A 72089-nucleotide genomic window follows, 5' to 3' on the forward strand; every position below is an offset into this window, starting at 1 on the left:
TGAGCAAAGTTTCTAAGACAGGAACAAGTGCACCCAGCGCTCAACATTTCCAAGCTGCTGCGACAACCCTATACACGTTAAGTGCCAAAGAAAAATTTCAGGCCATGCGCAGAAGACAAGAAGGAATACAAACCTAAAGTTTCTAAATACTCACCTTGAAAGCCACGGAGTCATTGTACTCGCTTATTATGACGACTTTCGACGAATTGGTTAGAACGCCGTACGCCGATACCTTATCGCCCAAGTAATTGTCGGCCTTGCTTCTGAAGGCGCCATTTGCGCAAAGCTGAAATTAATGATGCATAAGAAGCGTTAGGTATACCCATACAGATGCGTCCAGATAGAAAAATACCGAATATAAAAGGCAAGTTCTTCAGCTGTTGCATAGTATAGGCAGAGAAAGCGAATGCCATCAAACGTCCAAATTCACCTCGAACACCAGCCTATCTCCTGTAAACATGCGGCAGCTGCTGGGGAGTGTGACCGTAAAACAAAAAAGACATGTTTTTGACCTATATAGAATCTTTCTACACTTTTTTAGGAAGCAACACAGTAAAAGATTACGTCATATACAGAGAGTCCCAGCAAAATTTGGCCGAGGTTTAAAAATATTTCTCTGCGCTAAACGGAGACGCCACTGAAGTGAAGTTGTCGGCCACTCTAGCTATGCAGCAAAATCACGGTATTTTTCACAGGCGTCTACTTTGCATAAGTATGCAAGCTTAAAAAATCAACGCCGCAAGCACTACATTTAGGAATTGTTTTCGACAGAACACTGGGATTTGGCTCTGACGGATCTTGCTACACTAAGCGAATAGCCTGGTGTGATGAGGTGGGTAGTTCCACTTCCGAAACTGCTCGATGCACAATGTCTACGCAGCAAGCTCAGCTTAGCCTCTACCAGATGGCGCCGCCTACATAGCCTGGGTAAACCTTGGAACCTTCGAAACTTAGGGCCATCTGCCGGCAACCCCTCGTGGTTTGTGCCAAGAAAAAACAATATTCAAATAGGGTGCGCTCAATCGGCCGGGTTAAATCAGACACCCGTGTGTGCCGCCAACTAGGGAGCCTAGCGCAAATTACAAAGCCGTTCGCTCCTTTTCCTTTCGCTTTTCTGACGAAGTCGATAACAGCCAGGCAAGCACGATAGCTAGGACCGATAATCGTCGCGGTGAAAGTCTGCTCATTAGTTTATTATGAAGAGCGAAGTGCGGCGAAGCACGTGTGACCCACTAGCCATAGAGTTTAATACAATTACTAGACGGAAGTCCGGCGCATGTGTCTACGGGAGCTGCAAGCAGGGTGGTTCAGTCAGCATGGGAATCATGGGTAGAGCATGGATTTCCCAAAACTTCGTCCTTCTCGGTTCAGGCGGCTTTCTGGCTTTATAACCTCGTTAGTTTCGACAAAGTACATTGAAAAAAAAATTGGGTAAATGTTACTAACATTGTCTGGCGGATGATTTGGCCACAGGATCCCTACGAAGCACAAGCGCGCAACATTCAAATCATTAGGTCACAGGTGCATGCATCGACAAGGGGCCATACTACGGCCTTACGAACTTCTGACAGGCAAGCCAGCACGTTGAGACGCTTGGCACATTTCGATATGGCAACCTTGAGAGGCTGAACTGCTGCACTTATTAGCAATTGCGAGTGTTCGCAGTGTGAGTGTCCCGCACTTAGCAAAGCATAGAGTCGTCTGGAATTTCGGACAATGAAGTCGGATAAAGCCTAATAAACAGACCCTCAAGAACGTCTGAATGCACAAGCAGCAAGATCAGGCAAATCGTTGCACTTCCCATCATCCACATGGGGCAGCACGATCGCAGCAACAGGATTCTCTCCAGAAATTATTGTAGGACACTCAGTAAGACTTGCTGCTGCTACTGCTGCAAATGAGGAGGGGCACAGAAAATATTGTCTACTTGCGGACAACGAAAGGGATTTCCCGGTAATTGCGCGTATAGGTGGTGATTCAGCGACGAATCTAGGCAATGAGTTTAACACACATAAATGGAAATTTTTTATCTGTAATTAACACGCAACTAATGACGTCGTTTCAATTGAACAGCAAGTCATGCTCATAGTAAAGAAATGTGAAGACGTGCGTATGCACATCAACAAAAGGAAAACTTCTAAAGCATCTACCAAGATATTATAAAACTGAAAGTCACGCAAAGTGCTGCAATAACAAAACATAGAGTACTGTGGTTAGAATAAATTCGAGCTGATTCGAGGAATTTTGAAAACATTTATTGTGCCAGAGCTTACGCTTGCAAATGGAACTTTGTTCTTCAAATGAAAAGTGGTGTCGTCAGAATTTAACCAAACTTTGTCGGGCCAACTTGCATTGATAGTCCTTGTTAAATCTCCAAATGAGGCTATGGGAGGGCTCCAAGAAACTCCTTCCAATGTTAGCGCCTTCAGTATAACTTAATCGCGTAATGCCCAAACACAATCATACATGAAACGAAATTGAAACAACTTTTTAGCTAGTAGTTTAAGATCACTGTGAGCACCCTTTAACAAAAACATGATATCCTGTACTTGTTACACCTAAATTTGAACTTTTTTTTACTTCTTGGTCTTCATACCGGTTAGCAACATAAAAATTGCTCCAATATATGAAAAACACTGCTATAAATTATGTCTTCAGTTTTCAGGGCTTGTTTTATAGATGCAGGACTCACCAGTGTATTGTCTATGTTAAGAAGTGGCAAGAAGTTTTTAGTAAAGTTAGTAAGCGACTAATGTACATATATCATTCTTTCTCAATGCGTGCATATTTCATGTTAGTAGAGTTGTTTCTGCACTTAGAATGTCTCCATTGTTTTCTGTGACCTGGATGGATTTCACGAATTTTCTCTATTAGCCTATGTTCCTTTCTTTAAGATAGTGCATTGCAAATTATGCTATTGTCTTTCGGCTGCACATACGTAAATTTGTTTTTCTGTAAAACCTTGTTGAACTTTACCACTATTTTTTATGTAAACAGCGACTTTTTAGGGTGACATAGGTTCGTGAGGCACTCTCCTGCTTCTAGCAATGTCTCTTGAGGAAAGTTTTGACTTGCCTTCGATAAGCGAATAAAGAAAGAAAGAGATCAAATTTTTATGGTGTCAGAACCGCGTAAATATTTGCTACCTTGGGCAATTAGGAGTTAAAATAAGTACAAGATTCACTGCGAAAATTGAACTTAAGTGGCCCTGAAAGAGACTTGCCACTTCTCGATTCCTCCTCCTCAATGTCCGGCACGGGCGAAAAAGACTTTCGCTGAGCGAGGGTGCTCTATCCTCAAGCTCGTACTGCAGTGTGGACAGCTCGAAGGATAGCCCAGTCTGTATCGACGGTCTGGTGTAATTGGCTCGGGGCGACACGGCGTGCCAGTGATTCAACTGAAAGGAGCCATAAGCAGACGCGCAGACAACGGTTATTGAGAAAGGCATAGAAAATGTATACGGAAAAGGCGAACCAGATTTTTATACAGCCCTTCCAGCTCACTACTAGAAGCGCTTAATAAAGTTGGGGACTAAACTCCGTAAGAATTAAGATAGGTAATTAACAAGCGTGTTTGACTAGGGAAAATTGCTACGGCATGATATTCTACTGTTTTTAGCGCAGCTGAGGAAAAGTGCAAAGGAAGAGCGAAGACAAGAAACAAAAATGAAAGAATGGGTGCTAATTTCCAGCTGGTTTATTTGGCGACACTTTTGATCATATTTTCTTCTCGCGCACAGCCACTCAGTCACACAAAAGGCGTTGAAAATAGCTCACTGAGCACATCCCTACTGACCGAGAAAGTGTATTTCTTTGCCGATTGAAGAGGGTAAACTCACTCATACATCTGCAAATTTCGATCAATACCATTGCGCTGAAGCAGATTCTAACGCCAACCTAGGACAATACATTTGTTGAATGGTGGGGCACAACCACATATTTTACAGTGCGCAGCGTGGAAACCACTGAATCGAGTTCTATTCTTGGTATTGTTGCAACTCTGCGTGCTAAGGAAAGTTTCCATGTTCGCCCCAGATGAAACCGTGGCCTGCGTTATTTCGGAAGGTGTGGAAATTTTTGCCCGCTCTAATGATGCACGTCCTAAGTACTCTGTTAAGCATGTTGCAAACACATTGAGTGCAAATTCTCTCTGTGTTCCACCTGCCGCCTTTTATACCACACCCAATTTTTGTGCCAGAGCAAACCAGGCTATCTCCTTTGTCTTTAAATGCTGCGACGGAGCGCCACTGAGCAAGGTAGAAACCCAACCAAAAGAAGCTTTGCTATAGATTCACCCTTAGGAAACTGTTGAAGAGCATTAGGATAAATCATCTTCATATTTCCTTTTGTTCAGGAACTCTTAATCTTGACCTACCAATAAGGGTGATTGTATAACAAAAATGAAACTTGGCAGAAGTCAACAACCCTCTTTATATAAGCTAGGCTTGCTTGTTTGGCCGTCAATTATCCTTTCCAAAAAGGTAACACAGATGAAGCTAACTTCATTAAACCTAATTCTTACAAAAGCTACCACCCCTTCTCCATCAGAATAAAAGATAATTACGTCGATAGATAAATACGGTGACTTACGGTTTCAGAAGGAAATTCTGAGCCCTAGCGTTACTATTTTAGACCTAAAAACCACATTGATTACCTTGGAAGACCTTATTTACTCGCAGACAAAAAAAAAAAAGCGCATGAACCGGCTCTTGCATTGCTACTATACCAAGCGATTTGCTTTATTGCTATAGCAATTATATGGACACTCTACGCGTATTTCTGCTGTCGCCTGGGCCAAGGAGTTGCGGAAGGAGTCCAAGGGTGATAACATCGTCGCCATGCGCCATATGCTGTACGCATGAGGGTGCGACGAGCGTGCTAAGGTGAGCGGACGATGGCGGCTCAATTTCGCGCTCGCATGGGAGGAAAGCGGGGAGGAAACGCACCGTCTTGCGTCACGAGCAACGCTCCGGGGGAAGGGAAGAGAGGGGGCGTTCTTTTCCGGCAGCTGCTGCATATGGTACGGCTGCCTGGGCCCTATCTTGATAGGGATCTGCGATGGGGACAGTGTCCTCCGAGTGCTGATAGCTTCGTGTGCGCTGTGTTTTTGCACCTCATACTCGCGTTGAAGCGAGAGGCAGCACGACAGTCCATTCTCTCGCTGATGCTGCCGTGCTTCCCAACGCCAGCGCCCCGACAGTGTTTTTCCGTGCTCATCGAGTAAAATGTGTTCATGTTTTGACGTGCGCGCGTGACGCCATGCTTTATGATTTAGTTTGTAAGCCAATGTTTTCATGTTTATACGATTGATAAATCTACACTCGTTATTGCCTATAGCTGCCTACTAATTTGTTATCGCTGTAGATGCTTCGCCTTTCGGGCGAAATGGCGACTTTCTATAACGAGTGTCACCACCTCTCTCTCCAACGAGCACCCTCAGAACGACATTTTGAAGGTCTTTCGACGTGTGGATGATTATTTTATATTGAGTGTTCCTCAGTTCAGGCGGAGGACCAGGTTGATACGTTGATGTCAAATATGAGATTCTCTTGCACACTTGATGTGATACTTGAGCTCCTTCAGGGCGGTGCTATCCAGCATTTCGACCTTAGTTTGTTTTGTTCGGTAGGACACGCCTGTTGTAGCTACGAAACACTATCACCAAGTCCCGTCCTAACCTACAACTCGGCTCATTCCTAGCTTGTAAAAAGAAGCATTGCTAACCCTTGCTTTAAGAACGCCTTAATGAAATTGTGCCACCATCCCGTGTTTGCTATGACGGACAAAGCAGGCGTTTGTCAACAGCAGGCTAACCCAAGCTGCAGAAAGATCCTGTGGGAGAACGCATGCTTAAAAGTTTTTGGAAGCGCCAGCAGCAAGAAACCGACGCGGAATTAGCACGCACCGAAATAAATGTAATTCCATATATTCATATTTCATCTCACAATTTGATGAAGATTGCTTGAAGAGCGGGCAGTGGTGTGCTTTCTTCTGCACCAAAATAAATTAGATAGGCTTTGCAAGCTCAATAATGCAAAGAAGGTCACCCATTCTGGCTATGAAGAATGACACAAGATGGAGTTTGCGGAGAGCGCATAAGGTGTGGTGTGTAGGATTACTTTCATCATCATCTTCAGCCTGGTTACGCCCACTGCAGGGAAATGACCTCTACCATACTTCTCCAACTACCCTGGTCATGCACTAATTGTGGCCATGTCGTCCCTGCGAACTTCTTAATCTCATCCGCCCACTTAACTTTCTGCGCCCCCTGCTACGCTTCCCTTCCCTTGGAATCCAGTCCGTCACCCTTAATGACCATCGGTTTTATTCCCTCCTCATTACATGTCCTGCCCATGCCCATTTCTTTTTCATGATTTCAACTAAGATGTCATTAACTCGCGTTTGTTCCCACACCCAATCTGCTCTTTTCTTGTCCCTTAACATTACACCCATCATTCTTCATTCCATAGCTCGTTGCGTCGTCCTTAATTTCAGTAGAACCCTTTCCCTAAGCTTCCAGATTTCTGCCCCGTACGTGAGTACTGGTAAGACACAGCTGGTATACATTTTTCTCTTGAGGAATAATGGCAACCTGCTGTTCATGATCTGAGAATGCCTGCCAAACGCACCCCAGCCCATTCTTATTCTTCTGGTTATTTCAGTCATTCAGATTTTTTTGCTTAGTAACCAAGGGGACCAATTGCAATGCATGCTCACTGACCTGGACAGGCAAAGCAGAAGGGTGGGTCTAAAAATTAATCTGCAGAAAACTAAAGTAATGTTTAACAGTCTCGGAAGAGAACCGCAGATTACGATAGGACATATACTACATCTACTAGGACATCTACTAATACATCTACTAGGACAGGTAGTGACTGCGTATCCGGATCATGAGACTTAAATAATCAGGATTACTTTAGCGTGTGCCAAAAGTTTTGTTCGATATAATGGTAGGTGTCCTAATGAGCGTTTGCGGGAACATAAGAATGTCAAGAATGATATTTCATCGAGTGCTTTCTTTGCTGTACACTGTAATATATGTGGATGTAAACCAGCGTTGAACACACATGTTTTCATACGTTGCAGTCACAATTAACCTAAGCGCGATATCGTTGAGCCAGGGGTAATTTCAGAATTTGATTGTACATGGTTAAGCGCAACCTCTTCAACTTCATTTTGAAGGAATTAAATTTTATTCATCGGTCGGCATGAGTTCAGTGAGCTGATATTAACGATTTCTATCATATCATGTCTGCTGTGCTCGGAGTACAAAATGCGATCGCCGGTGTCATAAAATGAACCATTTGTAAGTTGGCGCCCACCATTTAAACCTTTTCTTGCTTATCTTCTTTTCTTGTCCTTTACGTTCAATTTGACTTGCACTAGACATTGGACGTAAAAGAAAACGTTCTTGCCTGCCAATAGAACAGTCACGTCAAAATCGCTTGCACCAGCCTGCTCCTTGGGGTCACGAAGAAACTTAAGAATGCAAAGGTTCAGGCAGGAACTATCGGTGGAAGATTGCTTAGGACTCAAGCTACAGCTTTGTCAAATGGACCTCTCCGATTTGATGTCATCGCGCGGGTGACGAAACACAATGACGGGGATGGCCAAGGAATGACTGTTGGCCGCATGACGCAAACAAAATGACGACGATGGAATGATGGTTGTTGAATAACAACGGTGACCTGGTGACTAGAAACGCCGCATGATGTTTCTGAGGTTATGACAATCCTAGAAATAATTCCGAATTCTAGGCGTCACTCTGGATGAGCCGGTCAATCAGTCGCCACGGGAAGTGAGACAGATGAAAGTAGTGTCATATGCATATATCAAAGAGCAGGTGTCTCATTATGATGACTGGTTCTTTTGTGACACTTTGACGGCTGGTTTATGAGAGGGCTTCCGAAAAGTGACAAGCTGTAACTGGCCAATTAGAATTTGAACACGTACCCGTCTTCGCAGCATAGAAGTGAAAGACAATATATATTTTGACATACAGTAATAATTTGGAATGATGATTGGGACTTTTGTGACACTGTGGGAGCCCGTTTATGAGAGGGCTTCCAAAAAGTGACAAGCTGTCCCTGGCCAATTTCAATTTGAACACGTACCGGTCTTCGCAGCCTAGAAGCGAAACACTATATACCTTGATATACAGTAGTAATTTGAAACTCGTTTGTCCTTTACTTGAACAAGGGGCTGGCAAAATAGTAGCACTTTTAAAAGAATAACTTTGCCTACTTCCTCCGATTTTTGTGGTTAGTTCTCGCACTCACTTCCTAGGCTCGCAGGTGGCGCAAGCATTGAAATAACCACAACAGAAGCAGCATATGAATGAAGACGTAAATAAATAAAAGATATCAAGCAGCAACCTGACGTGACCGTCGTCTATCTTTGCGTAATCTGTATGCTATGTTCAGTGCAGTAGCCTAGCCAATGTCTTCACAAACGCGCTTTCATTGCATTGTCTTCATAAATGCGCTTGCATGGCACACAACTGTATACCTGGGAAAATTTGCATCCAGAAGTTATCGCCTCACTACGGCACTCTGCGGGCTTTATGCGACATGTTTTCAAATACCATTTAAACACACAGCACTGCGAAAAACAGACAAATATGAAGCTGCCGTCTGTTATAAGACGGCGGATTTCGCAGCTATATGAGCCGATTTGTATGTGTTATACTTTTTATTCAACTGATGCGTCTTGTTGCTGCTGGAATTAATGAATTGAAATATACTATTTTATGCTGCAATTTCTCAATATCACAACTGTCATAGAATTCTTCACTTTTGCGCAACGAATATTGCTTGCATTTTGTTTTGTGGTGCACAATGTTCAATTACTGAAGACACCTTGCGGCATTGTGTTATTCAGTGCTGTCTTGTGGATAACAATACCGAATGGCAAAGGCAAAAATGTTAGGACTGGATGGCGTCCGTCTGTCGGGAAATACAGACCCAATGTTTTATACAATAGTGAATCTTAGCTATCTATAAGGCGATTATTTTATGCGATTAACATTCATTGGGAACTTCATGCACTTTCATGGAACTGTGATTCTATCAGGCGGGGTGCCTGCTCTCCCGAAAACTTCATTAACTGTGTAGTCCTTGGTGTAATTGGCACACATCGCGCGTTTGTGCTGAGGGAACAGGGTAGGAAATCAACCGTCGATGGTAGTCTTCTTGCCCTGCGTAGGTTGTACATGAGATTTTTCTTGCAGTAAGCACATTGATGGGGATTTTCTTGCAGATTTTTCTTTTGGCGAGTAAACAGTCATGAGTAAGGAGCTCCTTTCTATGCTAAATTCGAATGCGTTAGCATTCTCGGGGTACTTCACCAACTTTCCCGGGGCTGCCTATGTATGTTTTTCTCTAACCGTTTCCCCGTCTACTTGCGTCACTGGGTAGTTTTTTTAGAGATTTGGTACGGCACCGGGCTACCCAGTAGCCCGGTGCCGTACTGTAGCTAGCGCACTGTACTGTACTGTTGCCAGCGTACTGTACTGTAAGTAGCTGGATAGTCCGAGATGAGCCCCGTTACCACGTTACGCGTTTACCATCGTTCGCACGCATCGGCATGTCACGAATCTTGGAGTCCACGCGCAGGCTTCTCCGCCGAACCCCTGGATGTCGCCAAGTGTTCTTGTGGAAGCACGTAAGCGGAGTCCTGCTGAAGTGCACGCCTCACACGTAAGTCATGTTGATGGTGGCAATATGTTCTGACGCTATATTGATTCAATGTTAACGCATTGTCGTCGAGAGTCATCGTGAAATGGGTTCTGCCGCGATATTTTACTCACAAGTGCAGTGAGTTATGAATTTTCGGACGCTACAGTGCACTGAAATTCTGTCTTTCTGAAGAAATGAAGTACGTGAGTAACTTCCCGAAGTTGGCACTGAATGCCATAAGGTAGTTGACAGTGTTGTATTGTGAGCAATAAGCGGAAAAACAGCTTCCTGCCACAGCATCATGCCTGGAATTTCAAACGACGTTAACAAAGCGAAGTGGAACTCTTCAGTCCCTGCCCAAGGACTGTCGCAACTATTAAGTGCCAGCAAATCGTGCATTCTTTGTAAGCAATATCTACCGGCGTTACTATTTGTTGAATTATTAATTACATAACCAAACAAGTACAACGTGTTGTATGAAATTGTGGACTTGCATGCATGTTGATAGCATCCTTCTTAAGGAGCCTCCAGAAATCTTAGTGTTTTTGCTGAGCAATTTTTATTTTCACGTTGATATTATTATATTTATGGTAGTGACATGAAGACTAGCTGTTAGAACATTAGAAAGAATTGGCGTTGTTTACCGCGCCTTACCTTTCGCGTGCCTTTTTCTCTCGTATTTAATGCAAAGGCAACGAGATTTGAAGAACGGCAACGAAGCTTCCCGTTTGCGTAGCGTAGCAGTGGTTCTTTTAAAGGTTGAGCAATGAAACTAGGGGCGCCCTAAGCCTAATTCGACTGATTCGCAGCACTCACTGGGCCTTCACCTTGGTAGCGCCCGTGCCATTCTATGTAGATGCCAGCGGCCAGCCTGAACAGGGAACGGTTTGTGCGGACTGTAAACGGTGTTTCAGGGCCTATTTATGAAACATGGCAGCGTAGGCTAACAATTTGCCATGTTGGGTGAACCAATACACGACAATGTGTGCAACATTCACGTGAGAGAAATGCAGTTCATCATATTACTGTAGGAAATTGGTCCATTACATTGGCAGAAATCAATGTGTTCGCTGCGTATTTGAGGACAGCACTGATGTGGTAAGCAAGCGGGAAGCCGGGCAAGCTATTTTATTAATACTCCGTGGGCTTGCTTTAAAGCGTAAAACAGAGCGTTACGCAAGCGATAGCGCGAACAATAGAAATCCGTGTTTGCAAATGTGTTTTAAAACCTGCAGTCAATATAAATGAAGAGTTTAACAAATAATTTCTGCAGATAATAAACCAGAACATCACGAAAAACACTGGACCTTTCTTTCAGCAGCTGTAACATCATTCCGTTGGTGTCAAGCGCATCGCAGACTTCGAATATATTTTTCTTTTGATGGTATAAGATAGCTGGATGTTGACCCTATGTGTAGAGCTCATGAACTTGCGGGGTACATTCTCCGCGCCGCACAATAGATAAAAAATAATTTAGTGTCGTTTATTTGCGAAGTGCATTATTGGCATTGTCGGACAATCTTCGGTTCTGGTTATATAACTGCTCCGCCAAAAATGTTCGCCGGTATTTAAGAAAGCGGAGTCTAAAAATGTGGCTCGATCCCGAAGATTGTGCACTCTGAAAATGTGGGCTCGTCTACAAGTTTTTAACGTCTTAAAAAGTGGGCATAACCTGTTCGAACAGAAGGGAAAGCCCTGAGGGAAGCACGCAGTAGACGCCCGCGTAGCACATGCCACCCACTGCGCTCCCTGAAATTCTTGTAACCGAAATTATTGTGACCATGTCGCACTGCTTTGTAGATACTGCCGCCCGTGTTTTACTGCGCATGCTTATTTTTGTGATGTTCACCTACTCGTCATGAAAAAAAAAAAACGTACGCCTAATCACTGGAGGAGGACACCAGGCACGTTGAGTTTCTCCAATATTATTAGAACAGCCCGAAACATCAAGCAGTAGCGCTCAAAGCCTTCAAAGAGTTGCAGAGTTGCAGAATAATTGCGAGAATGCATTAATGTACTTGGTGTAAGGTCATGAAATAAATGTTGGAGGAAAAAACTAAATACAATATATGACATAGCGAGCAAGAAATCGGTAAAGAAAAATGCTAATCAGGACTTTGTACCACTTTTCCTAACATTAAAGTGTCCATTTTTTTCTTACCCAGATGCTCCATTCACAATCCGCGCCTGCTATCCACAGCAGGCTCACTTTATCCCTATTTTGATGTGGGATGGAGCAGGAGCCCGCAAGGAAGTGAGGTAGTTACGGTACCTTTGGCGAAACACCTTTCTCTTCCTGATGGCTCTGACATGTTTTTATTTCTCCCATATTTGTCAGCACTAATCATGAATATTTAAGTAAATTACACTGCTGCATTGCATTACTTTCTCAATTGCCTAGTGACAGCCAATAATATTAGTTTGCTTCTAAGCAGTAATTCATTAGGCTAGATATTCCCAATCACTCTCGATTAATGGTTTATCCCTTACCCGGAACCTTGTCTTTCCCTCTGCTGTCTTTAAAACAGTCTTTAAAATTGAAAGTGACTAATAGCGACAAATGGAAAGACAACAACAAGGATACGGAAAGCATTAGACCAAGGCAAGCTGTAGTTCTAATGGATCGGTTCTGAAATGTTCGGTGGGATCACTACCTAAAAGCAACACAGTGAAAACATGATAATGCAGATTTCAGGCCATTCACCTTGCTTGCCCGAACGCCGCGCTGAAGGGATGTGGTTAGGCGCCCATATGTGAAGCAAAAATATGCTCAACGAAGCGACGAATGTGGCCTCTTACATTCTCTAAGAATACTCACCAGGCCTTCGTAAAATGGGGTCATCGACGTCAACATGGTGGGCGGCAAGGCGTGACATCCCCGGGGACCAGTCCATTCCACCGAACTGATGGCAATTACAATGTCGACCGGGTAAGTGCTGCGGAGAAAGAACGGCGAGCAACAATCGCATCGTCATTTACGGTGGCCCATTATCTCAACTCATTTATGAATAATCGCCCTATATAGCACTGCGGCCTTAGTCATAGGCGGTCGAACAATACTCAGCCACACGTGTTCTCCCGTATTGTAAAGTACTGGAAGCTGATATCTGCCTTAAAGCATGCGCTGATGATTATGTTCCACGATGTAGCTACGTTGTAGTGGATCTGTTGCTTCGGAAGTCTCTCTCTGTCGCAGACAAACACACGCGCGCACACGCAGACACATGCACATACAGACACAAAACAAGGACATAACCGCTTCCACTTCGCACGACATTCTGCCAACACGGCCAGCTCCGACATTTTCTGGCGCTCTTGTACACAGCACTGTGGGACTTCGGCGAAGGAGCGCGTTGCTTGCGTTAGGAAGGTTCGGTGCAGTGCTGTTATTCTTTTCGTATCGTACATGCAGCGATCTGCTCCCTGGGACAGCGGTCGCGATAATGCACAGCACAGGCACATCCAGGAAACCATATTAACGCGACAGCGTTAAAGAGCTTGTGTCGCAGGAAAGCCGGCGTCATCGGCGTCGATGTCGGCGTCGGTGGCGTTGGCCGTGAGCGAAATATCCCGGAAGGCAATTCATAAATGAAGACAACTTGGAAGGTGGGCTGGGTGGGTATCGAACCAAGGTATCCGGAGTGTGAGACGGAGACGCTACCACTCAGCCATGAGATCGGTGGTTCAAATGGGACAAAAGCGCTTCTAGTGAATTCGGTGTTGCCTTAGAAATGTGCCGTAGAAACGTGCCGATATACACTGCGTTGTATATCGGTAATTATGAGCATGTAAATTACAGAAGTCGTAGTTAAACGAGCAGCGAAGTACGTTTCCGCTACATTTCTGCTGCGCTTGGCACACACGCAGAGCCATCTTGCGGCAGACACAGAAGACCCCCTCCTCGCAATGTACGCGCTGCCCTGACAGATGGCGCGCCACTCTCCCGCTTCTCCCCTTCGTCTTGTCAAGAGCGTGCCGAGCGAATGAGTGGGCGGTGCTAAGGGGGTGGAATAACGCTATCGCGTTCCACTCTTTAAGGCGAAGCTTAAGCGTCCTCCAATTTTTTTGAAGCGTAACTTTTTTTTGCGAGCCATCCCAGATTTCTTGGAGTGTAGTAGCTGCCTGCTGCTGCTTGCGCTGCTGCTCCTTGTGCTTTGTCACCAAATATATTCCCCTCGGCTGTGGGACGGTGGTGCCATCTAGGAGCGATGGCTCATGCGACTTTTCCCGCAGCAGTGCAAGGTAGAGGGGGGAAGACGGCCTGCGCATACGGATCATTTGCCGTTGATAGAGAGGGCGAGGCGACCCGTAAAGCCAACACTACCTATACATGAAAAGGCCTGAGCGCTCGGCGAGTGACGTCACGGAAAAGAGACCGGCGGCGTGCTCGGGGATACGGGTAGAATGAAAATTTCGCGCCCTTATGGGCAATGTTAACCAGAGCACAGTTGTTATTTAGGCATAGTTGAGCAGATGGCCCGAAGAGAACAGAGGGTATTCCAAGATTATTTTATTTATGCAAAACTATTTACGCCCAGCATTATTAAAAAGCCCATCCATAAGAAATGAAATGGTTCAACCTTATGACTGAGTACGAATTTCGGGTAAATGGTGACAGGGAGCATGGCTTATATTGAAAAGTCACAGTGCTGCCCTCTTCTTCACAGTAGCTCATTTGCGTTGATTTATCATCGACTCCAAAGAGTTCGCTGTTAGTGTTCCCACAAAAGTTCTTCAACAGAATGTTAGCACAGCACCATAATACATATCTCATGACAACTTCACTTTGTGCCCTTCTTCGCATTCGAGACACATGTATTTATTCCAGTCTAGATTAGGCTCTAAAGGAATAATTTCGGTTTCGAGGCATTATTACATACAGTACCACAGTCCACATATTTACAACACATCAAACGAGTTTAGCAATGGAGATACAAAACATTCGTGCAACTATTTGCAATGAAACACTGGCCCAGAATTCCAGCTATTCTTTCCTTTGCCTTATCATTGGCACCCAATATTCTGTCAATAATTTTGCGGAAACATGAACGCACGATTTTTCGGCCCCGATTTGGTATTGCTCCAGCAGTGGGCAAGGCAGCACCCGAGGGATGCAGTCACGGCTAAACCTGTTCGTCTTTGTCATGCAGGTCTTTGCCTCGTGCATCGACACTGCTTCTTTTCATCCCGTCGACGGTCAGTGTGCTGCGCCGTGGAATGAACGACATCACCATGTGCCAGTGACGATGCTCTTTCATGCCAACACTGGATTTCGCAACGACACCGATGGCTGCTGCACTGAACGTTGTCGGCATTCGCTATGGTTATCCCAAATAACATCGACATCATAAAATTTCTTGGAAACCGCCCCTCAAGATTTCTTCGCCAGTGGGCAAGGCAGCACCCGAGGGATGCAGTCACGGCTAAACCTGTTCGTCTTTTTCATGCAGGTTTGTAGATATCGCAATTCCTGCGAATTTAAAAGTGATTCCCTCTGTTTGGTTGTGCTGCCTTGCCCAGGCGTCTTGCTTGAATGTTTTGCTGAGTGTTTTGACTCATTTTGTCTGCTTGCACTGTTGTTAAGCGGGGACGTTGAGCTTAATCCAGGCCCAGGGATAGCAGATCAACTCGAAGAAATTCTCCAAAATCAAAAAGCTTCTTCATGTGAACTAAAGGCTATCGGAGTTAAGCTAGACTCGCACATTACCTCGACAAACGTGACATTGTCTTCCATTGAAGGTAAACTGGAAGTGCTTTGACAGACAGCTAAAAGGATGGAGACATGCGAGCAAACGCTTGTGGAACTAAACGAAGAGATTGCTTCACTAAGGAGAAATGTAGACAACATTGAAAATTAGTCTCGACGAAACAATCTGCTCGTGTATGGGACTCAGGAGTCTGAAGCAGAGACGGTAAATAGCCTTAAGGAACATATTCTAACAGAAATTTTTGAACAACTTGAAATAAAAGTAGAGAGCCTAGAAAGTTTACACCGCCTAGGAAGAAAAGCGGTAGGGAAGGCGCGTCCGGTGATTATAAGGTTTTTTTGACTTCACTGAAAAAGCGGAACTTCTCAGAAATGCTTCGAAGCTGAAGGGAACTCAAACGTACATTTCGGAAGACTTCTCACCTAGGCTAAGAACAATTAGAAAGCTGCTCTGGGCTACTGCTAAAGATAAGGAGCCTGAGGATAAAGTGTACCTTAAGTATGATAAATTAGTCATTAACAAAGAGGTCTACGCGTGGGACGAAAGGAAAAATCATAGGTTTAAAGTACCCGAAGCCGCTTCACGCGGTATTGATCACAGCTATGAGAGCGGTGTAACGAAAGCCTCACAACCGGGAAAAAATGCAGGTCGTCCGCGAAGGAAACGCGCCAATGCTTCTAGTACTTGACAAGCCACAGGTTCAGAATCACTGTCTTTTTTTTACGCCCATGGTTCTTCGAATCAAGCGAAGCATCAACCGCCATCGATTAATATTAATGCCGGTAGTTGTCGTGACGTCAAGACGACCCCATCGCCAGATACGTGCCAGTTACGTGTGATATCCCTGAATGCTAGAAGCATTGTAAACAAAATCGATAGCCTTGAAGTTCTGCTCATTTCTTACGATCCTCACCAACTGGTGATTTCCGAGACATGGATACATAGCGGTATTCTTGATGAAGAAATTGTGCCACCGGACTACGTCATATACAGACGCGATCGCGGCTCACGTGGTGGAGGCGTTGCTGTGATTGTGAAACGTGCAGTAAGCGTAACGCTGCTTGAACAAATTGATCAGCATGAAAGTTTGTTGTTGCACGTTACTGCGCATGGTCTCACTTTTTTTCTTTGTGTTGTGTATCGTGCACCTGATGCAGCGGATTCTTTCATGTATAGTTTATTTGACCGCTTACTGCCTTACCAAAACCAGAACTTAATTATTACCGGTGATTTTAATTTCCCTGCTATTGATTGGGATAAACCGTATTATGGCCTATCTGCCTCATGTGATATTATTCTTGATCTGATGTTTTCTTTAAACCTTAAGCAAACCGTTCATGCATACACCAGAGAGACATCTGTCTTAGACCTTTTCTTTGTTAGTCAAACCTTTTTTGATGGAGTGCTTAGTGTTGAAGCTGGAATCTCTGACCATCGTCTGTTGTTCTTCTGTTGTGTTTCGTCAGTTGTTGCCGGGATGCGACCGGTTAAAATGATCAAGGACTACGCACGCGCTGACGATAACGCAATCATCGACTCTTTATAATCACAGTTAGATAACCCTTGCAGCAATGACATTCATAGTTTATGGCAGCACTTTAAGAATACAGTAGAGTATACTATTGAACATTTTGTTCCTCTTAGAAAGGTTTGTATTAATCGCCGCAATCCTTGGATAAATCGTGAAAATATTCAAATGAAACGTAAAGTAAGGCGCTGCAGGAAGAAAAAAATACCTTGTCCGCAACAGTGGAGGAGGGCCTTGACGACGGGTGACGGCGGCGTAGGTCATAGCTTGTGGCTGGGGCTGCGGCGATTCTGGTTGCAGATCAGGAACTCCAAGCGATCGCTCAAGTTCATCTTTGACGATTTCGGCGATTGAGGCTACTTGAGGCTGCGACCTGGGGTACAACCTCTGCAGCTCTTCCCGTACGACCGCTCTGATAGCCTCGCGCAGGTCGTCGGTGGCCAGTGATTGAATTCCTGCGTAATTGGTAGAGGTCGTGCGGCGGTTGAACTGCCGGTTCCGCATTTCGAGTGTCTTCTCGATGCTGGTGGCCTCGCGAAGGAACTCTTCTACGGTCTTCGGTGGGCTTCGTATCATAGCGCTGAAAAGTTCTTCCTTCACGCCCCACATGAGAAGGTGGACTTTCTTCTCCTCGGACCTATCCGGGTCGGCGTGGTGGAACAGATGGTTCATTTCTTCCGTGAATATGGCAACGTTCTCGTTAGGTAGCTGCATTCGGGTGTCAAGCATGGCTTCGGCCCTTTCCTTGTGCAGTGTGCTCGTAAAGGTGCGCAGGAAGCCGCTCCGGAACAGGTTCCATGTTGTCAAGGTCGACTCCCGGTTCTCAAACCACGTTCTGACGCCGTCTTCTAAGGCAAAGTATACATGCCTGAGCTTGTCGTCGGAGTCCCAGTTGTTGAATGTCGCGATTCGTTCATAGGTCTCCAGCCAGGATTGCGGGTCTTCAGTCGCTGCTCCTGGGAAGGTCGGTGGGTCCCGAGGTTGTTGTAGGATAATGGGTGACGCTGGGGCAGCCATTGGGGTTTGTTTGACCACAATCTTCTTTGTCGTCTCAGGTAGAAGTTCGTGCTCTGGGAGCAGTCCTTGCAGTCTGCGGCTAGCACGATGGTCTTGGGCGATGTTGGTTTTGTCCTCGGGCTTCGGGCTTGGATCGCGGCTTTGCGGGGGCGTTCGGTACATGAACGCACTAGCACCTCCACCAGATGTCACGTGGTAGTGACAGTTAAGGCAGCAAAACTGTGATTAACGAAACGAAGGTTTTATTGGGCGAACTTGTGCCCTAATAACAGGCTACACTCAAAGAACAATGGTAGCGGCGAAGACGATCAGCGGTCGTCGAAAATCTGATCAGCTTTATAGATGAGTCGTCGAATGTTCCAGAGTAATCTCTGGGACCCGCATGCCTTCCACAAAGTTCTACGCCATTGGCGTCGCACATACATGTAATCATATTACACAATTCCGCGACAACAGACAGCGGATGGAACCATCGATAACATTCCAGAAACTTCCGACGCATGCAAGCGCGTCGTCCTGTGCTGTGCGATAACATTTGTTAGGCGGTGAAAGGTGTCGCCCGATAAAGACAAGTACACGTGTCAATATAGCATCTATTTCAATTGAAGGCTTTACGAAACTCTTGCAAAAAGGAGTATTCGTAATGGAATAATATTTTCTGTTAAGTTTTATGTTTTAAATTTTTATCTGTTCAATTTACAGGAACGTCGCTTCTGTCACTCACTCAGGCGAGTACCAGGACACATTTCTACTCACCTTTATTTAGTCCCACTCATACCACCTCTTATTCGCAGTCTATTCGACCCACCCAGACTTACATTTACTCGGACTGGCAAGTAACACACGTTAATGGTCCTTGCCCTTGCGTCCGTCCACTAGCTCTACACAGACTCAGTTCGAGTGAGTCTGATCAATTGGACTAATTGGTGAGTTCGTCGACCTATGACCGGATTTCTGAGGGCATTTGCTGACATCACTGTGGAAGGCCACGGTGTAATGCCACCAAGCCAAGAAGGTGCTGGTTATCCTCCCTCTCATGGCAGAACGCTTGTGTCTCAAATTCGCTCCCAAGTACAAGCAGCGCGCTTTGTCATTAAGGGAAATATTTAGCTTGGTAGCTTGTATCTAAATGCTGGAATAATGCGATATCATTTTCTCGGCATTCACCACGCATATGAGGGTGATGGTCTTTTGTATTTCAAAAAAAGTTTAAATGTACTATTTACAAAAAGCCAATTCATTTTTAAACTTATCTTTCACAAGATTCATTGAAAGTTGCCGAATTTAAAAGGAAATTTCAAGTACCAAGTTGTCGACCTTGATGCTTCGTATTTAGAAATACGTCACAATTCTTAATCTGCCCCTAATACGACATCTAAAGAGGGCAGAATGAAACGTTTACAGATCTAAATTACTCCATTAATTTGTGAAAAGTACGTTTGCAAGATGGGCGTAAGCGTTATGACAAATTTATAAAGCAGTCAAGTCATATATAAAATTTGACCTCTATAGATGATGCACTTGTGACGGTAACAGAACATATATTCCCATGGATGTAAGTATGCATGTATACATATACATGTACGTTTTGGTGCACAGTCACATTGGTGCACAGATTTGTAAACCTCAGGCTCGTTTCATTTTTGTCTTAAAACATTTGTGCAATTTTGTTGCAATTATGGGGTCTACACTGAAACGTTTCTTCCCCACTTGCTAGAATTTAGCCTCTCACTCCGTACGCAATAATTTGATATAGATCTTAAGGCTGTAGCCTTATCAGACCATTTGGACATCTCGCGTTTGTATAATTAGGGAAACCAGAGGCCTCATGACCCCGAGGGAAAGCTTCCTCTTTAAGTTTCTTTAACAGCCACGTTAATAATCTTCTTAGCCGTAGACACCAATTTCAGCTGACGCCTAGTGCCACTTTGTAAGCTCTCAATAAATACAAGTATGGCGTGCCTGAAGTTGCTTTCGCAGCACATGCAGCCTGTGTTAGGCACACTCTTGCTATTCGCCTTTAGCGTTAGCTTACAAAACCTTCACTGAACATATTGATATGCGTTCACTCTCAATGGGGTTCTCTTATCACTTACTTGGCAACTTCCGTGAATGTCGCTGTGAAGTTGGATAAGAAGTCACCGCCGTAATCGTAGCAGCCGATGGCGATGATGGTTTTCGCAGTCTGGTCCCTGTCCTGGAGCTGTTTAAATTTCTGCAACACCAGGAAAACATGATGGATACGATATGCTTCTAGTCGTTGTCTACATAGTAGGAGCTTGAGCAAGTGGAAACCTGCATTCATAACCACATCGCTCTGTATTTTTTTTTCTTTAAACACAGTCATTGATTTCTAGCATGTCGCATACGCACTATTATTAAATAGTCACATCGTGACGAGAAGATACCCGGTGTAGGACAGACTAAACAGGAGATGCACGTCTGCTTCCCGCTCGCTTGTAAGGCTTTGAATACAAACTGAGCCCTGAGCGCTACACTTGGGGATGTCGACATACAGAATTATGCACAACTATCTGTATGCGTCACTTTGGCAATGTTACGTAACAAGCGTTAGTGCCCACTGCCGACGCAGTCATCGAAAATATACAGTGGATGCTGGAATAATAGTTGACAATGTCATTATTAGGAGTTTAGCAACGATGTGTTGCACTCGCGTTTTTGTAAAAAAAAATTATAAGCAATTTTGAGGAACCAAAATTAAGAACACATGCTGCTTCAACACGTGGGGGCAAATACCAGCATCTGCATGCAATTGGTCGAGTACCTTGCAGGTGCCCACGTGGATAACAAACGCAACGTATTAGCAGGAACATCAGCGTTGTCTTTGCGTGTTGCTATTAAGGTATACAGCCAAAGATCGTCTTAAAGTGTTGAAGCTTTCCATGACATGTGATACGTTAGGCCCATTGCGAGTTCGCGTCTTGTGTAGCTCATTATTGCGGTGTCTTCTGCAAGCTGCCGTGAATGTGCACCCGTTTCGATATGCTCGATATGCTTTGTTTCAAGTTCACCCATTATACTTTCTTGGTGTCGTGTGAGCAAGAAATAAATCCTAGAATGGGCCACTATTTGGAGTCATCTCACGCGGACAAAAAGTATTAGCGGTGATTTGTTCGTGTTATACGGATCAGCTGCTTGCTTCGAAGATGGTATGTCTAGCGAGATGGTACTAAGTCGCGAACCTTTCTGTCTCCACCTACCAGATGGTGCCACAACATCAGCATCGGTAATGCGGGGTGTATTCGGACCGCTCCCATATTAAATTCTTTGTTAAATAAATCACTTCTAGCTACGCTCTCTACCATGGTACGCCAGGATGGTATGCTAAAGCGTATCTCTCGGCATGTCTTCCGCCGTTCAACGACGACGTGGCGCTAATGCAGAGGGCTTAACGTATCACGTTATAACGTATGCAATCTGTCTAAAGTTGCACATTGTGCTTGTTGGTATATCATGATGGAAGCAAAAGCAGAAACAGGACTAAAGAACAACACAAACGACACGCACGTGTGGCGCTTTGTCCGCTCTCAGTGTTCTTCTTTTGTCCTGTCTCTGATGCGCTACGCCTTTTGCCTCCATACAGTCAGTGTTTTTCGTGCCAAAACTAAAGATCTGTCTGTGCAGCACGCTCTAGTGAAAGACTAGAGAACGCTTTGCATGACCTGAAATTCTTTAGGTTGCGCCTAAAATGAAGCACACAAGCGCTCCGCCACAGCAGATCGAACCCGTGACCTCGAGTCGGGCAGCGCAAGCCTAGAACACTGCTACACGAAAGTAACCTGTGTGCGGTTCTGACCCGGTCACTGCAGGAGAGGCATATCGGTTGCGTCCGAGTCGCACGACGAAGGAGCACTTATGTTATGCCGGAAATGACTGTAGACATCTACACTGTGGTCAAGTGTTAAAGGGAACGCTCCAATGTCAGCCTCTCACTCCACCGGTGCCCTAACGGCACCGGTGAAGTGACGGCTGAAGTTATGTCAGTGAGCCGCACAGCGATGGAGGAAGGGTGCCAGTGCTATCGAGAGTTTCGGCAGATGACCGATAGAAGGAGCCTTAAGGTCCGCCTATCGTCCACCTTGTCGAAGGTTCGTCCCAAAAGAAAAGATGCACAGAATTTAATATCTGCGGTTTCTGGTGCGCCCAAATATTCACAACCCAAAGTAATATATCAAACAGCATCAAAACTATCAGATATATGTAAATCGTATTTTTTTTTGCAGAATATCTAATGCTGCTTTAAGTACCCTTGCATAGGCTAATGTGCAATTGCGGCTTGTCAATGAATATCCGTGCGTTGTCACGGTCTTCTATGAAGATAATTTGTAAACTGGGCTGGCTGCGTTATTTCTGAAACTCAATTTGCAGCTTTTGATCAGTGTCCTTGCCTGATTACTAGCCTGTAAAAACCCACTAATGGCTTCCTCAGCTAACTTTCTTCAGGCTACAGGCCACCAGGTTTCCACGTCACCATGGTACCTGATGTATGCGCGTATGCACACAGAAACGCCATTCCCTTGACGTACGTGTAACAATAACTAAGCCGCCTCTTTTGGTATTTGCCGATCCGACATGCTGGTCAAGCCCAGTATAGCAGGCGTTACTGACAGTTGCGTAATTTGGCCTTAAACGAACTAACAGTCCACGTTCAGCAATTCTTCTTTTAACGATTTTGTACTTCGTGGTAGGCCTATGGAAAGCCAAAAGAAACAATACCGCGTTATTTCTCACGTATAAAAGCTCGGGTCAGCCAACTTCGTTATAGCGGTTCTATACTGTAATCTGAAGCGCAGCCCCGTCAACCTGCCCTTGACAGATAATACATTTTCACGTGATGTACGCTACCTTAATTAAATAGTCGCTCCAACTGTAAAACAAATAAATTCTTCTGGGAAAAAATATTCAACACTAGATTTACTTACTGCATATTATAATATGAGGGGACACTAGAGAAACTATAATTTCACCTTTATCAGTACAACACATTTCTGCAGTGCCGAAATCACAACCCTTGCCAGGAGAATACGTTTGGCAAGACCGAAAATACATGAAAAATTAAACAGAGCTGGCGGCGCTACTTTGAACTTTGCACTTCAGCTTGTCGTGACGTCATCGATTTTGACGGCGTCTGCATGAGCCTAATAATTTTTATCGCTAAAGTAAGGCTACTCTTTATTCGCAAAATAGCCAAAGGGCATACATATTAACTTTAAGGCGCCGGTCCTGTCGTTTGTGTTCTTCTTGAGTCCTGGTCTTCTGAGCCTTGCCTTTAGTAATTCAAATATTAAGTTTCAGTAAGTTTCACTGATCCACAGCGGCTCAAATAAGATAAAATATTTTGAAATTCACGATGCCACAATAAAAAACCCGCGCTTAGGTGGCGGAGGGATAAGAAAAGAGATATTTTGCGTAATTTACATACTACCGCAAAATAATATAAATAAAGATTAGATATAGTACATGATCGGTTGAAAATTTATTTTGGAGTTGCTCTGTAGCGTCCCTTCGCGCCACGATTGAATTAGCTCCTGCTCAAAATACTACTCTACTTGTGTTATGTAGCTGTCTCAAGCGAAGATCTCTCCTTCTTTGGCCGGTAGAAAAATATAATTGCATGATGCAAGAATTCCCGCCTAAAACATACCACTTCTATAAACAATTGCGCTGCAGCTTACAGCGTTTCCAAACAAAAATGAAAGCATACGAACAAATTGAAGCTACATATCTTTGGCGTTTAACATGAGCACCTGAAACACACCATAAATTTCAAGGTTACAGGACAAAACCCTATTCGTGGCATTAAGGTTAGATAAATACGAGCGGGTGCTTTCGATGCCTTGCCAACGCAACGTTGCAAAGGCGGGAGCACTAATGCGTCATTAATTCCTTTCTTGCACCTCGTGCAGCTTTGCATAGACAAGAATGTATTCGTGTGCTCATTTAGGGCGAGGCGTCGAAGCGTTCAAATATCTAAACAACGCACATCGTTCATGACGCTCTCCTATGTGATATTTCCGGTGACCTGAACATAAAATATTGCGTAAAAGTGGCATCAACCGGGGCATATGAAAGTGACTACAGGTGGAGATCGGTTCTGGCAAACTAGACGTGCCATGTAGTTTCTAACGTGTGTATATATATATATATATATATATATATATATATGTGTGTGTGTGTGTGTGTGTGTGTGTGTGTGTGTGTGTGTGTGTGTGTGTGTGTGTGTGTGTGTGTGTGTGTGTGTGTGTGTGTGTGTGTGTGTGTGTGTGTGTGTGTGTGTGTGTGCGCAGAGCTACTCTATATCCTCACCCACCTCAAGCATCGGTTTCGCGCTCGATACCGTGGCGGTGAAATCGTTGGGAACCTCGAGCACCCTGAGCAGCCCGTAGTGCCTGATGCCTTTTCTACGCAGCGCGCTCAGTTCGTCAGCAGCCTCTTCCAAGTGATCCGGTTGCACATACCTGGAACGAAAGATTTGGCGTACACGTGGTGTCCACGGCGGCTACTTCATTACTGTGATATCTCTGCGGAAACACTCGATGAATTTGGATTTCCGAAACGAATAATCACCAGTTTTGAAGACAAAACCTGGTTCTTTAATTAGACAACGTGATTTGCAGTCAAATAGACAAAATAATATCAAGTACAAAATGTAAGAAAAAGTAAGCAAAGAAAAAGAAAACGTATGGATAGTTTATGTGGAGAGAAAAGTGGCCTGCTCGGGCAGAGTGAGAGTTACGCCCAAGGCGCTGGGTATAGCAGCGCGAAATAAACGGCAGTCAGCTATTCCAGCCGACGAGGCGAAGTGGGCCCATAAACAATAATTCCCGTTAAGGAGTTCCCTCCTCGTTTTTTCGGTGTAGCATACCTGGATGGAATTGTTTCAAATTACATACCAAATCAGTCATAGACCACCCAGAGGACGCAGGAAGTATATTGTGATTAGTTAGTTTCCTTCCGTTATAGTATACGATTTTCATACTGCTGAGACAAAAGTGAACCGGTAGTCAGGTGAAAATAGTGCATGACACTAAATGACGGAGCTATCACAAAAAAAGCACCGTTTACACAGAACGTGCGCTAATGAGAAAGGACAGCCAATTGAGAGGTTTTAAAGCAAACAAACAACCAGTCAAAAATGTCAAAGGCTGCGATTGTAGTAGTTTAGCAACCGAGACCAAAGAAGTAACCAGACGTCAAGTCCAAGAAGTGCTCAAGTGGGTTGAGAAGAATTTACAAAAACAAAGGCAAACGGCATATTTGCGTTTTTTGCAAGTGCCAAGGAAGGCTCAAATCTATACTAGGTGGCCTTCAGTGGTCCAAGGAAAGTGGTACTAGCTTCGTCTTTGCGTAACGTTATATACAGAAAGTTGCTTGTCATCACCAGGTGCCATCGCTATGAATCTTCTCATGTGCTTTTATCTAGCTAAGAATCCAGGATATATATTTTATTTCAGATTCCTTAGCACACTAATCCCTTTGAGCAACAGCGCATTACATGGAACAATTTGTTTTGCCAGTTTTTTTTATTTATTCATTGAGCGTGTGATCCGCTGGGTGTCTGCCCATTCTTGGCCAGTTCTCCAAAACGGGCATGTGCCACTGCTATACAGTTGCACAGAATTCTTGAATGTAACTAGATGTATGCCGTGCTTATATGTAGATACACCTCGCATCGTCAATCGTCCGTCGACAAGCATCGTACGTCGCCTTCGTCGTCCTGACATTGTTGCGTGAACTCTCGCAACTATGTCAGCTTGATTTGGTGTTTGCACTGCGACTTAACTTGCCACTGGTGAATATTCGTAAAAGAACATTCGGCGAGAACAAATTTGCTGCATTGCTGGTTGATAAGAGCAGTGCACGAGGTTTCCCGTTCCGAAGTAGTCAAAGAGACATTTATGCACCCATAGCCATTGGTTATACTGCATTAAATTAACTGCTTCACTCAAACTTTCTTTTATTTAGATTAAACCGTGTGCGTTAGAACTGCAAAACAAGCTTTTCTTTTTTGCGATAGCAATTATATGGACACTCCAGTCGCATTTCTGTCGTCGCCGTCGCCGTGAGGTTCCGTATGAGGGAAAGCTTGTGAGGGTGAGCCGGCGAACGTGGTTCCGCTAATTATGTTCAGCGCCTTTTCCTTTTCACAATCACTCTTTCAATCTCGCGTGCGCGAGCGAGGAACGCGGCCCGGATTCGTGCCCTCTCCTCTGGCGCACGAGGCAAGGGGGCAAGCCAAGGAAGGAGGGGGGTTCTTTTCCGGCGGCGGCTATGGTGCCTCAATTTCCCCCTCGCCCGCCGCTCCGTACAGAGTGGAGATAACCGCGGCGGTTGATACGACGTTGGCCAAGCGAACCACGGGCGCCGTAGTAGACGCCCAGGCCCCGAACACTCTCAGGTTCAACAAATGGCCACAGAGGGCGGAGAAATCGACCACGCGGGGCTGCTAAAGAAACAGGCATAGCATCCCAATTAAAAAGGTTCCCCCGTGAGCGCATTATCTTCCGCTAGAGGCACCGTAGTAGGCGCAATTTTAACCTACAAACTTTCTCCAACAATAAACGAAGCGTTTTTATTACATGACAAACAGTACAAAATTATCATTCCTAATTTTACATTGTACTCGTTGATTACCAACTTTGTTGTTTTTTGCCATTTTAAACGCAAAATAGCGTTCAGCATGATGGACCTTCCACGTGACTTCTTGCCTGGATTTAAAATTTTTGCCAGTATGTTCGAGTGCACGGCAGGTACGGATTCTTTGGTTCATACATCGGTTGGTTATTTTGTGCTAAAACCAGTTTATTGCGCTTCGATATCTCGCGTTATTTAACTTAGGGTGTAAGCTCGAAAGCTACGTTTCAGTCGTGAGCCATGTGGAACACGTCTTCATCGAAATGGGAGCCGGGTCCTACTGCGACTGGGGACAGCAATACCGGCGAGTTGTTTAACATCGCTGCTTCAATCGCTATGTAATATATTCGTCTCGTTAACTTACAGGCGGAGGCAAGTTAACGAATTAGATGCTGCAATACATAGGGGCTGTCAGGACCCTCCGTTTCTGTTTCCGAAAGAAACTTTCAGTTGCGAGGCCATCACTATACACATTCACGAAAGAGAAAGCAATGTCGGAACGCGCGTCACATTTTTCATCTCGTTGTAGCCGTAGCCACGGATGACCCAGGAACCTTATATATATATATATATATATATATATATATATATATATATATATATATATATATATATATATATATATATATGTCTTTTTTCGAGTCCACCGGCACCTTCTTTCGTTCACAGAGTCGAATAACCCTTTGATAAACGAAAGCTAATGCACAGAGTTCAATGTATTAAACAGTTGCACGCATGAAAATTCACCCAGATTTTTTACCTGTTGGTTCCGAATGTTCTTGCTCTTCAGTTTGGTTCACCTCAGGATATTTATTTTTACATAGTGAAGCGGTGCATCACGTTGATGCAGAAAAAGAATTCATCATTTCTTATAGCCTCATGCATTTCATCTATTTGCTTGTGAAACCAGCAGTGTAATCTCTTCTTGTGTATAAACGAGCGCACAAGTGTTCTCATTTGTTATCTTAAAAATACTTAAGCTGTTGACATACCTTGCAGTTAGGCAGACATCAGCTTTACGGAGAGTAACAATATTTATTTACCATGCTGCTTAAGCACCCTAGAACAAACAGTGTACATTTGCATGTGTTTCTTAGTCACAAACCATTACAATGTATATGTCGCACCTTCTCGCATTTTATATTGCAAAATTGAGCTTATTCAATTTCTGGTGCAGGTAAAATTTCTGTTCCAGACATGCAGTAATGAGGATGGCACCAGTATAAAGCAACACACTACATGCACTAAGCAGAAGCTGTTGCCTGCTACAACAAGGTCATTGTGTGGACTTTGGCAGCTACTACAAGGTAAACAACACCTGGTTCAGAAATAAATATGCTTGATGTATGCTGTATTTGCTTGGTAGCCTTGGGATTCATGTCATTGGTTTGTAGCAGATGATATGAACGTTTGTTCATGTTTACAGTTCCGCATAATTTGTTCGAACATAGAAGAAAACACTATTTGAGTTTGTATAATCTCTGCTGTATCTCATGTGTCACTGTTCTGCCCCAACAGAGTCTGTGCCAAGTACATCTTGGTCATCACGGGAGCCCCAATCTACACCAACAGGAGGGGCTGGAGCCGAATTCGCAAGACCACGAATAAAGAAGCCATTCCAGAATTATTTGGATGAGATATGAAGTCTACGGACGACTGTGTCAAGAGTGAAAAGAGCCTCCACCATCATTCCACGAGCACGGATATTGGCCGAGTCATTCAGGTACCTCAACAACGAAAATTCTGTCTTCAGATGTACCTGCAACCTCTGCAAGCACAGACGGCGCTGGCCAAGAGTGTTCCGTCAGCTCGCCCTTCCTTAGTGAGCTTCCTGGCCTTGCCAATTCGTGCTAAGTATAATTTTTTTTCAATGAATGCAAGCTTTTTCATTCCACATTTTTATTAAAGGTCATTCCTCTTGCTCATCCAAACATTAAAAGTTAACCAATTCTTCGCTCCTACATAATACCAGTCACTGTCAAGTAGCATAACACATCTGTAGAAATATTTTCTAGTGTACGTTGCCATGCGCAATTCTTCTCCTGAAATAGCTAATGCGGCATTGGCGTGTGTCTTGCATGAACCTTTACACTGTGTGTTGTGTAGCATATAATCTTTCTTAATGTTTTTGCCTTTCAGTGCTTGCAAGGTAGAGTGGCTTCTTTCTTGAATGCAGGCTTTCTCATTACAATATTAAATTCCTAGTGTCATTCTGGATTGCTATTCCTGCTCGACAGCCTGTGCGTTTGCGCAAGCTACATTGAAGTGATTGATTGTAGAATCTGGATTTGCTGCTGTCCGACTTGGTAATTGTCACCGTGTTACGTTTCTCATATGTGGGAGCCTGTTCAGTTGCTTTGGTAAACAGACTTTCGAGGCAAGCACCTGCTCCTACAGCCCGCACAATGACATAGACTGCGAATTTACACACACCGCGGTTGGTGCTCCCCGTTCTGTCCTTTCCTACTGCTGCCATGTGCAAATTCTGCTTGTGGCCTTCCTCGGCCATGATTTGGCGTCAACGGAGACTCTCGTGCCTGATTACATGGTTCTAAGAGTATCAAGTTGATATCGACATTTCTGGAAAGGCCTGCCAAAGTGGCTGCAAAATGGTGATGTCCACAAAATCGACCATGCCTATATTTAGAGAATGTGGGGCACCAAGTGGGAGTTACACATTAGTGGCTTGCAAAAGAATAAAAAGCAACATGCAGGTTTGAAAGGCGGTAACGCTAAAATGCCGGGCACTGCATGTCACTGTGTTGCCTGCGGCAGCAGATGCTTGCGTCACCAGATTGCTTCGCAATGCAAGTTGCTCATCTTCAACAGTGACTGTCGGTGCAAACACGTGGGACACACTGTCCAATGTGCTTGCGCTGCTGGGTGTTGCTTGTTACGAGACTGCCATGCACGACGAAGGCAAGCACTATGCCTGCAATCGGAAGGTTGAATGTGCCGCAAGCAACCCGTGTCTGTGTATGCTCACTCTTGTCATGTGGATCGTAGCCAATGTATAGTGTATAGTGTCAATGCATAGATTGAGCGTTAATGTTAGAGTATGCTGAAGTGATTGCAGTCTTGTTTCAATGTTGTACCACTTGGTCATGGTTACCGTGTTTCATTTCTCGGGTGTGGTGGCCTGGCCAGTTGCATTGGGCAACGGCCTCTCGAGGTAAGCACCTGGTCCTGCAGACCACACAGCGACACTGACTCCCTGTTTACATGTACTGTGATTGGTGCTCCCTGTTTGTCCTTTCCTGCTGCAGCAGCGGGTAGATTATGCTTGTGAGCCTTCATAGGCCGCGATGTGGCGTGAACGGAGACCAGCAAACGTGATTACATGGTCCGAAGTGTGTGAAGTTGATAGCCACATAGGTGGAAAGGCCTGCAAAAGTGGCTGCAAAATGGTGATGCCTATATTGATAATGTGGGTCACCAAGTATGAGTTACACATTAGCGCCCCCCGAAAAAACAAAAAGAAACGTGCAGGTTGGAAAGTAGGTAACGTTAAAATACCGGGTAGTCCATGTCACTGTGTTGTTTGCGGCAGCAGATGCTTTGCTTCACCCGATTGCTTCGCAATGCAGGTTACGGCGACTGTCAATGCAAACAGATGTTGCACTGCCCAATTTGCTTGCGCTACTGTTTGTAGCTCGTTGCCAGATCGCCATGTGCGACGATGAAAGTGAGCAGTTTACGAGCTGGCGTTAATAGTTCCAGCGCATCTCGACATGCAAATGTTATTTTTGCTCTTGTACGAGAAGGTGCACTTCTTTTCTTCTGCCAATAAAGTCGCCCATCCTGTTCATTCACTTGTGGCTTGTTTGTATGGGCGTCAGTAGAGGCTCTGTAGTCCCCTGGCAAGAAAAGCGCGGCAGTTGAGACATGCCGCAAAGCCAACAAGGCGAGCACGGCGGGTACCCAGCGTAGGCCACCGGTAAAAAGCGGCCATATTGGATATTGCACTAAAAAATGGCATTTGCGCTTCCTGTTTAAGTTGCGCCATCTCTCGGGCCCCCCGCTAAGTTCCATGCGCTGCCGCTTCATAATTTCGAACCACTGTGGAAGGTACAGTTTCCCTTCTGTAAAGTTGGTTCTTTATTCTATGGACGCCTTTGGAGAAAGCCGCGGGAACGCGTTGCAGGGGCTCGTTTGTCTTGAAAGCGGTCTGCGACGTGGGTAACGTCCGTGCCCGCGCGAGCCTCATCTTCCAAGCCATCTGCGATGTTTGCACACTGCACGTAGTGTCGGTAGCTTCGTATATGCTGTGCTTTCGATGTTTCGTACGCAATGAAGCGACTGATGTACGGAGATCAATTGGCTCGCTGCTGCCGGCCGCGATTCCTAACTCCAGCGTTTTCACAGACAGTTCCCGCTGTCATCGAGCGATGTGTGTTCAAGTTTACCTGTGCGCGCGTGAAACGGTGCTGGTTAATTTAATTAAAACACGTTTTACGGGCTACTTGGTTTTATACCATGATAGAATGTGTAAGCGCGACTGAACGAGGAGGTAGAAAGAAGCAGACGCACAAAGACAGCGCTGCCTGCGTGTGTCTGTTTCTTTGTACGTCCTCGTTGAGTCACGCTTACTCATACTTTCATTGTTAATTTAGTTACTTACATTGTACAGTTATCTACTAATTTGCTATCGCAATCGGTGCCTCGCGTTTCCGGCGAACTTGCGAAGTTGTTTTACGGAGATCACTTTTTTAACCTCAAAAGCCAGCGATTTTGAAAACTTACTCAATGCGGAACGATATTCCCGGCTTGATAATCTTGTATTTCGTGACCCTTTCGAGGAAAACATTCCAGCTGATGAAATTTATCGCTCCTCCAAGTTGGCCATTACCTACTTCCACGTCATCGTAGAAGAGGTAGTCACAGTACTTGTCGGGTGGGTACATCCTTTCATTTGTGGCAGCGTGGTTTACGGTGCAGATGATTTCTTTCACTGCGTGCAGGAAATGAGAAACACAGGAATAGTTTTGCGCTTATCGATGACTCATGTGTAGCTCAACTAGGAGAAAAAGAGGATTACTCTTGCGAACACACGTTACTCAAGTGTAATTAAGGTGCGTTTCTTCTAAGCGAAAGCTTTCAGTGCTTGCATCTCAGCTGAACACAAACTCTATGGGCAGCTCTTCGAGCTGCCCATAGAGTGTTAGAGAACTAACACCGCCAGGCAATGCAAGAAATTACGAGAGCTGGGGAATGCTTGAGAACAAGTCTTACTAGCTCGAATTTTTTTACGTACTGTTGGAACTGAAGGACAATCCCAATGGCTGTCTCCCAGATCTTGGACCTTGCCGTTGAGTGCGGGAGTTGGCCAAAGTTGATGAGGACTTTGAGATGAAAACTGGAGGTTTATTTACATTATTTACAGTGAGAGTGCAAAGAAACTAACAGTCATAAAATCATTGCTGGCCGGCAGCAACTCGGACGCTGCGGCCCGTGGCAAGAAGCTCGAAAGAGATGGGAACGCCAGAGGGGGCCAGACGGAGCAGACGTGCCTCACATCGGTTCCACCGAAACCCGATTTAAGCCCGTTCTAATGACCGTAGGACAAGAGCCAAGATATTGATTGGACTATACTCGACGAGATCTACACCCGGAAATCATTTTCAAACCGGTAGGCGAATTTTTTACCTCAATATTGAAGTTTTGAAGATCCGAAGCCGGCGCAGCTGCGTCGGGTAACAAACGCGGCAAGAACGCTCACAGAAACGCACGGCGTTCGCTACGCCTAGGTGTGGTCTATGAGACCGCTGCTGCCTCAACGATAGAGAAAATGTCTGAGAAGGCCTCTCAAGAGCCAACGACGGATACCGGCACAACACCGGCACCAATGTGCACCGCCTCAGGGCGCTCACTGAATGATTGTAACGAACAATCTTTATCCACCGAGATGGAACACGAGTTCGACAAGGACATCATCGAAACCGACCAGACAAAGGCCGACCGCACTGGCGATAGTTGGCACATTGTGCAATCACAAAGAGCTAAGAAACAACGTAGGAAGAACGAAAAAGGCAAGGAAGCCCAATCTCCAAAGCAACGCGGCTCACCTAGTCAGGCAAACTTCGCGAGGGGGAAACGCGACGACCATCCATATGGTGTGGCTGGCAACCAAGGAAATCGCTTCCGCCATTCAAAGCGCAAACCTCTGCCAGCACTACCAAAGGACGATGTACAAATCATCATGCGTCCCACAAAGGGATTAACAATCAAAGACATACTAATACCAACCTTGGCGAGTGCCATTCTCAAAGCAAGCCAACCAATCCAAGACCATCTCTGTCGAACTTGAGAAGGACCCGTGAAGCGAGCGAGAATGACAGGCGTGGATTTCATCCTCCGCACTCGCCCCGGATCGAACATTATAATTCTATCGGTGAGCAGCACGGAAGTGGCCAACGTACTCCGCCGCATCATGCTACTCGAATTGAACGGACGCGGGCACCAATTCAACACATACGTAGCTGACCCCGACAACTGCTATCGAGGTGTGGTTCACGCATTCCAGCGGACACACCCATGGAACATTTAGTAGCCAACATGCGAGTACGGACACACGGAGTTCAAATCAAACGAGCTCGGATGTTAGGCAAGTAATCCACGGCGCTCATTACGTTCACCGGTGGCTCCCTTCCCAAATGTATTTATTACATGGGAGGAGAGATGCCACTCCGTCCATACAAGCCCACTGTTCAAATATGCCCGGAATGTTTCCAAGCGGGACACCGTCCGGATGTGTGCCCCCACCCGATCAACATCTGCAAAAAATGCGGCCTGAAGGATCCCCCCGACCTTGGACACGAGTGTGTGATCAAATGCGCCGTGTGCGGGGTGGCAGGCCACGAGACTGGCAGCAATCAATGTCCACAGAAACTAACGAACATTCGTTCCAAGAACACCAATCGTCAGTCCCGCTTACGAGAACGAGTGGGCCAGAAGAAACTGCGATGGTTCAGCTCAGAGGACGAGGAAGAGAGCCATCGCCACAAATCCACATCTCCTAACGGCAAGAGAAGTAAGAGCCCCTCCAGGGAGCCGTCCAGGGCCGCACAAGCACCAGTGCCCCCGCAGCACCAGCAGACACAAAAGCCTCAGGTGAGCTGGGCGACGGTTGTATCTCCCAATGCTCCACAACACACACTAAACACACAACGAGTTCCCGGTTATGAAATACTTAAACAAGAAAACGCTCAGCGCTTAAACAAGAAAACGCTTCAGGCACAAGCACTGAAGGAGGTCGCTTACTGGTTGCATGTGTTTGCGCTGTTACAATTTTTATGGCAAGTATGCATCAACTTGCCCAGAAAGAAGTTTTAATGTTGTATCACTATACAGAAGCAAAGTTTGGAAGCTACAAGTATGACTTCCAGCCCTTAATAACACTTCCTACCTTGTTAGTCAAAAAGGCGGGGGGAGGTAATAAGTCGGCTTACCGAAACAACCTGCTCAAACCATCCGCGTTCCCATTGAACTTGCCCTTATTGTAACGGACGCTGAAGTTAAATTCTTGGAGGATTAGACTCCATCTGAGCAAACGTCCGTTCTTAGCGGACGTGTGTCTGAGCCAGGTCAGAGGACAGTGGTCAGTCTCGAAAGTGAATTTCGCTCCGTACAGATAACAAGATAATTTCTTGACTGCACAAACTAAGCAGGCGCATTCCTTTTCGGAAGCGCTGTACGCTTCCTCTCTGCACGTTAATTTTCTGCTAACATACAGTACCGGATGCTCCTCCGCGTCTTCGCCCACCTGGCTGAGGACTACTCACAAACCTCTGTCACTAGCGTCGCACTGCACGATAAATTCATTAGAATAAGCGGGGGTCCGAAGCACTGGTCCAGAGCTCAGAACCTTTTTCAGGTGCTGAAATGCAGTTTCTTTGGCATCATTCCATCGAACTTTTTCGGGCTCTCCCTTTCGGAGGGTGTCTGTCAGGGGGCTGGCTACCTGTGAGAAATGTGGAATGTACCGCTGGTAATATCCGACAAGCCCCAGAAAGGCTCTGACATCCGTCTTAGTTTGTGGTTCAGGAAAGTTATTTATAGGCCCTATCTTAATTCGGAGGGCCGCCGCGTTCCGTGTCCTACGACATGTCCTAGGTAAGTAACTTGTGAACACCCGAAGTTGCACTTTTCGGCCTTTACCGTGAGACCCGCGTCTCGTAGACGTGCAAGCACCTTCCGTAAGTGCTCTATGTGATCGTCCCAGTTGTTCGAAAAGATGGCCACAGCATCTAAGTAGGGGATCGCGTAATCTTGGAGATCTTTCAAAACAATATCCATCAGCCTGGAAGAGCTAAACGGTGCGTTCTTAAGCCCGAAACTTAACATTAGTGGTCGGAATGTGCCAAGCGAGGAAGTGAATGCTGCGTACCGACTTGAGCTTTCAGACATGGGCACCTGCATGTACCCCCTAACTAAGTCGATTATCGAAATGTACTGGGCTCCACCCACCCGTTCAACTCGTTCTTGTATATTAGGTATAGGGTAGAGTTGGTACCTGGTAATCGCATTCAATTTCCTATAGTCCACACATGGACGCGGCTCTTTTCCGCTGACCTCTACGAGAATCATCGGGGAAGTGTAATCACCGTCTGCTGGCTCAATGATTCCCATCTCAAGCATTCGTTTTATCTCTACTTCCATTATTTCTCGCTGACGAGGTGAGACCCGGTACGGCTTGGCTTGGATTAGACGGGCTCGTCTGATGTCAACTCAATCGCATGAGTAATGAGCGTCGTTATCCCCGGCCGGCTACTCAAGCATTGGCGAAATTCCTCAAAGAGATTACGGAGGTCGCTTACTTGATCGGCCTCGAGAGCCAGTCGGTTTTCAAACAGATTCAAGTTGTCCGCTATGGAGCGTTCCGCATCGGTCACTGTCGCTATAACTGGAAGTACGACCACTATTTCTTCAGACGCGTTTACTACCATGTTTACCACCTCTTCCCTTCCACAATAACGTTTCATTAAATTGAGGTGGTAACTGATTACTTTATTCTCTTTTTCCAGGAACTTCTAGGGTGTAGTTAGTCTCCGATATCTTCTGCGTAACGTTTACAGGTCCGTCCCACTGAACCTCAAGTTTGTTTTTTCGTGAAGGCCTTAGGATCATGTCCCTGTCGCCAACATTAAATGTTCGCCTACGCGCATTTCTGTCATAGTACGCCTTTGCGGTTTCCTGGGCCTCCTTCAGTTTTTTTTTCAACCAGTTCTCGCGAGATACTTAAGCGATCCAGCACTTTTAAAACGTAACTCACCACCGTCTGGCTTTCACCTGTTCCTCCCCACATTTCTCTTAACATTCTGAGGGGGGAACGGATCGTCCGACCGTACACCAGCTGGGAAGGAGTGAACCCCGTGGCCTTTTGTGGGACGACCGTTCTCAACGCGAACAGGTTTGCGGGTAAAGAGCCCTTCCAGTCTGCTTTGTGTTCATGACATAAAGCACATAACACTCTCTTAAGTACCGAGTGCATCTTCCTAACGCTATTTGATTGTGGATGGTACACGGAGCTGTGTATCAGCCGCACCCCACGTCTTTCTGGGAACGTCTTGGTTAAAGCACTTGTAAATACAGTCCCCTGGTCAGCCTGTATCTCTGCAGGAAATCCGATTCGCGCAAACGTGGTCAACAGAGCGTCGACTATCGCGCTGGATCTCAGTTCTTTCAAAGGAATCACTTCAGGAAATTTTGTCGCGGAAAAAGCATGGTCAAAAGGTACTTGCACCCTGATCGGCTCGGCGGCAAAGGCCTGACTGTGTCGATCGCCAGCCGACGGAATGGCTCCGTGATTAAGAGAACCAACTTTAAAGGTGCTTTGCGTTTATCTCCCGGCTACCCAACTCGCTGACACGCGTCGCAGGAGCTTACAAAATTTTCCACCTGCTTAAAGAATCCTGGCCAGTAATATTCTAACATGAGCCTCTCCTTCTTTTTGTTCATTCATCGATGGCCCGACCAGCCATTTACGTGACACAAAGTCAGGAGAGCCGCCCGATACCTCTCCGGAACGATTAACTGATCGATGATACGGCCCCTACGATCTCGGTAGTGTCTATACAGAGTCCTCCCGTTTCGTGGATTGTCACGTTGCTCCTAGCTATACCCTCTTTTGCGTTGTAGTGTGAATGCGTCAGAGTCTGGTCCCTATGTTGTTCAGCGCTGAGCAACTCCCTGTCCAGCTGGAGAAGCCTGTCAAAAGCCGCAGAGGCAGGCGAAAGCACAGAGCTGCTCTTCCTTTCTTTTACTTCCACTGACAACCTTTCTTTGCTACGCGAGTTTTCTGCTGGGATCATTTTAATTGGTACCTCTGCTGCCACACTGTCTTCCTTTTCCTCCGTTGTCCGAGGTTGTACTATAAGGAATTCGCTTCCTCGTGTTCCGCCACCTCTGCGCTGGGGTCCTTGGTCAGCTGATCAGCGATTTGGCGCGCTCGCCTGCACCCTTCCTTCTCCGAAGTCCTGACCGCGAGCCCGTAACAAACGCTCCGAATGGTTTGAGAAGAGATACGGGTATTCTATTGGTAGCGCCTTCGAAACGCCTGCCTCTGTCTTTAGTTCTCCGAAAGGACCGGAAATTATCACTCGTGCTATTGGCAGACACACGCTGTGTTCTTCTAGCACTGACTTGATCCAAGTTACCTTCCCTGTATAATCCTCGGCGTTTACATAAGAAGGGTGAACTAGGTGCATGGTTGCTCCACTGTCACTTAATACCTTACAGTTTTTCCCGCTAATCCGTAGCTCCTCGAGGTATGGACGTAGAAGCTCCAAGCTTTCGTCGCTTCCGCATGCGTAGGAAAGCACTACCGGCTTTTTTTTTTTTTGCAATATGAGGCATAGTGACCTAGGCCCTGGCACTGAAAACATCGGACCGGTCGCCTCTTCTCGAATTTTTACGTATCAACTTTCTTTGTCCCCTCCTCCGGAGAACGAGTAGCTCCTTTATCGTTGTTCCCTTCCTCAGCTTTTACCTGTGTCTGTTTTTTTTTTTGTGAATTACGTACTCATCAGCTAGCCGAGCCGCCTTATCTACCGTGTCTACGGCCTCTCTGTCCTGCACCCAAAACCTCACTGACGGTGGAATGCTGCGGTAGAATTGTTCGAGACATACATTCGATAATTTTGTCTCTACTTTCGTAGACTTCGGCCCGCTTAAACCACTCAACAAGGTTTGTTTTCAAAGCACACGCGAACTCTGAGTAGCCCTCGTCGCTCTTTTTGCTCGCTTCTCTGAAGCGCAGCCTACATGCTTCCGGGAAAATTCGGTACCTCCTCATCAGCGCTGCCTTTACTTTCCCGTAGTCTTCCGCGTCATTCGCCGTCAGTCTTGCGACTACGTTCGCTGCCTCACAAAGCAATAAAGTCACTAACCGCTGTGACCAGGTGCCCTGAGCAAAATTATACCTTTCACAAGTTCTCTCGAAATGAACCAAGAATAAGGCAATGTCCTCCCCAACCTTGTACGGTTTCATCCACTGGTCCATCCGACATGACTCTAACTCGTTTGATCTGTTACGGTTGTCCCCGCCATTGCCCGCTGCTGGACGTCATTGCCGAAGTCGAACCTGTATTTCTGCCATCTCTTTCTCGTACTTTTGATGACGCTCTTGATGCTCACGCTCTTGACGCACACGTTCACGCTCACTCTCCCGTTCACGTTCCTGACGCTCACGCTCACGCTCTCGTCGTTCTTGTATCACCTCCCAAGCAATCCTAATGCTTTCATCATCATTGCCACTATCTTTAATTGCCTTTATGGTAGCTGGCTTTTTCATCTGTTCGTCCGCCTCAACTCCCAAGTAGTCGCACAACAATAACAAGTCTGACTACGTCAACCTTCTAAGATCCATGGCAGCTGCCCCGACTGGAGGTTAGAACTGTGTCCTTAATTAATTTGTGCAAACACACAATATGCAACAAATTCCTGATTCCTAGAACTATCAAAATAAACACACATTATTTGAAGTCTGGCGAATCAAAAGGAAAAAAAAAACCACGCGCTTACTTACGGTTGTAGCACCCTGCCATCTGGTTAATTGGTCCGCCGTTCCCGGTTCTTCAGGACTCTCTGGGTCGAAGGCTCGCTCTGCTTCGCTGTTCCCAGTTCCTCAGGACTACTTTGGACGAAGGCTCTCTCTTCTTCGTTGTTCCAAGTTCCTCGAGATTCCTTTGCACGAAGGCTCTTTCTTCTTCGCTGTTCCGGGTTCCTCAGGACTCTCTAGGTCGAAGGCTCTTTGTTCTTCGCTGTTCCCACTTCGTGGAAGTCTCTGGGTCGAAGGCTCTTTCTTCGCTGTTCCCAGTTGCTTAGGACTTCTCTGGACGAAGGTTCACCCGTAGCGCTGCCACCAGTTGTTGGATCTCGAGGACAATCCCAATTGCTGTCTCCAAGATCTTGGACCTTGCCGTCGAGTGCGGGAGAAGGCCGAAGTTGAGAAGGACTTTGAGATGAAAACTGGAGGTTTATTTACATTAGTTACAGTGAGAGTGCAAAGAAATTAACAGTCATAAAATTATTGCTGGGTGGCAGCAACTCGGACGCTGCGGCCCGTGGCAAGAAGCTCGAAAGAGATGAATGAAGGAATGCTCTCCTTGCTGCTCCCGGTCTCTGGCTTTTAACGCCTTCGGTGTCTCGAAGTCACGTCCCGTTCGGCCAATCGGCGAGCCCGCTCAGGTGGCGTCATTTTCGGCCAATCGGCGAGCCCGCTCAGGTGCCGTGATTTTCGGCCAATGGTAGGTGCCCGTGCGAGTGTACGTCACATTCGGCTCAGAAGGTCGCTCCTTGGGCTCGAATTGTCCGAGGGATTACTTGTCTGCGGTATTGCTTTGCTGGTCTGCAATTGCCGTCACAAAAGCGGACGGCGGGATTTCTCCCAGGGCTTCACGGCTCATTACGGCCGTCGTTTCCTTGCGGCTTGCAAGCGCCGTTACAATAGGCGGATGGGGGTTACGAGGGCTTTACGGTGACTTGCAGCCGTCGTTGCCTGCGGGTTTCGAAGCGTTCAGCTGGGGCAGGTGGTTTGTTCTCGAGTGACCTTTCATAGCCGCACAGCATCTTTGCTCGGGAACGGGGTAGATGTGCTTCCGCGCTCAATAATTAGCTGTGACAGTGATTCGAAGTGGTCCGGGGAACTCGAAGGCGGATCAGGATAAGATCCCGTATCTAACAGTACAGTCAAAGCGCGGTACATCTAACGATTTATATACACCACAAATCCCAGCGTTTTGACAAGAGTACGTTTGCCGACGTTGTAATAGCTACCTCTTTTCAGATATGTAGCGCGCGGCGAGCGCTACACGCAGCCAGTGCATTTCCGTTGCCAGTCATGGCAATGGATTGTGGCAGCATATTTGCAGCGAAATTGACTGAACGGCATCGCTCTTCACTTTGGAACTGAATAATGGCGACGACTCAATGCTGGTTATAGCCATTTCTAGGCATGAGTTCAAAGAAAAAAAAAGGGGGGCGATGTCTTCACACGCGTGTATGAAGAGCGCACGCTTTCAAGGTTCAACTTGTGGCTGCTGTACTAATACGTTTTTCGATTGTTTTAGGTAATTATTGATCTCAATGCTAGGGAGAGCTTCCAGCATTGGCAAGCGTACCCCCCTGCTGACATCTCATGGGGTAAAATCAATTCCCCCATAGAAATTGTGAACTTGTCAACTTCACAAAATCACCTTTCCCACGTCGCAAGACGCTGTCTTGTAAGCAGCAATCCGCTTGAGAGAACTTGCGCTGAATATTTCAAGTGCCTTTCTGCTTAAAAGCAGCTTGAGGACTTTTCAATGGGGCCTAATTGAAACAAAAAGCATTATCTAAAGAAAAATTTTATTCGGTTCACCAAAAGGCGTTTTTTCATCAAAGTTGCACAGAGGTTTCCCGGCTGTCCATAAAAGGGTGGCCCAAAAAATAAGCACTACAATTTCATAGACCTTTAATGCCACCAGCGTTCTTGGTCCGTCCGTCTGTCCGTCCGTCTGTCCGTCCGTCCGTCCGTCCGTCCGTCCGTCCGTCTGTCTGTCTGTCTGTCTGTCCGTCTGTCTGTCCGTCTGTCTGTCTGTCTGTCTGTCTGTCTGTCTGTCTGTCTGTCTGTCTGTCTGTCTGTCTGTCCGTCCGTATGTCCGTCCGTCTGTCTGTCTGTCTGTCCGTCTGTCCATCTGTCTGTCTGTGTGTCTGTCCGTCCGTCTCTGTCTCTCTGTCTGTCCATCCGTCCGTCCGTGCGTCCCTCCGTCCGTGTCCGTCCATTTGCCCCGCCTGTGTAAGTCACTGTGTAGGGTACATCGAGCTGCTGCGCTGAGAGAACAGGGTTAGAAACCAACCGTGGTACCACTGCCAAACTGCTACATAGTGCAAGCGGGTTCGAATTCGTGAGGCACAGAAAGCAGCTCAAGTGGAGGTGCGCTGGCGTCGCCCTATAGAAGGAAGTTCTGTTTCGCCATTTCACATTCCAATCCGTCAGGTTATGTTGTCGCCCCACGTGGATGACACGTTAGTGCAGAACAGCGTCGGAGATGTCTGCACGCGTCACGTAGCGTAGAACGGGCAAAACATTGTTGTCGGCGATGTCTACGTAAGTCGTGAAGCCAACAAGTAGATGGTGCAGCAAGTCATGTCAATGAACCTAATAGCTTACAGGAAGACTGTGCTCATACGTCGCTGCGACAACACTAGAGAACGATGCGTGCCACTCTCCCCATCTTCGGGACTCCAACATCGACCTCTGCAAACCCCAAAGTGCCTGGTTTTCGGAATATATGAGGAATACGTCTCGCGCCGAACGGGCGTCCTTCGTCATGGTACACATGGCCATGACCGCTGGCGTGCTTGATCAAATTTTTGTCCGAATAATCACATACTCTGTGTCTCACACGATTGTATCGTACTTCTCAATCAATCAGCCTCTGTTCGTCGCCGTAAGCGACAGACGAGATGATGATACTCAGCTATTTATTACAGAACTATCGAACTGTAAGGCATTTCATTCTGAGCTGTACAGATGTCTAGAACATATACCGGGTGTTTCAGCGAATACTTTCAAATAAAAAAATGGCCGTGGCAGATATATAAATTCTAGTGGATGAGTTGGTCTCCACAAAGAGGCACGCATTGCTTGCACAAAAATTAAGATTAAGAACCTACTAATTAGAAAAACATTAATTAAGTTTTCCGCTACCTAGCTTAAGGCGAATATTGCAATTTAGAATTTTAGCTGGGTATATCGTAATGCGTATCCACTTCGAACGAATTCGCAGGATGAGATATTAGTTTCCGAGCATTGCCGAGAAATGTTCTTTGTGAAAAGTTACTTTTGTGCTTCAATGCATAAAAAGACGTTTTGTGCACAAAGTAAGTGGAACGACAGGGCATTTTTACTGGAAGTTTGACAGCGTATATCTCGTAAATGGTGTCATCCACACAATTCTTTTTAAGTGCATTTTCTTTACAGTCTCACGCGCTAGGATTTGTAGATAGCAAAATGTACCATTAGGTAATTCCTAAATCAGTTAATCAGTGCATTAGTCTTAATTAGCTTATTATGCACTTTAATATATTGTGCAAGTGTTGTACGCCCCTTCGAGCAGACCAGCTCTTGAACTAGAATTGCGCTATCTGCCAGCGGCAATCTTTCAACATTTTTGAAAGTGTTCGCTGGAACAGCGTGTATAACAACTACATATATTCAAATGTACAATATTGCAATTATAAATGCATATATAAAGCAACTAACAACGTAAATGTAAACAAAATTCTGATATTGAATTTACCATAGAACCCTGTTTGAGTCTCAGTATTTACGCAATCACAACAATTCCTCACGTATAATCACCAGCTACACACCACCAGTCGCGAGAAAATGGTAATCGCGTTGCCATCGCCATTAATCTCCATAGGCAGAATGCACTGTAAATTTTTCGACGTCGGTTTCAAGTCATCTACCGATGTCAAGAGTAATTGCCCAAGATTCGACGGCAGACAATGCGAGAACCATATTTGGTTCTGGAATTGATAAAGCGTTTTCTAACCGTTACTCATTTTGGACGAAGTAGGGAAGTGAGCGGCAAAAAGGAGGTAAAAGGGTGCACCTACCTGGGGCTACGGTCGTCGTCGTCGTAGTGGCGGTAGTCGTCGTTGTAGTTGTCGTCGTTGTCGTTGTAGTAGCAAGCGTTATTTTAGCTGTCCAGGGCACCTGAACTGCCAAAAAGAATAGAAGAACCTGTACGACAAAGCGCTGCTCTTTAGAGAAACACGGCTGGAAATTTTCAACCCTAACTCATGCATTGCATGAAAACTTTCCGTGTTCCTTACGCCACCTTTGAAAGCTTCCTTTCTTTAGACCGTTTCTGAACATTATGTCAGACGTCCTTAAAGCGTCCTTACCATGAAGGATGGCTGACGGAAACAAGTGTATTCTTAAATCTCCCTTCACCTGTTCTCACGTCAGGATTGCTTTGTTTAGGGAACTAACTCTTTGCAGGCATATGTGTTCCTGGGCACTTTCATAATTCTCATCCTAACGACTCTGTTCAGTAACGTAAATGTCGTTTGTGAAATGCTAGTTATTACTCAAATGAAATAGTTATCACAAAAATGACACGTTTTTTCCCCAATTACGTTCAAAGCTAAGGCACGTAAAGAACCTTGCGGATACCAATATGGCGGCCCGAGAAAAACAGGGAGCCGGCGGCATCGGTTATACAAAGGCGTCTTCCTGTGCTCTTTCATTTTTTCGTGCTCAACTGACAGTTTCATTTGCTTTAAGCTTCTGTCATGATGCTTCGTCAGCAATACGTTGGTGACAGTAGGGCGCTGTTTCTGAGGTGCGTACTCAATATTTTCTCGTTGTGGGCTTAACTAGAGAGGCGGCACAAGTTGAATATGAAACCAAGATACGGCGGCGGTTGAGGCAAGCAACTCCCGCTGATTTCGGAGGACGTAGACTAAATAGTTGGCTGTACTTTAATCTACCGTCTCCTGCAACACGCAGCCGCTAAGTACAGTGTACTGGAAGTTGATAGTTTGTTCAGGGGCGCTAGAACGTAAAACTATTCCAAACTTTTCTATTCCAATTCTGAAATCAGCCCACCGCGATCCGTCAAAAACTTATTTGGACCACCCCGACTTCATCTGTCTGTCATGCGACGTCCCGAAAAACCGCAATAGCTCCCCATCTGATATGACGTGTACACACTTATTATGCATAATTTGGCCAAACAAAACAGAATTGGTTATTTCTGACTCGACGCCTTTTTGCCATTAGCCCTCGGCTATTGGTCAAAATTTTCCGGCTGCACCACTTCACCTGCCTCTCACGTGACGTCACAAATCCGCAAAAACTTACCGCGTTAAAGTGACGCGTGCGTGTTCAAAATGCATTAATATGCCGAACAAAACTGAATTTTCTTCTGAATAGGCTAAGGCTGCCCCGTTCCGAAAGGAATAAAAGATGGCTGCTGGCGATCGCTCCGGCACTAGCTACTCGCCCTGCCGGAGAGCATGGGTTTATTTTCGTGCAATAAACCTTTTTGCGTGGCCAAGCAACGTTTTCGAGAACTTTCAGCACGTTTACGACCTCGTTCTGCCAACTCTTCTTTGCTGAGGATCCATTCTTAAGCTTCCGTTGCATGGCGCCGTGAGTGTCGAACAGAAAGCGGGCGAATCGCAGACGCCGGCACCACCCTCTTCATCAGGTTATCGATATTCAGTGCAGTGGCTCGGCCCTATCGAATCCTTCTCCCCTTGAGCATGCTCCTCGCCTCTTGTGAGTTAATTAGATAGGACAAGCCGCTCAGAGCAGGCAATGTTATTCGTTTTTCAAGCAAACAAAGTGACCTCCTATGAACAAGGAGAGCATTCGATTGGTTTGTTCAGACAACCGTGCGGGTGACCGCCCGATGCTTGCGTCGGCAGTTACGCAAATTTGACGTCAGGAGATTGGAATAGAAACATATTGGAATAGTTTCACGTTATACGACCCCAGGAGTGGCGCACGCCATGCATTGGTGTCGGGTGCAAGCGTGGAAACGTCGGGCCAGCCCATGCGGCAGTAACGCCATCGCCAACATCCGTCGTTCACGCAGGACTGCGGTTATTAAACTGGTTGTGCGTGGCTCACGTGGGCATCCAAGTTCGTGTTCTTTGTGATTTTTCCAAGTTTTTGTAATTTAGGTGGCGCATTCGTTTAAAGCAAAGGCTTGATTTTACCCGATTTAATTTCGCTTGAAGTCCCGACATCGGTTGTCACCGGAATATTGTCATCCGCACTTAATAATATACTAAAGTAAGCAAGTAACCTTATTCGCTTAATTATTTGAATATTTGTTAATCTAGATAACGTGTATGGTTACGTTTTTTCAGGAACATTTGTTTATTTATTGACTCATTTATTGATTTTGAATGTTGGCTTGTGTCTTTCGAGAACCCGGCAGCCGCATCTCGATGGGGGCAAACGAAAAAACGCCAACGTCCCGTGCATTGAGCGCACGTAGAAGGTCCCCTGTCAGAACTTTTTCGAAGGCTGCATGATAATCGAACGTGCCTCATAATCAGGTCATGGTTTTGGTATTAAAACCACAGTTATCATACATTCATTGCATAATTCACATTAAACAACTGCGTAATTAGTTATGTATTCCTTTTCTAATTAAGTATTGTTGCTATACTGAACGCCTTGTTCATCAAGAGACTTTACGTATAAAGCAAGTAGTCAGATTACATAATGTTGATTTATTTTTAAGTTGTGTCAGCATACAAAAATCCTCATATTTAATGTTTTTTCTTGTATGACAGGTAACTAGAAGAAATGAGTGTGCATATTCACAGCTGTTGATTTTCTGCAGCCTGACGATGTATGAGCAACGATGGTGACTTCTGCCGGTAAATATTGTATAACATTCGATTTCGCACTGAGAAACTTTATGTAATGAGTTGACTTCTGCTTTTGAATATATTTAATCTTTCCTAACCCCCTCATGCGTTACTCCACCGGAAGCCTGTGAGGACATTGAACAAGATGAATAAATGAAACAGGAACCAATCACAAATTCAACCGGCACAACAAGCCGTCGTTGGAGACCGTGCCAACGAAAACAAGCGGCTTTCATACATGATGATGATGACGATGGTTTACCTGCATCCACTTTGAAACGGGGCGGTGACAGTCACCTAGACTGCTTGACTTAATGAGGTGTCCTATACAGGGTATTCATTCTAACGTTTTCATGTACATCTCCTTGATCCTTTTTGAGCACAGCTGTTGCGCCCCTGTTCCTGCGGCATGCGTCGGGGTCGACGGCAGCGTAACAGCAAAAGATAAAAAAGTGAACGCGGAGCGTAGCGGCGAGGAGGAAAGCCTAGTGCGACGATGGGGCCAGAGTAGCAAGCGTCGTCTGGGAGGTCTGTCGGTGGCGGCTGCTGTGAATCGCTCTCACGCGTCACCCACGCGCTGCCTCTCGCAATATCCAGATTAGCGAGGCAGTCGCGCCGCAATTCGCTCCATTTGCAACGTGCCGCACGAGACAGGTTGTCCGCGCCATGCAATGTATCGCGAAAGGAAAGCACGCATAGAGCTGCGCTCATATTGCGCGTTAGGGAGCATCGTAATCGTCGGTGCATTCTTTATCTTTATCAGAACTTCTTTACCTTGTATCGCTACTCATGCTTGTAAGGAAACCCGTCGTATCAGTCTTTTCCGTGTCTATTTTCCACCAATACTTCAAACGTCTCTTGCTTATCTCGACTACTGACAGCTTGATACTTCCGTCCACATTAAGTCCAAGCGCTTCTGGCAGGTATACGTTACCTAAATATCTTCTTGAGCAAATTCCTTCGCATTGGATTACAATGTGCTGAGTAGTCTGCCAATTTTTGCATCAAAATATTGAGGCTTCATTTTGTTGGGAGCATGTTCGTCGGTATGTTTTCGTCCTTAGGATACCACGTCGAGCTTCAAATAGCAAGGCAGTGCGCGTTGTGTTGTCGTGCAGGTTTAAATCTTCTAATTTATTTGTCGCCGTTCTTGTAAAAATCTATAGTGATTATTTTGTTCCCATTCCTTGCATCTAATTCCTTGTCTCTGTTTCGTTTTTCACTTTCTTTTTATGGCACCTCGTTGTTTATTTACAGTTTCAATTAACGTGTACTTGCTTGCCAACTTTCTTTAGCTCTTCCTCCATTCTGTGTCCACACTGTTTTGTTACAGATACGTGTGCGCTTTAGCCGCCCATTTATCTTCATCGATGTTCTTGAGTTTCAAAACAAATTTTGCTGTGCACTTCTCTGACTGGCCAAACCCAAGTCATCCTGCACCATGTTGTCGGAACAAAAACGAAAACGAAAAAAACAACAATAATATTAACCTGAATGAAAACGTAACCAAAACGTTATTTATTATGTTGTTTTGGAATGAAGCCGAAATATTTTCTATCAGTTTTGGGTTCAAGGGGAATGTCAGCAACCCAAAAAGCCGACGTCAGGCGACCTCAGCATTAGGGCGCATCTTATGGATCCGCATAAGCGCGTACCTCAGGCAGGGATAATGCGAGCGACAGCCGGTGCAGCGTTCCGCTTATCTAAGCATGCCGTTCGGTGCACTAGCATATCGGCATCGTAGAAAAACCCAGAGCATATCGTTTCGCTTTCTACGGGCGCAGCGCTTTGTTACCGAAGCTTCATCCTTCGTTTATCTTCGTTTAACCTCGTTGTATCGTACAGCGACCTCGCAATTCGGTGAGTACACTCGATGACGTGCTGCTCGCGAAATCATGCTCAGCGCGTTGCGTCAATCCACTGAGCATCATCTCAGAATTCATAATTTACTTGTTGGGAAAATAAATATAGGGTTTTTATCGTTACATTGCTTCGAAAATTTTTGCACGTGAACCGAAACCGTTAAAAACCGCCACAGATTGTTCTTCTTTTTTGCGTTTACGAAGCAGAACAGAAACGGACCATTTTTCGGTAGAATGAATTTAGAGCCAGTAGGGAAAACATTTTCTTCCGACATGCCATCCTGCAACGCCTCATTTGTGATTTTACCGTGGGCTCCCCAAAGCCAACCGGCCTAACGGTCTTTTGTTTCCAACCCCGAGAAGATATTCGATATTAAGCGCAGAATGGAATTTTCAAACGTTAGCGCGGGTACCATTACTGCTGTCCAGGTTTCACGCATCACCTCATGTTTATTGTTGCCCCTAAGTACCCCGTTTCAATATTGCTACATTATGCTTCCCGTTTATTTCAAAGTTATTTGTGCGGGCACTTGAGTAAGTCTTTCCTTCGCTTATCTATATGCTGGAGTATCTTTATTTATTGCTTGACTGTGGGCGTCTCTGATTGTTGAACGATACCATGCAATTACTCGTCCCCTAAATAAACATCACAATTCCCACTATCTCTGTGCTAAACATAAGTCCTAAATTTGTCGCTGCGTTACCACCAAGGAGGTTAAAAAAGAACTGCTAGAGTGGAAACTCCCGTAGCCTCTTACAAGAAAATGTGAAGTCAATGCTTGCACTTCCTTCACCTGAACTAGGGCCTTGTCGGGTGGTCTCCGCTTACAGATTAAGGGATTTGGCGCTGTTACTGTAATGCTCGGCTAATTAGCAAGTAAAAGCTGGTTGTTTTCAACGAAAATAATAAGTTCAGAATATTGATGAAGTTCTTCACAAAACAATATGCAGGTGCACGTTAAATAAACCCCAGGTGGTCCAAACTCCTGGCGTCCCACACTATGGCATGCCTCATAATCAAGTCGTAGTTTTGGCACGTAAAAACCCATCATTCAACACAATATGCCAGAATATTATGATGTCACACAAAAACCAGCAATACAGACGCATCCTTCTGGGCGAGTCATGCGGGTTTGCGCTGGGTATATGGTTTCAGCCCGGCGTTACTTCAGTCGGGGCAGAACGTCTTTTGGTGAGTCGCGCTGTGGTATAGTTCATCCTGATGAGGTTGTCGAGTACGGCAAAAGGACCGTCATAGTGCACCAATAATTTATGTATTCACAGACCGAGTTTCCGTGCTGGGGACGCCAACCAGACCAAGAAACTAGCTGTATAGATGACACCGCAGCGGCAGCTATTGCATCGTGTCTATGATTCTTCATGCGAAGCTAGCGTGCGTAGACGGGCAAGCCAACGAGCCTCTTCAGTACGACATGGTGTCTCAGCCATAGAAGGATCGCCAGTATAGTCGACACAGTGAGGGTGGTGTCTAGGGTGAAATGAGACGGGGGCGCGCCCAGAAGAAAGAATGGGCTGTAGCAAGTCGCCAGGTGCCTTCCGGGATGGGAAGCGTAGGTTATAAACGAAATAATTTCATTACAATTCCCATGATCTGATGCGACATAGATTTGTAAGCCTAAACGTTCGGCTGGCGCGTTATGTAAGCACATTTGTTTGGTAATGGTACAGCGTGGAATGTCAGAAGGTAGGAGTTCACAAGAGTAGGAGCTCCTCCACATCTGCAGTGAACTGCAGTCAGTGCCCACGGTCGCTGACTAGCACTGGAGGCTGCCCTTGCCAGGGAATTATGAAGCGAATGAAGAAAAGAGAGAGCGCAGCAGCAGTGGCTGCCGTCTCGCCGTAACAAGTATTGCGGTCAACGCACACCACTATCCAGTTTTTACCCGCTGTAGCTCGTGGAAAAGGCCAGTTCGCTCAAAAGGGGAGGTTGGAAGCAGCCCAGGTTGGAGTTGACTGGCAGGATCTTTGTTCGCGTGTTTACGATACTGACCCGAAGTGCTGCTGGCAACGTATTGTTGGCTTGTATGACGCATTTTCGCCAATAAGATCGTTCTCGAGCCCGGTACAGAGACCGCGCTGGTCCCAGGAGGCTTGGGGGGAGGGGGGGGGGGTATCGCGCATGATACGTACAGCAAAAGGGCGAAGGCTCTCCGGACCCACCAAACTTATGGATGCATCAGTTGTAGTGTAGTTATTTTTGTAGAGTAAACCATCGCGGACGCGAAAAGAACGTGCAAGGGTAGAATATCGTGTTGCGGAACAACATGGCTGAAACATGGGCACTTCAGCTTCTGAACCTTGAACGCATCGCTGTCGGGAAAGCAAAGCAGGTGCCAGGGAAGCAAGATAGTGTTAAAACGTAGTCAGCGTCGCAGTTCGTGGACCTAGTTAACATACTTGAAAGGCAGTCAGCGTCAGCATGGCGCCTTGCGGTCTTGTACGACACAGCGAAATCTTACTCGTGAAATTCAACGGCCTATCGCGCAAGCCGACTAGACGGATCACAAAAGTTCATGAGCCAGCAGACTGAGTGGTAGTCCGTGACAACTGTGAAGTTTCGGCCGTAGAAGTACGAAGGAAGCATTTGAAGAACGAGGAATGCAATATATTTGGGAGGCAAAATATTCGTCCCAAGGTGTTTTTGAGGGTTCAGCGCACGGTAGTTGAGGACCTCTTTAAAAAACTGACACCCGCTTATGAAAACAAGAATTTTGTTTAGATAAGCGGTTCCTTAGGTGTACGAACAATCTGCGAGCGCTAACTTGAAAATTGGAGGCAGCCGCTCTATCCCGAGTTGTCATACGCTTGTTCGGAACTTACACAAAGCAAAAAGAGTGGTATTAGCTGAAGCGAATGGTGAAAGAACGAACTTTATTAGAGCCGTGATTTTTTAGGACCATTATGATCCTGGGCCTTTCCTAGAGCATATATTAAATTATAGTAATATCCATTACTTGATTTTCAGTACTATGAGTGTTAATAGATTTAAAAAATATTGAATGTGCTTTAGCTCTGGCTAAACCTAGCGGAGTAGCGATAGCTAAAACCCCCGGCTGCGCTTAGGCTTCGCTTGTAGTTAGACATGTTGTTATTAAACTCAGTAATGGCCTACTTCTCTCCATCCATACTGCGGTCTCAACTATGGGGTGTTAAGGACAGCCTGCAGAGTCGCAAGTTGTGCTAGCCAGGTGCGTGAGCGGCGGCGACTTTCCTGAAAAGCCTCCGCCAGCCTCTAGCATCACGGCGTCACTAAGTCTACTGTCTCCGGAGAACAATGCGCCGCGTCCTCGAGCCTTCGTCGCGGGATGGCCGAGATGCGTTCGACGAACCAGGCTTTGTGCCTGAACACGATACCGCCGACCCGGTCTGCCGTGAGCAAGGAAGTTCCCGAAGGGAACGTATTTGCAGACCCCTTCCCAGGCACCGTTCCTGACGTAAGCCCCGAGTTCTGAGAAGCCGTCGGACCACGGTGGGCTCCGTGAAACCGATGCGGAAGTGTTTGTGTGTAAGCCCTCCCACAAAACGGCGGCTCGGCTGCGTTGAGTGGTCGGACGTTTCCCTCACCTGGGGATCGGGGGAGGACCGACTGTGTATAAACCGCTGTTGTGCGGCTGCTCAGTGTACTTTCTCTCGCAGTCATGCTCGACTGATGAACTGCAACGTCCTTATGTAGTTATTGCAAATAAACCCATATTCCTCATTCTCGATGAGAAGCAGTCCTTCCGTTCAACAACGTCCTCAGCGTGGATAAGTTGGACGACTGCATGGGCCAGCTACCGTCTAATTCATGCCCGACTGCAATCTTCACAACGGGTTACGAACGGTGGGATTGACCTGCCAATCCTCACAACTGGCTGACAGCCGTGAGACGGACTTGCGACGTGGTCCTGTGTCTGCGGTGAGTGCTTGGTTCTTGCTTTGACTCTCTTGGCTTCATTTTGTGGTTGTTCTGTTTAGAACTGTAGGGAAGCTAGATTGTTGATTGTTAGCTAGGTTGTGTTTTCCCAGGTAGATATAGCGAGCAGGACCAAGGCAGTAAAGCAGCAGTCATGGAGTTCAGGACACTGCTGAGAGACGAATTGTTCATTGTTGATGAGCAACTGTGCCTAGATGTACGCAAGGAAGTGCTAAAATCGGAATTATTGGAGCTAATTTCCGAACAGGCCAGTGAGGAAGAAATTGAAATGGGGTTCGAACTTCTGAAGAAGAGAGAAGAACGAGAGAAAAAAGAACAACAGAGAGAGGAACGCGATAAAAATTTCGAGGCATAAAAAATGCAACTTGAATTTGAAAGCAAACGTTTGGAGTTGTCTCAAGGAAGTGAAGGGGCTCTGGGACGATCAAGTGAGGCAGAATCATACCGCATGGACAGGCTATTAAAGCCATTTGAGGTCGGGACTGGCATAGGCTTGTCCCTAAGCAATTTTGGCAGTACTTGCGAGAAGATCAACTTCGGTCCGAGTACATGGCCACAGCGGTTGCTGTCTATGTTGCCATGTGAGGCGGCGGAAGTAATCGCCAGACTCAGTGCACAGGATGCATATGATTATGTGAAAGTTAAGGTTAGCCTCCTAAAGAAATACCGCCTTTCAGCCGAATCTTTTTGGCAAAGGTTTAGGAGCACAGGCAAGATAGCGAGGCGTATCCGGAGTTTGCATATAGCTTAAAGGCAAACCTAGTCCAGTGGTTGAAAAGCGGGGAAGCGTACGAGAGCAGAGACAGGATCATTGAATGCATGTGTCTAGAGCAGTTTTACGAAAGCATCCCAGCATCTGTGAAGCTGTGGGTGCAAGACACAGGAAATGTAAACACTGTGTAAAGGGTGGCGGAATTAGCCGAAGAGTACGCAACGCGTAGAAAGCTGAACGCCGAGGACGGTAATTGGGATGGTCGATATGTACCGCGGAAACCATTTCCGTTCAAAAGCGGTTCGCAGACTAGACGATCGGAGCCTGCAGAAGTGGAGCAAACGCCTGCAGAAAAGAGCGAGTAGAAACCTAATGGCGAAACCGTACAGAATGAGCAGAAAAGAAAATTCGAATCTTTTAGACCGACAGGCTGCTATAAGTGCCACAAACTGGGACATGTCGCTATCAACTGCGGAAAGCCTAGCGTAGTTTTTTTCCTACGTAGATGAAAAAGACGAGCATATGGAACTTTTAAGCCCATATCTTCACGACCTGCAAGTTAATGGCAAATCACGCAGGGTGCTAAGAGACAGTGCCGCCGCGATTGACATTGCCCATCCGTCTTACGTGATGGTTGATGACTTCACTGTAGAAGTAGCATGGATAAACAGGCTGTAGAAGAACACAGCGTGTCTCTGTCCACGGCCAAAGTCAAAATCAGTCGACCATTCGGGCAGCTAGTGACCCCGGCTGCAGTTTCCAAATTTTTGTCACTGCAGTACCCTTACATTTTTTCGAATCGTTGGAATCGGTTACTGCATAAAAAAGGGCTTAAACTGGGAGACGGTGTAGTACAGGCATTGACGCGAGGCCAAGCTCGTAAAATCACGTCGCTTTAAGCTGAAAATTCTCAAGCTGCCCCAGCGGATGCAGCAAAAGAGATAACTTTAATAACCGAATCCGAGCTGGGACAGAGGGACACAAAAACAGTTGAGGAAAGCCTACCAGCCGACCAGCTCAAAGAGAGCGTATCGCTAGAGTGTCAGAGTTCACGCCTGCAATCCCTCTGAAAGAGCTCAGCTCCACCGAAGTAGTAGACGCGCTTTTGACAGTATTTTCACGAGTTGGGTTTCTAGCCGAACTTCAGGCAGATCATTGGTCAGTATTCACCAGCGCACTGACTTCCACATTCTTGCAAAAGTGCGGGGTAATGTTGACACACAGTTCCGTCTATCATCCTCAGTCAAACAGTGTAGGGAGGCGGCATTCAATGCTTAAGCGAGTTTTGCGCGCGCTCTGTTTCGAGCACAAGGAGGTCTGGGAGAAGTGTCTGCCGGCAACTTTGCTTTGCGAACGGTTCCACATGACGCTACAGGGTTCTCGCCAGCAGAACTAGTGTATGGGAGGACACTCCGCTCTCCACTGAGAATGTTACGAGAGATGTGGGAGGAAAGAGGAGAGAGTGCAACAGTGCTTGAATACGTGATAAATTTGCTGGAACTGCTAAGCGCAACCCAAGAACTAGTCCAAAAGAACATGGGAGTAGCTCAAAATAACGCCAAATTCTATTACGACAAGAATGCGACGCTTCGTACGTTTAACCCCGGAGACCAGGTAATGATCATCAAACCTTCTAGAAAGAACAAGCTTGAATATCACTGGGACGGGCCCGTTAAAGTGTTGCACAAACTTTCAGATACTAACTATGCTCTGTAAATGCCCGGTCGCAGGAAGGAGGTCAGGCTATTACACTGCAATTTGTTGAAGCCGTATGTAGAGCGGAGCGGAGTCGTTAACTACACCATCAAAGAGCAGGATGACACTAGTACCGCGTAGTAGAACATTCGGTAAGCTCGCATGCTCTTAGACCCGAGCAGCTAAATGAGCTAAAATGGGTGTTAGGGGAATCTCTAATAACGCATGAAATAATAACGCATGAAATAGAGCTGACATCAACCGAACCCGTAAGATCAAAGACTTACAGGGTGTCTTCAAGACAGAGAGAAATTATGGAGGTAGAGATACAGCGCCTGCTAGAGTTGGGAGTTATTGAGCCCGCTGAGATTGACTATACACGTCACCGCTAATACTGGTAGAAACCCCTAACAAGGACCCTCGTCCGTGTGTTCCCTACGGGAAGTTAAATGCCATCCTAGGGATCAGCTGTACCCGATACCCAATATTGAGGAACGAATTGAAAGAGTTAGTGCTGCTAAATACATTTCAACTATAGATCTCGTGCGGGCGTGTCATGTTCCCCCATCAGAAAGTGCCACCGCTATGCCGCATTCATCTGACCTGTACGCACTTTTCGCCCTCTCGCACTCAGCTTCGGGCTGAAGAACGCGCCGTTTAGCTTCTCTAAATTAATGGATATCGTCCTAAGAGACTTGCAGGAGTTCGCCTTGCCATATCTTGATGATGTAGGAATTTTTTCGGACAGCTGGGAACAACACGTATCGCACCTAAAACAGGTGTTCTCACGGTTGAGGGAAGCCGGCATAACGATGAAAGCGGAAAAGTGTAGATTTGGTTGTTCGCAGGTTACTTATTTCGGGCATGTTGTCCGCCAGGGTGCGAGACGGCGGACCGAGCGGAAAATAGCTACGATTGGAGAATTTCCTCAGCCGCGCACAAACACAGACCTTCGTTCATTTTTGGGGCTTGTGGGCTACTATCAACGGTACATTCCGAATTACTCGCAAATGGCAAGTACATTAACGGACGCCCTACGAAAGGGAGCACCGAGTAGCGTACACTGGGATAAGGACCAAGAGGACGCTTTCCAAAGTTTGAAAACGCTATTGGTTTCTCATCCTGTGCTTCGCGCACCAGACTACACAAAGGAATTCATAGTTCAATGCGACGCAAGCGACAGAGGTATGGGCGTGGTACTTAGTCAGGTCGGCGACGATAACGAGGAGCATCCTATCCTCTATGCCAGCGGTAAACTAACTGTAAGAGAGGAAGCCTACAGCACTTCAGAGCAGGAATGCACTTGTTTAGTTTGGGCCGCCCAGAAGTTGTCGTGTTACTTGTAGGGAGCGAATTTCTTCTGTGAGACCGACCACTGTCCTCTGACGTGGCTCAATCAAATGTCACACAAAAATGGCCAGTTGCTCCGATGGAGTCTCACTCTCCAAGACTAGAACGTCTCCGTTAGATATAAAAAGGGAAAGTTGCATAGCAATGCGGATGGTTTGAACAGGCAAATTTTAATTCTGCGTTTAAGGGTCCCGCCTAAATTTCAGGGTTACTATTTTTAACTTTGTTAAGCCAAGAAGATCCCCTTTCATTTAGTAGGATTCCCTCCATGGTTGCTGAATTTGTCAGCACGAAATTGCTTCGAAAATTGGCATAGCGAAATGCAGGATTTTTTGTTTCTGCACTTATGTTTTCTTAGAAGCGTAACGGGTCTAAAGTGAGGTCCAAGGTACGTCATCTCGGCGCAGAGCCGTGTTGTGGGGTTCGTTTTGCAGTTGCCTGTCCTTGTTGGATGTTTTGGGGCGGTGACATCATTATACAAGTGGTCGCTGCGAGCCAAGGCATCATCCCCTGGCCGCCAGCCGTTCTCTTCCTGCCCAGCGGTTGTCAGCGCTGGACAGTCGAGATTTTCCGGGCCATGGAGGCGCTGTTAAGAACGGTCTGCAGAGGTGCAAGTTTTGCCAGCTAGGGGCGTAAGCGGCGTCGACTTTCCTGGAAAGCCACCGCCAGCCTCTAGCATCACGGTGTCACTAAGTCTACTGTGGTGGGAGAAGAATGCGCCTCATCCTCGACCCTTCGTAGCGGGATTGCCGAGATGCGTTCGGCGAATCCGGATTTGTGCCTGAACACGACACCGCCGACCCGGTCTGCCGTGAGCAAGGGAGTCCCCGAGGGAACGTATTTGCAGGCCCGTTCCCACGCACCGTTCCTGACGTAAGCCCCGAGTTTTGCGAAGACCATCGGACCTCGATGGGCTCCGTGAAACCGGTGCGGAAGTGTGTATGTGTAAGCCCTCCCTCAGAACGGCGGCTCGGCTGCGTTGAGTGGTCGGACGTTTCCCTCACCTGGGGATAGGGGGAGGACCGAGTTATTATAAACCGCTGTTGTGTGGCTGCTCAGTGTACTTCCTCTCGCAGTCATGCTAGACTGATTAACTGCAGCATCCTTATGTAGATACTGTAAATAAACCCAAATTCCTCGTTCTCGATGAGAAGCAGTCCTTCCCTTCAACAACGTCCTCAGGGTGAATATGTTGGACAACGGTATGGGCCAGCTACCATCTAATTCATCCCCGACTCCAATCTTGACAACGGGTTACGAGCGGTGGGATTGACCTCCCAATCCTCACAGGTGGCAGTGACGCTCGCCCCTTCTATACTCCCGGTTATCACAGCGTCATACAGAGGGCGCAGAGCGTCATACAGAGGGCGCAGCGAGCGCCCAACGGCAGGAGCGGTGGCCGCGTGGCGACCGCGACGAGCCGAATTGCTGGAGGATCGAGGGCCGTGGTGTGGCGTCACAGTGCGGCCACGGCTCACAGTGTGGCGACGGCGAAGAGGCGAAAACCTGGCGTAATATAGCTATCGCTGCAAAAGGAAGAAAGTCTTGAGACTGACATTACTGCTGAAGCCAAGGAGCAGTGCGTTACGGTCATCAAAGCTGGATATGGTCATTTTCATAACTGCACTCAATTCGTCCCAATCTAATCTCAACGCTTAAGACATGGACGTTTTTAAACTGTAGCCTCCCTTGAACCACTTTTGTAGAAAAAAAAGAAAGCAAAGAGTGAAATTACCATGTAATGAAGTATTGTTAACACATTTCGATAACAAAAGACACCTACTAATGGGTGGGGTAGAAGATATCTGTTCTGGGGTGGCTGGCGTTGGGTGCTTTGCTGCTGAGGGAGGCGGATTTCCGAGTGGATCGCTGTCCGTGTCTGCATCCGTGTGCTCGACGGTGATGCCACCACCAACTGCAGAGAAACAGGCCACAATGAGTCGCATACTGTAATATAACAAACGTTTAGGCTCAATTTGCCCACTCTAGCCCCACGTGACTACGATGTTTGACATTCTAGCGATTGTGTCGAGCAACGACGTATGTTATTGCCTGAGACTAACCAGCTAAATAATCCCTGAACAGAAATGAAAGAAACGCTGTCAGAATTTCAACCGTGAACTCGAGTTCGGCTTATCCAAAAAGCGAGATGTGCGGTATAGTCGAAGCCGCTCAGCCACCACTGGCACAGACGGCTTTAAATACATGACGAGAGCGTTTAGTAGGGTTGCCATTACTCCGAGTGACCATCTCGTTAGGACATATTAATGAAATTGTGGTATTTCACTTTTCAATGTCGAGGGAGTTTATTATCTAGCATAGGGGCATGCAGTTGTAACGGGCCTTGTTCTGTACGATATACGACGAGTTCCATACGGGCACATAACGCAGTACTTCTACGTAAATCGTTCTTTTTGCGTAAAGTATGAACACGTGTATGCTCCGAACTTCGAATACAAGATATTGCCGCAAAAGTCGGCAGAACTACTCTCATAAAGCGTCGCTGAGTGTAGTCACCTTGCATATTCAAGGCAGCTGGCGTGGAATGTTTATTATGTGTGCATAAAGTGCACTCACAAGATTGCGATTCCTTATAAAATATTGGGATTGATGTCACGTGAGTTGATGTGCTCCAGCTGTATGAGCGCCCTGCTTAAGTCTCCTCATGTTGTAGCGCATGTAAATCTAATTACAGCTGCCGGTTTCCATAATTCAAAATATCGTGTAGGTCCAAGACATTTGCAGTATACGCTAAAGGGAAGCTAGCATGAAGCGGTTATCCAACTGCCGTAAACTGTTCATGCTCGGCAACGTCATTTGAAGTATAGATGTTACTCACCTGCTCGGCAAATTAGTGACACGGAGGAGCCCCCACCATCATGGCTCACTTATCCCCTCGACTGCGGATTACATTATATCCCAAATGAGGCCACTTTAAATCACGCCATCTCGAAAATTAGCTCATTTTACTATGGTAATTTTTAGCACCAGCCTACATAATGCGGCAAGAAACCGACCGAGTAGGCGCGGTAATGCCCCGCAAAAAGGGAATAAAAAGTTTTGGTTTGATAAAGAACTTGGGCGATCGAAATAATATTTAAGGTTCACTCATGATATTCAGGTACTCTCGTTTTACTGCACATTTTTTGTAGAGAGCAGAGGCAACCACCTGCAGATCCGCAGGCGTTGCACAGATGGGGAAACGGTTAAAACCAGTTCGTCATAGGATGGCAGTCGTGGGTATGACCTTTTCGGCAACACAACAAAAATGCCATAACTCAGGAGGCTTAGTATACCGTCTGACCCAGCTAAAGCGGGCCGAGCTCTAGTAAAAAAAAAGTGGGGGGGAGGGCTACAGGAGAAGACGACAAGACAGCGTTTAATTAGTAGTCGTCCTGTCCACCCTGTTGAAATTTTCGCGTTATTGATGTCTGGCTAATTAGTCAAATTTATTAGCACAAATACATAATAACTTGCAGAAATGCGTAAGCCGCAATGTCAAATTGTGCATCGCATTCGAAATCAACATGTTCGTCAACTTGGAACTGGCTACATTTCCTCCAGTTTGTTCTTTCCGTGTTTCAATGCGATTGCGTTACACCAGAAAGCAAAGGAAGCGCTTCCGAAAAGGGTTTCAAACAACCACCGTTACTCAACGGTTGACTCGTGACCACCAAAAAGCCACAAATCGACGACGTATGCGTTTGCTGGTGATATTATGCTTGGAGAAAGTTTTCTGTGACAATGAAAGGAAGGCACGGCGGCGGAGGTCTGCACATGCGTTGCCATGCCAAGCAGTCCGACAGCTTTTGACAATGGTTCTTGCGCTCTCGGAGCAGACGCAGCTTCAACGTGCAACTATGTTGCGATTACTTAGACCAGGAAGGGATACCCCGGAAATTAAGTTGACTTCAGCACTCAGTGATGGTTCTTTTTTCTTCTTGTGTAGCTGTTTTAAATAAAGTTTTTATGTTTTCGCTTTACCAGTTTAAACTACCGCGGATGAAAGTTCGAGACTCATTCTGCGAGCGCTCTCGCTTCTGTGCGATTGGCCTCCGTAGCTTTGTCTTAATTCCCAAAGAAATATTTAGCGAGTATGCGCGTATTGCACCGCCTATAGAGGCGTCACTGATGACAACCTAGTGGGCGCTTCCGAAAGCACGATTGCAATGTAGTAGCAGACAACCCTTTGCAGCAAGGATGGCAGAAGTTAGGGGCCGCGATTTTGTCTTTGTTTCGATGTCACGCCGCTGGTTCAGCATTGACAGCTGCAGGAAAGGCGTAGACTCATATAAGGTCCAACATGTGCACAGTGCAACCGGACGTGAGGAAAACCATGCCGACATACGTGTCATACGCGTCCAGCACACAAATGCAACGAAGCCCATTTACACGAAGTATAGCTCGTGTAAAGTAGCCACTTCGTTTTATTGACTAAGGAACTGTCTCAGTCGGGTTGTTGTTTAGTTTGCCCTTGCCCTAACACTGTTTCTGTACTTCAACAACACGCCACACGCCTTTCGTGCAAACTTACATCTCTCCACACGGCTCGATGCCGACACATATTTTAGTGATCTTGCTACCAATGAGTACTCGTTAGGTTCCCAAGTAAGTGCTATCAATGTCGCCTCAAGAATAGTAATTGCAAATTTGTTAATGGGAATACGTACATTAGTGAAAGAATTCACCGAGTCTTGGGGGAATCAAGACTCTGAGTTAGCGCTGCACCATGCTTCCAATTCTGCTGCTTACGTTGTCGAATTGCTGTTCCCGCTGCAGTTAAAACAATCTGAAATTTTCTTTGTGACCTGCCTGGAAACGTGCATAGCTGAAGTCTTAAACTCATGAGCACATTTTTCTAATATTAAGGAAGAAGTAAGTCACAATGCATTTAAAGGTAGAGCAGCGCCGGCAAGGCCAGGTTTTGTCCGATGTGTCATAGGTATTACACTGCTACCCCGCGAAAGATAATATGAAAGAAATAACTACAAAATCCGAATCCAAAAGAGCATTACTCGTGGTAAGTCTGCTCAGAGACCATGAAGGTGTAATGACTGCACAAACGCGACGACAGTTTTTCTACCAAAATTGAAGCGCAATACCACAGGTAGCAGCTAACCGCAATCCTCGCCCTGAGCTGCCTCTTTTCTAAAGCATTTCCAAATCAACTACCATTTCGAAGGCATCCTCGCGTGAAAAAAATGAAGCTGTTAAAGAAGCACTTGAACGTAAATATTCGGAATAAACTGCAAGTAAAGCGCAAATAGCTGCACGCATGGAGAGGGCAACGCCACGGAAGGTCTGTACCAGCTTTTAGCGTTCGACTTGCTGTATATCATCGCAACTGGGCCGTATTTCTACTCTTCTCAAATTGCGACAAAACATAGCGTGATGTAAGCCTCTGAAGAACGAGGCGAGGTGAACACCTGGTACCTGCGCATGAAGCTACTACTAGCAGCAATTCAACGTGCGCCATAGCACGCATAACTTAGATCTAAAAGCACCAATGGCGTGACAGCTGGTGCCAACATAGAACACGCCGCGTAAAACCACCAAACTTAGCCCTTGCAAGTCGCAGGATCTTCAACGCAAACCACGATGCACTCCCACAGTAATGCGTCCTAGTAAGAGCAACACGGTTAGGAAGCGGCCAAAGGTAGAGGCGACAAGCACCATTCAGAACCTAAGCGAAATGCATTCAACCCGCATACTGCATTGGAGACAAATTCAATCAATACATGGGCAGGACGGGATCATCTTCATCACCTACCCATGTAAACATGATGAAGTGCAACAAACACCCATATGGCATAAAAAGCGTGATAACAATTATTTTAGCAAGCGGCGATTCATATATACTGCCATGTAGCGGCCGCTGATGAGACCTGGCGATAAACGGTTAGAACAGTGTCACCGCACGTTCTCCGAGTTATTTGACCACCTAGCCATGCAACAGTTTTTTTTATAATTTGCCTTGAAACTTCGGCCACCACACACATGTAACGGCTGGCATTCCCTTCAATAACGTGAACCAATCACAGAAGCACGAGCGACGAGAAGAGAACGGGAGGCGGCTGCCTTCTTTTCCGAATGAACTTAGCAAGGTCACCACCAGGGGCGCATTCGTGGGCGCATCCGTGAGCGCATCCGTTGTTAACTACACGCCTACGCGTGTAGTTAAGTTTTCATGCGGTTGGCTGCGCCTTGAGCAAGTCCTTCAAGGATTGACAGTAATTGTGCGCTAGGATATGACTTTATTCCGTCTCTGCCACTAGTGCTATCACTAATCTCCGCTGCCTCCGACCTACGTGCATGTGCCTAACCATGGGTCGGAACAGAGGGAGCTACGATGGCTAGTGAGTCGACTGTTGCAACAACAACCCTACTGTTCGCTCTCTACTGCGCCGATGCGTGTTTATCACTTTGCACTCTAAAATATTTTTAACCTCCTTTGGTTTGCCTTTCCCCAAACGAAAATTACAACGTAATTGTGTCAGCTTCCTTTCTTTAACGCTGTGCTCCCCGGTTCATGCCTCGAATGGCCTGCGCGTATCAACGTGACATAGCGGTCCCGAAAGGAAAGTACCAAGTGCTTAGCGCTAAAGAAAAAGAGAACAAGGGCACGCTAGACACACAATTATTGTTTCAGGACAGATAAGCTAGAGATGGCGGGAAAACGTTTCTAGCAGCAGTTATACACAACTCAGCGTAACAGCCAGATATGCAGTCCGCCGGTGGCCTAGCCATGGTGGAACACGTAACGTAAGACTTCCGAAAAAAAGTTTACCAATGAGGTTTTTTCACAGTTCCCATAAGGCAAAGCATACCGACCACGTTACATTATACGTCCAAATATGAAATGCTCTGACAGGCATAGGCAGCGTCACACTGGTGGGAGGCCGTGCAGTGGAGGTGCTAGGTCCCCAAGCGATGATGATGATTGAAATTTATTGGCGCAAGGGCATCTAAGGCCAAAGAGCGCCAGGACATGTGTTTTGGCTTAGTAAAATTGCGAGTTTAGGACAATGACTTAAAATAAAGGCTGTATAGAGGCCTACACGTGAGATAAATCTATGAATACTAGTGCATCAACTCTAAAATAATTACTGAGATAAATATAAGGCCTTAAATGCATTGGCTACAGGCACACATGTTAAATTATTCTTGACTGTCCGAGTCCCTTGCCGTACAATTCTTGCCTACGCAAGATGTGCAAGAGGTCAGACATACTTTGTACATCAGATTGTACCTCGCCTGTGAGGCACAACTGATGGTTAGGATGGAATGAGATGATTGCTAGAAAGTTAACTTCTGCAAGATAATTAAGCACTCTTTTAAAGTTAAAAAGCGCATCCTCTGATAAGAACATCGTGGGATGGGGGGGGGGGGGGTATATGATGTGAATAGAGCTCCCTAAAATGAGCCACTCGCTCTCGGTGAAGTTCAGGACATGGAATCAGGACATGTAGGATGGCTAGGTTCTTACCGCAGCGTGTGCACGTCGGTGGGTCAGTTGCAGTCAAAATGTATTTGTGTGTGCCATAAGTGTGTCCTATTCTGAGTCGGGCCTGGGTGACTTCGGTGTGTCTATCAAGCTTCAGTGGGAAAGATTTGGTTAGCTGCGGTTTAAGCAGGTGCAGCCTATTTTCAACTTCCTTGTCCCACTCAGCTTGCGAATAATTATGAAGCGCCTTGCGTACCGCAGGTTTCATATCTCTACACCACGTACCCCTCTTACATCAATTGAAGCCCGATGAGCCACTTGCTCAGCATTTTTGTCCGCCATCTCATTGCCGGCGATCCCAGAGTGGCCTGGCACTCAGCATACAACAAGAGCGAGGTTTTGTTTATGCGCTACGTGGATGTGTTTAAGGAGATGGTTAATTACAGGTTTTCGGCTTGCTTTGCCATATGACAGGGCTGTGACAACGTTTAAGGAATCTATGTATATTATAGACTTTTGAATCTTCTTTTCTACTATGTACTCAACAGTGATCAGGATACCGTACACTTCCGCTGTAAAGATGCTGCTATGATTATGCAAGATTTTAGAGTTAGAGAAGTTTGGGCCGTGGGCTGCACATGATACCGAAGTTGCAGGCTTTGAAGCATCAATGAGAAATGCCATAGATGTATACGCGTCTTCAAGGGCCAAAATGTGTTGCTGGATGAGGGCACTTGGACAACTCTTTTTGTTAAGTACTGTAAAAGACACGTCACAGGTAGCTGTACATTGCTCCCAAGGTGGGATGGGTTCAACATTGTCGCTTTCTTGCAGATCTGTGAAAACTACTCCGAGTTTTTCCGCAACAGATTTTACTGCTAACGGGAACGGCGGGGCGCGTGAATGCCTGTTTAAGTACAACTGATTTGTGGACTGATCACTTATGAGTGCTTTGCAGCGATGCTGTTTTAGCGAAATGGTTCTTATTGCATAGGTGACTCCCAGATATGTACGATTATAATGCAGCGACCACTGAACCGATTCTGCATATAGACTTTGGACGGGGCTCGTACGAAAGGCACAAGGTGCTAGGCGGATACCTAAGTGATAGACAGGATCGACTAGCTGAAGTGTTGTCTTTGAAGCTGACTGGTAAAAAATACATCCGTAGTCTATGCGTGACCACACAAGGGTTTTAAAGAGAGATAGAAGGCAGTACCTATCTGTTCACCACGACTGCTGAGAAAATATTTAAAAGGTTCATAGTTATAAGACATTTCAGCTTCAACTGTTTTATTAGCTGCATGAAGGTTAGCTTAGTATCGAAGATTACAGCCAGAAATTTTTGGTCATTTCTATTTACCTGGCTTCTCCCAATCATCGTAATGCAAGGGTCAGGACATACCCCTCTACGTCTGGAAAACAGCACACAGGTAGTATTCTCTGCACTGAATCTAAACCCGTTTTCGTCTTACCAATTCGTGAGCCGATGAATACTTAACTGTATCTGGCGTTAATATATGGACAGGTTATAAGATTTAAAGCTGATTTGGATGTCGTCCACATAGACAGAATAAAACACCATGGATGGTATAACAGAGCGAAGATTTATAAAAGAATTATAAAAAGTGTGCAACTTAGCACTCCTCCCAGTGGTACACCATTTTTTTGAACAAAAGTGCGCGACAGTACATCACCAATTCTTACGCGGATTGCAATTGGTTTGGAACTATTAACAAGGGAAGCGTCTTTGCCGTGTTTGAGTATGGGCAGGACTATTGCCTCCTTCCAAGATGAAGGTATATGACCAGTTGCGAAGATCATATTGTAAAGACCTAAGATGCAGTTTAGGTTCTCATAAGGCAGATTCTTTATTATTTCATATGTTATTCTGTCAGCACCGGGAGCAGAGCTGGCACAATAGCCTAGGGCAAGCTTGAGTTCATGTAATGTTAGTGGTTTGTTGTATCCTTCTGATGACTTGTTTGTACGTAGAGGAATGTTTTCAGCTATTCTTTTATGGCGTAAGAACTTTTCGGAATAATTTTCTGAGCTTGGTACCCTCTCAAAGTGCTCGCCAAGAGTGTTCGCTTGATGCTCTATTTTATCATCAGAGCCAGTGACGAGAGGAAAAGAATTTGGACGTTGTCTTTTTAGTTTACGTACCATGTTGTATACATTGCTAACATCCGTGTACGAGTTTTTTGATGATGCGTAGCGTGTACAGCTTTCTCTTTTGGATATTCGGCGGATACGGTGGCCATTTGCTTTGCACCGCCTAAAATTGATTAGATTTTCTGTTTTTGGGTAGCGTGAAAATCTGCTCCATGCTTTGTTCTGGCGTTTCTCTGCAATTTCACAGTCTTTGTTCCACCACTGGTTTGGATTGACTTTATCTTTGCAGAACTGAAGTGTGAAGTTTTGAGCAGAACAGAGGATGTGTTCAGTGATGTAGCTGGCAAGTTCCTCTACACCTACGTGGTCCACTTCTTCCAGGCCCAGTTTACTTACGTTTCGAAATTTCGACCAGTCTGCACTATAAAGTATCCATTTTTGGGGGTAAGCTGGTCCATCCTGCCACTTTGTTGTTTCAAGGGCTGTTGGGAAGTGATCGCTCCGATATGGATTAATAATAACTCTCCATTCCAGGTATGGAAGAAGTGATGCTGACCCTATGGCTGTTTATCGACGAATACGTGTTGTGTGTAGGACTGTAAAAAGTTGGCTCTGTCTTGTTAAATAGACAGGCTCCAGATGATAGAAGGAACTTTTTTATTGCCGGTCCTCTCGCATTACATCTTGAATCACCCCAAAATGGGCTGTGACCATTAAAATCTCCAATTGCGATATAGGGTTCAGGAAGCTGGTCAATGAGCTTTTCAAATTCTGCAATGTCAAACTGTTCATCAGCATATATATATATATGGAGCAAATAGTTACAAGTTGGTTGAATAATATAGCCCGAACAGCCACTGCTTCAAATGAACTATGGAGTGATACATGCTGGCATGCTACTGACTTTTGGACTATGATTGCCACACCACCTGAACAAGAATTACCATTACTTCTATCTTTACGGAAAACTATGTACTGTTTTAAGAAGTTCTCGTGTGTCTATTTTAAATGTGTTTCTTAAACACAGAACAGTCGTGGCTGATATTCCTCTAGTAGATCTTTGACATCATCTAGATTGCGAAATAGGCCTCTGGCATTCCACTGAATTATTTGTGTATCGAGGAATATCGAGGAAGATTTTTGTTTTCTGTGTTCAAGAGCACGTGGTAAAGATAGATAGATATGCATACAAGGGCGGTAACCGTTCAGGTAACCAGTCCCTTTTTCAGAACAGTTACAGGAATTTTATCCCTCCTAGCGCGCTCCTGAGAGCGCTGATATTTCGGCGTCGATGACGCCGGGGTTCTTTGGTCAACCTCCGTGCAGGGGAGGTGCTAGGCCCCCAAGCGACCCGAATGCTAAGTACTTCTATTGGACAAATGTTATGGAGTGTTACGGGCGTTGTAAATTAAGGGCCATCTGTCACATTTCAGAAGTGAATTAGAATTGCGAATAATAACAATATTTGTTGGAATTGCGCATAGGATGATCTGCCCACATCTGTGAAGAGTTGTTCTTGCAACGTTTGTTTGCGCTCTTTCTCTGTTTCTTATGTGTATTCCGCAAAAATACAGTGAGGAGTGGAGCTTACGAATATCAGTTGTAGTAATAATGAGGGTCACCACCACGCCCGCCATGGCCACCAGGCACAAGCACATGATAACAGCCAAGGCAGTCACCCTTGGTCCAGAGACACTGCAAGGAAGAGGCCACAAGTAGAAGGAAAATTTTTATTAAGTAACCAGGCATAGAGGAGTTCTTTTTGTGATAAAGCATGTTTTGTTTACGTTATCCTGCTGTATTATTGGACCCTGAAATGATTTTGAGGAACTTGTGCAAACGTAATGAGTCATTAGAGTAGGCCCCTCTGATCATTCAGTGACGCCTTGAAGCTGTCCGCTTTAATATGTAGTTTATTATAATGTTTTAGTAATGTCCAACCCTAGCGATTGCAACGAAGCCGCTTCCCTGAGTTTTCTGCCGCCCCCTTACAACTGACGTATTTGACTTAATATAAACCAATTGGTAGAGCCAGTTGATTGGCAATCCAGGTTGCTTAATCCATAATTTCTCCAATTTTATGGTGAACCAATGTTGTTCGCAATAGTTGCAATGTCGGTTACATTGTTTGTATAAAAAGTAATAGAAAAGGCATACACAACAACCATCTATCTCAAGCACTTCCAGCACACACCAAGTGTCGTGTGATTCTGTTCGAACATTCTCTATGTTGACGCGGGCTGCGCGGTCACTGCTCGTCGCCAGCTTTCTTTTCAAGAGCACCATGGATCGGCTTCGTTGCGTTGTGGGCTGAAATCTAGTGATCGGCGACATGTCAAGCTTTGCCATCGCGTTTCTCTGCAAAGCCACTGCGAGAGGAGACACTGCAGACCATAAAGCTGTGATGTCCTACCGACGCCAGTATCTACGCGTTGGTGGGCGCCACTTCACCCTGGAGGATTACTACCACAATATGGAGTTTTAGCGTACAAACGCAAGCGCAAGAGGACTGGCTGTTTTACCGGATAAACAGAGGCCCAAAGATTATCGTCTATCACGGTGCATCCACCTGGAGGAACCGAGCCGAACCAGACCAACACAGAACTAATATAGGAGTAAGCTATTCTACTTTGCTGCTGGTGTAAGTTTTCGCCAGGGGCGTAATCGTGAACACGTTGTCATTTTAAATATTTAAAATTTTTAGACTTGGTTACAGTAATACTAGCGCTTGTTTTTTGGCTGGTTAAACGCTCTGCCGCCAGGTAGCTGCACCGTGCTGGTCATTCTACAGTTAGTGTATAGGCTCACTTTAAAGCCTTTACTTTAAAGCCTATACTGTAATCTGTACAGTATATCTAGGACATTCAGGCGGCTCACGTTTCTTTATTACAGCAATTGTAGTGTGAAGGGGCATTAGTTCACGTCTCCGCCCATCCGTCAAAACGCCCAGCGTACCTGTGATTAGCGAAATAAATGACACGCTCGGTGCAGCGACAGAACGTGCGCGACGCACGCTGCTTGGATAGCTCTCGCTGGGGGTCGACAGCCAGGCAAATAGCGGAGAGGTCGGAGAGTCTTCGCGCATCGGCTCAAAGACAACCGGAAGTAGACGGCACGACGTCACATCATGACGCAAAGACGGTGAAGGTGGAGCTTAGCCCAGATCACTCGGGCAACGGTATGAGGCGAAGAGGTTGGCGAGGTAGGAAAGTAACTTCTGATCGTCCGTAGCGCTCTTAAAATGAGACGCTTCACTTGGCGCTCTTTGGCCATAGCTGGCCCTTGCGCCACTAAACAATACACATTAATTAATTCATTCACTTGAATTATTGTACAATGTTTTTATACATCTGGAAGAGAGAATAGTCTAGAGGAATTGGAAATCCCACAAGTAACGCCGGAAGGAGTAAAGAAAGCCCTGGGAGCTATGCAAGGAGGAAGGCAGCTGGGGAGGATCAGGTAACAGCAGATTTGTTGAAGGATGGGGGGCAGATTGTTCTAGAAAAACTGGCCACCCTGTATACGCAATGTCTCATGACTTCGAGCGTACCGGAATCTTGGAAGAAGGCTAACATTATCCTAATTCATAAGAAAGGGGACGCCAAAGACTTGAAAAATTAAAGACCGATCAGCTTACTGTCCGTTGCCTACAAAGTATTTACTAAGGTAATTCCAAATAGAATCAGGAACACCTTAGACTTCCGTCAACCAAAGGACAGGCAGGATTACGTAAACGCTCCTCAACCATACACCACATTCACACTATCAACCAGGTGACAGAGAAATGTGCGGAATATAACCAACCCTTATATATAGCTTTTATTGATTACGAGAAAGCGTTTGATTCAGTCGAAACCTCAGGAGTCATGGAGGCATTACGGAATCAGGGTGTAGACGAGCCGTATGTAAAAATACTGAAAGATATCTATAGATGCTCCACAGCCACCGTAGTCCTCCATAAAGAAAGCAACAAAATTCCATTACAGAAAGGCGTCAGGCAGGGAGATACGATCTCTCCAGTGCTATTCACAGCGTGTTTACAGGAAGTATTCAGAGACCTGGATTGGGAAGAACTGGGGATAAAAGTTAATGGAGAATACCTTAGTAACTTGTGAATCTCTGATTATATTGCCTTGCTTAGTAACTCAGGAGACGAATTACAATGTATGCTCACTGACCTGGAGAGGCAAAGCAGAAGGGTAGGTCTAAAAATTAATCTGCAGAAAACTAAAGTAATGTTTAACAGTCTCGGAAGAGAACAGCAGTATACAATAGGTAGCGAGGCACTGGAAGTGATAAGGGAATACATGTACTTAGGACAAGTATTGACTGCGGATCCGGATCATGAGACCGAAATAATCAGATGAATAAGAATGGGCTGGGGTGCGTTTGGCAGGCATTCTCAGATCATGAACAGCAGGTTGCCATTATCCCTCAAGAGAAAAGTGTATAACAACTGTATCTTACCAGTACTCAAGTACAGGGCAGAAACCTGGAGGCTTACGAAAATGGTTCGACTTAAATTGAGGACGACGCTACGAGCTATGGAAAGAAGAATGATAGGTGTAACGTTAAGGGATAAGAAAAGAGCAGTTTGGGTGAGGGAACAAACGCGAGTTAATGACATCTTAGTTGAAATCAAGAAACAGAAATGGGCATGGACAGGACATGTAATGAGGAGGGAAGATAAGCGATGGTCATTAAGGGTTGTGGAGTGGATTCCAAGGGAAGGGAAGCGTAGCAGGGGGCAACAAAAAGCTAGGTGGGCGGATGAGATTAAGAAGTTCGCAGGGACAACATCGCCAGAATTAGTACATGACCAGGGTAGTTGGAGAAGTGTGGGAGAGGCCTTTGCCCTGCAGTGGGCGTAACCAATTTAAGTAGAACCCTTTTGTAAGCCTCCAGGTTTCTGCCGCGTAGGTGAGTAAAAAAACATAATAATTACGCTAAGGCTAAGAATACTAAGTAACATTGCAGAGATCGCTAAGAAAGAAATTGAGAATGATAGTCATGTATAAGAAAAACTAATGACTTCAGCATACACGGGTTAGGGTTTAAAAGCATGTTGTGTCTCGCAAGGTAACCATGGAAGGAACAAATTCTTTTTTGCAACATTTTTCTGAATGTAGGGAATATTTGCAATGAAAAAAACAAGAAAAAAGCAGCTTTTTGCTAGAAAACCGACATCTGAATATGGCCTTACACCTTAAGCAAAAGTTACTCAAGTAATTCAAAATTATTGAAGCAAACAAATTGCTACAAAAAAATATGCTAAACATTGAGAAAATCCTGAATAGTTCCTAGTTCAATGTATTAGGATGGTAGGCTGATTTCTCTTCCAAGCTATGCGAGTCCTATAATGTTTCACTGGGACCCAGGAAAGGTAGTTTGAAATTTGGTTGGAAATATTATAACACTACGAACTTTTCTGCCGTTCGCTTTTTAACTTGCTATAACTCCAGCAATGAGGCACAACCACTGTGCCGAGGTCCTGTTTGCGGAGAACCTGACATTACAAGCATATATCCTAAAGTCGACACTAACAGCGACGTGACAGGACAAAAAAGGGTGTACTGACGTTCTGTAATTGAGGTTGGATGATACAAGAAAGGCACTTCTGTTTATTACCGCTGCCAAAAGAGTACTGTACGGACTTTTATATAAGAGAACATCTTCACAATCGTTTTTATGTGAGCAGCCTTAGCCAGGGACACAAAGAGTGGAAGTCAATTCATAGATGTGTGGATGAAATGAACGCAAGCATCGAAAGTTTTAATGTAAGCCATTCCGAAATCATGGCTGGAATAATCTAATCATTCTGTTGTAGTTATATTTGTTACTATAGCTTTATCGGTGGTTCATGTGGCATTCCGAATACGTTATTGCCAATCGGTCGGTCATGTGTAGTCGTTGATAATAAAAGAACAGAATAGAGCGTAAGGAATCTTTACGTTTTAACAGACCAGGTGTTTTATTTATGAAGGAAATGCAATGCGAGTACCTGCGCTAGCAATATTGTACAAAACACACACACATCTTTTTTAGCTTCGCGTGCTGCCGTGTGACGTATAAACAGTACCATCAGTTCTCTACACACTGAAAAGCTAGTAGTATTTCCTCCGGTAATGCAAAATAAAAATGCTCGCCATGTTTTGCTATTGTGGCAATGCAGCACGTTGAATAGCTGTCGATTTGGCATGTTGGTAACCGTTTATGAAACGGTATTCCTTTTATGTCTCCGTTTTAGCAGGTTTCTTCCAACGTAAATCTAGCACTTCTTCGAAGGCAAGACGCAAGGCTGAACCTGGGGGTAAGGGAATTGAGAAGCCCGATTTTCGATATGCCCAACCATACAAAACCAGCAAAGATTGAAGTGCAGAAGCATAAGGGAAGTTATTTAGTGTTGTATTTCAAGTATATAAAATGATAAATTGAAGGGGAATGAAACTAGACAAAAACTTAAGGAGCCATTGAACTCCGTGAAGGTGGATGACCAGCGAAGCTGTAGAACATTTCACAGGGTTAACGAAGGTACCTCTATTTATTTTCATCATTTCGTATTGGTAGCGATGCTTGCTTTGTGATTGTTGTGATATACACTGATTTGCTCGATTACAAGATTAGACAGAATCTCGGCGAAAGGTAAATCTATGCACGACCATTGTTGAGTAGCTGAGTGATTTTGATTGGTCTGGCACTTTAAATCAAACTCTTCCATTACAAATTGAGTGAACCATGTCTCGTCTGGTTTTGCAATGTCCACATTTAAATCTCCAATGATGCCTACAGGAGTAGTATCATCACGGCTAAACCATGAAGAGTGCGTGGTCATGAACATCTGAATATCATTCATTCTTTGGGGTGCCTCGAGATATATAACAGAGGATATCACAATTGCCTCTTTCCTTTGTACGGCACAGCCATCCACACGGTCGGTGGCATTGTCCTCTTGTGAGTCAAGGGTTTACGGTTGTAGATACATCTTGTGCATTGCTTACATGGCAATGCCTCCTGCTCGTGAGTGTATGTGCTGTTAAAACCAATTTCAGTATTCCCATCGCCTTGGAACAATACATATTGCCTTATTTATTTCATTGAATAATATTTTGTTGTTATTATTATTACGGTGGACTGGCCTCAAGCCTGCTTCACCTCAGTCGCGGATCGGCCCACATTTTCCCCATGGACACGACAAATTGATCGAGCGGTAGATGTATGCAGCTTAGCTGTAAAAACAACTTGCCTCCTGTGAGAGCCAAGCCCGCCACCAGTTAATTACAACCGCCTTCTAGCCGCTGCCGTCACACAATTGGTACTGCATCGCACGCATGATACTACCGCCGGTGGCAAGTTGCTTTTCTTTTAGGTTCATTTCCCTTTGCTTATCATTACCCGCAGTTAATGAAATTAGCAAATCACTTCCTCGATGCGTTTACTGGCTTCATCATCTGTTGGCTTTTTATGGATATGGGTCACGGTTGTAGCGCATTGGATTCCGTAAGTGCAAG

At 45.7% G+C, this 72089-nt stretch overlaps 1 protein-coding gene across 1 annotated transcript; it reads right to left on the reverse strand.

The window, feature by feature from the left end:
• Nucleotides 1–1885: 1885 nt before the first annotated feature.
• LOC126543487 (uncharacterized) lies at nt 1886–32876 on the reverse strand. The gene is made up of 8 exons (XM_072284704.1): nt 32831–32876; nt 31434–31535; nt 29444–29516; nt 24261–24408; nt 20026–20144; nt 12495–12612; nt 3224–3397; nt 1886–1891 (listed from the first exon to the last, which is right to left on the reverse strand). Exons 1-8 carry the CDS (start codon nt 32874–32876, stop codon nt 1886–1888), a joined length of 786 nt encoding a protein of 261 aa, XP_072140805.1.
• Between the last annotated feature and the right edge of the window lie 39213 nt (nt 32877–72089).

Source organism: Dermacentor andersoni, chromosome 10 (assembly GCF_023375885.2).
Source record: "Dermacentor andersoni chromosome 10, qqDerAnde1_hic_scaffold, whole genome shotgun sequence".
Taxonomy (NCBI): domain Eukaryota; kingdom Metazoa; phylum Arthropoda; class Arachnida; order Ixodida; family Ixodidae; genus Dermacentor; species Dermacentor andersoni.

Coding starts and splice junctions, on each gene's coding strand:
- LOC126543487 (XM_072284704.1), bottom strand. CDS start 32,876: ATGGTCTTGGATTGGTTGGCTTGCTTTGAGAATGGCACTCGCCAAG. Junction 24,409..29,443: donor CAGCGCAAGCACATTGGACA/GTGTGTCCCACG, acceptor CTTTCGTTCCAG/GTATGTGCAACCGGATCACT. Junction 20,145..24,260: donor GCGCGAAACCGATGCTTGAG/GTGGGTGAGGAT, acceptor CTGGTGTTGCAG/AAATTTAAACAGCTCCAGGA.